This window comes from Dama dama, chromosome 9 (genome assembly GCF_033118175.1).
Source record: "Dama dama isolate Ldn47 chromosome 9, ASM3311817v1, whole genome shotgun sequence".
Taxonomy (NCBI): domain Eukaryota; kingdom Metazoa; phylum Chordata; class Mammalia; order Artiodactyla; family Cervidae; genus Dama; species Dama dama.
Genome location: NC_083689.1, coordinates 57,012,496 through 57,084,584, shown reverse-complemented (window position 1 = coordinate 57,084,584; position 72,089 = coordinate 57,012,496).

Sequence of the window (72,089 nt, the reverse complement as noted above, 5' to 3'; positions counted from 1 at the left end):
TTTGCTTTCTGGGTAAAAAGTCTTATTCACAGATTACTTTCCAGGGACAGGCTCTTACCCAAGTCAACCCCTGGATTGCCTTTTTCTCTGAACCGTCCCTCGAAGGGCTGCTGTGAGTATACTCCAATTGATGACAGTAGAAATAGGGACACAAAAACTAGCTGTTGCCTACCTCAGGTCCAGGCTTTTAATTGATAGCAGAGTATTTGCTAATGCTGCTTTTATACTCTCCCCTTGAGCTGCCAAAGTGGTTTTGGACTTTTTTTGCTATATTCTACAAGGTTTAGCCAGATAAGAAGTATAATCTATGGTACCTTGACTGCATGCATCTCACCAGTTTCCTTGTGCAAGACTTAAACACTGGTCTTGAGGATATTAGGATTCTTCTGGTTGCAGGAGACAGAAAACAGAACATAATACCAGCTTAAACAGAAAGGTGAACTTATAGGTGCGTGTAAATGACAAGTCCAGGGTTTGGGAGGTTTTTGGAGCTTAAATAATGTTCCTATGCTTTGCTTCTCTTCTCTCTCCTCTGCTTGCATGGTATCTGTTGCATTCTTAGGTAAGCTGTGGTTCTTCCTGAAAGATGCAGGTCTGTGTTCTTCTGGGATAAACTATGACCTAGAAGAAAGGACCAGAATCCTCAGTTTGAATACTGTTGGCCTGAATTGAGTCTGTGTCCCTTCCTAAACTGAGGCTGGCCAAAGGGAATTATCCAGTGGGCTTAGGCCTGGGCCAGACAGGTACCACTAGGGAGCCACTTACAATGGGGCTAACTCTACTGAAATACTTGAACTGTGAGTAGAGAAAGAGTTATCCCCTAAAAGGAAAAGATGATGATGCTATTTCCCAAAGAACACTTAATACCCAAACACTGTGGTAAGGAAACCAGTAGGGAAGAGTGGCGTATGTCGCCATCTTGGTAATGTCACTTCCGGTAAGAAACACTGGCTGCCTGTCAGGCAGTGAGGGTCTGGAGAGCACAGAGCGCTTGTAAGCTTCTCGTGTCATCCCGCTCACCAGTTATTTGCTTCCTTCACACCCATTTCCTCGGATTTCTGCCAAAGCACAGAGCTGTTCACAGACCAAATTAGAGTCCTGTGCACTGGCACAGCTTTGGAGGCTGGAAGGGAGTACATTACAAGTCAGTGTTAGCATAGTATAGTAACCTTGATGCTCTGAAGGTGTTTTCTGTAACTTGAGAAGAAAATTTCTAGGAGAGTTTGGCCATTTAGGAGAGAGGGGGACCAGGGTCTAGACTTGTCACACCCTGTACTAGCCCATGAAAATACAGAGGCAGCAATTCTCAAATTTTCCATAATTTAATGTTCTGTTCAAACTGCACAAACAAGATGCCAGTGATCCATGATCCATAAAACAGGTATAGAGTTGTTTTCACAGCCATGAAGGCTGATGACTTTGACCCTTGCCACCAAACAGCATGTTTTGAGTGTTGTCTTCTCCAAGAAATGTGTCCTGGCCCTGTGGGTGGTTACCTTTGTTGTTTCAGTGCCCACAGCATCTACAGATGTGGTTGCCATTTATTTGAGTTTATATGGGTCAGTCATCAGGCTTACAGCTCTCCATGTATTTCCTCTTTCTTCTTACAGACAATTATTTGAATTAGGTATTACCTCCATCTTGCAGAGCAGAAACCTGAGTGATAGGGAGGGTGATAACTTGCCCAAAGTCACTGAACATTAAGAAACAATGTTTGATTTTCAAGCCACTTCTGTGCTTGACCAGCAGTCTTCTGACAGTGCTGCCCCTCTGGTAGCACATATCAATAGCTGACAGTTACCAAACTCTGGACCACTCACCATGTGTCTGCTGCTAAGTCACGTCAGTAGTGTCCGACTCCATGCGACCCCATAGACGGCAGCCCAACAGGCTCCTCTGTCCCTGGGATCCTCCAGGCAAGAGTACTGGAGTGGGATGCCATTGCCTTCTCCCACCATGTGTCTAGTGTTATGCTAATAACTTTAGAACTGTCATCTCTTTAGCATCCACAGTAACCGTGTGATGCACGCCCTAGTAGTACCTCCGCTTTCTGAATGTGTGTGTGCTCAGTTGCTTCAGTCCTCGAATGTGCAAACGGAGGCTTGCAAACTCTCAGTAACTCACTCAAAGTTACACTCTTAAGTGAATCCAGAATCTGGTGCTCAAGTTCATACTCTCAATTATGAGGCTATTCTATGGATGTTCTTTATACTTCATTCCAGTGTGCTAGAGTTACTTGTCTAGATGCCAGACAACTAGACTGGCAGATCCATAAGAACAAGGACACTGCATTAACCTCCACCTGGTTCAAAGCAGGTACTTAATAAATATCTTATTCATTTGTTTTCTCAGTGCCGGATATAGCTTAACACACAATAGATGTTCTTATAATAAAATAAGCAAATGAAGGAAAGAAAGAGGGTGTGAATGATGGCTACTGAGGCCAAAAATAGTACTATTTCTTCATAGAGTAGTAATAAGGTAATTAGGCTCTTCAGAGGTTGAAACTGCTATAGCCTGTATTTTGCAAAAGTCAGTTCAATCCAAGTGAATTAGTTTCAAAACGAAAATGAGTTGGCTTGGCCAGCTCTCCAAAAACATCACAGAACTTCAGTCACTTCCCTGTTGCTATAATTTCCTCTATTAAAAAGAAAGTCAAACAAAACCAGATATTTTATATAAAGTCATCTAATACAGCTCAACTCAAGACAGTTCTTTCTGGTCTCATCTTTGCTGGGTTTCAGCTGTCCTAACCTTTAACATTTCTCTCTACAATAACTCCTCAGCTGTCACAGAAAATGCTATTAACACAGCAACTAATTCAGCTTCCTTAGAACCAGACTTTAAGCTCTCTGAGGGCCAGGTAGTAGGCACTCTAAATACATGGTGAATAAATGTGAGACTGAAAGAGAAAATGTACCTTTTCCCCAGAGGGGAATTTTTCCAAAACAAAAAAATAAATCCTGAAACAGACTGTGGTTTCTAGCCAACTAGAGAGGTGAAAAATGCAAACAACTAGAGATGTGTTTGAGAGGAACCTGTCTGGGAATCGGAGGGAAGCCCAATGTAGTTTCAAGCCCCTACTTGAAAAACTCAGTTGAAACAAGTCCACATTCAAATAATTGTGGTTTCTTCGAGCTTAGGAGAAAGCTGTCCCAGGAGAATGATGACTCACCAGAGAGGCTGAATGTATATGTTGCCTTGAGAGCAAGTTTTCCACATGTTGGAATGAATTACTCAACCTGTTGTGGATACAATAGATTATATTTACATTGTCAAAGAACTAAGCAATCAACTGTATTCTACCACTGCCCACCCACCTCCCAGTGAGGGGATCTGCTCAGCTTCTGTTTCCACCTTTCCCATTCATTCTCTGAATAGACAAGAACAGGCACAGGCACAGGAGTTTTTACAAAGATCCCACCCTGTGGCAGGTACTCTTAGTGGCCTCACTCTCAGCCTTTCTTGCCTGTCTTCCTTGCTGGTAGAAGCCTGATCTTGTTCAGGCATCCATTCTCCACGTATATGTGCAGGCTCCCAGGTGATGAGTGTTAGGTAGCCTACACCAGTCATGATAAGTCCTTTCTCCTTACCAGACATTGGTGTGCACACAGGCTGATCTAGCCAATGAGATATAAGTAGATGACTTATAAGTAGATGAGATATAAGTAGATATAAGAGATATATAGATATAGTAGATATAAGAGATATAAGTAGATGACCCACTTGCCATGAGCAGTGGGTCAGAGAGGATTTTTCTTTCCTAAAAAAAGGCACATGGGAGGAAATACCCAACCTATTTTGCTGATAGTTCACCTCTTGTTTGCAGGAACCCCTGGGGTTAAACCATCTTCAGCTCATGGTAGCCATCTTGCCACCAGGAGGTTGAGCTTTCCCACATTCTGAAGGCAGCAGAAAGATGGCAAGCACCTGGATCCTGGATGACAGTGTCTTTCCATGGAAATAATCAAACTCACTTACAGCCTTCTTGCTTTGTGAGATAGCAACTTTCCATGATAAAACAGTCTTGGCTAGATAATCTCATATGGCTGAGACTGATCCCTGTTTCAAGACGAGTTTTTATTTTCTGAAATATTCCTGTGTTAGCAGTTTTATCTAGTGTCTTTTGAGAAAGGCTAACATGGTACTCAGTTTTGTGTAAACCAAATGCAACATCCATAAAAACTATTAAGAATGCATAGTTGAAAGTAAGAGTTGATAAATGTTTTCTGTAAAGGGCCAGATAGCTTGTTAGAATTTTTATCTTTATGGGCCACTTGAGTCTCTGTTGCAACTAAGCAACGCTACCATTTCAGTGCAAAAGCAACCATAGGCCTTACATAAATAACCAAGCAAACTATGTTTCAATAAAACTTTACTTTCAAAACACGTGGAGGGCCATATCTGGCTTGCAGGGTGTAGCTCGCCAGCCCTGGTCTGGAGCTCCCAAAAGATGCATTGCTATAACATGAAAACCCTTCTGATGGCTTCCTTTTATGACTGGAGATTGCCTACCTTTCTGACTTTGGTACCACTCTTTATCTTGACACAGCCATTCTGGTCTTTCTGTTAATCTGCCAAGCTTTTTCCCTCCCAGTTTCAGGGCCTCTGCATTTAATATTTTCTCTTCCCAGAATCCTTTTTCCTGGCTTGTGTCATGGCTAGCATTTTTCTCACCATTCAGAAGTAAACATTCATACTACTTTCTCAAAGAGGCTTTTCCTCAGCACTTAATCTAAGCATCGCACTTTCCCCTAGTCACTCCCATGCTTTATTTTCTTCTTCGTATTAGTGTCCATCTCTATCACCCCTACCATCAACCTCTGCACCCATTAGAAGTTAAGTTTCTTAAGGGCAAGGAAATTGATGATCTTAACCACCACTCAGTTTCCCAAATCCAAAAATGAAATAGAAAATGAATATTCTTTGATTATCACATGAGTGAAACTCTTGTGGGCTATTGTTGAGCTAAGGAAATGTTTTAAAGAATTTTCACATATTTAATACAGAAACAGTTCTTTCCTAATCTTGTAGTATTGTTGTATGTGTGCTCAGTCATGTCTGACTCTTTGTAACCTTATGGATGGTAACCTAGTAGGCTTCTCTGTCCATGGGATTCTCCAGGTAAGAATACTGAGTGTATTGCCATTTCCTCCTCCAGGGTATTTTCCCGACCCAGGGATTGAACCTGAGTCTCCTGCATCTCCTTCTATTGTCAGGTGGATTCCTTACCACTGAGCCACCTGAGAAGCCCTAATCTTACAGTATACTGCTTTCTCTAAGATGGTTCATGCACGACTCCCCTTAGAGTTAAGGTTTATCTCTTGGTAGCAAAGTGGTATCTCTAAACATGTAGCTAGATGACTAAGAGAAATGTTCCTAATTACCAACCACTTCTCGCTCTGGGGCAAGAAGTTAAAAAAGTTGGGAGGAGGATACTTTCTTATTTTACCTACCAAATAATTCTCCTGGAAACACTAAAATGGCCTGTTTATTGTATTGTTAGCTCATTCGGGCTTTGTTTCCATGAAGAATCAAAGCAGGTAGCTCTGGCATAGATCTCAGTCAAGGCCTGAGCCCACATTGTGTTCAAAGCTCAAGCTGTGTTTTAGGAACCAAGAAAAAAAAAATTAAGGGAGAGGAGAGTTCAAGCCTGTGTGAAGAATCCTTTTGCTGTATAAAAATCTCACACAATGATTTTCAAGCAGCAGTCTAAGCATATAAAAGGAATTTACTCTGCTGACCCATAAAGGACTTAGAAAGCCCCCAGTACACTTAGAATTTTAACACAATTGGAGGAGGTAGGAGGAAGTCGGGGGTGGGGGAGTATATTTGTTTGGGGCTGTTTCCTAATGAGAGTTAAAACTAGATTTTCCAAAGTTTTGGGTCATCTTCTCCACACCCCACAGAGTGAGTCATCCCCACCCTTAACGATCGCCTGCCTGGCCGTGGGCCACTTGTCGGCCCTTCTCAGACCAGGAAATCAATTTAAAATACAACTTCTGGCACCTCACAAAATTTTTCTAAGCCCTTTTATTAAAATCTGTGACTCTCCCATGAAATTCCCTCCCAAATACTTCTTTTAAAATCCCCCAAGGGATACGACAGAGAAGAAAAATGTCCTCAAGAAAGGGAAAAAAATGAACAGAGCTCTCATTAATGCTTTACTTACTTTTTATTGATCTAAAACCTGTTCACCCCCTAGAGAACTCCTTCCCAGTGTTCCAAAAGTCCATGCTGTTAGTTTCCAGTGGAAGCAGGAACCTACTCTTTAGCTCAGGGAGTAGAGATGGAGTCAGCCTATACATGAGCGTTGGCCATTTCCACTGGCCATAGTCTGGTGTCCCGTGTTTTTTGTGGCAGACATCCTGAGTCACAGTGGAAAAGGCTGACTCTTTTGGTCCAGCCTGAGCAGCACCAGAGAGAACAAACAGAAGTGTGTACAAAGTAACGTAAATACGAGATGGGTACTGCATACAATTGGGGCAGCCACTGCTACTTCTAGCCAAGTATGACCACAAAAGAATGTAGGCCCAAAGTTGCCAGATCTTCTGATTTTTTTTTTTTCCCTCAGAATCCATAAACTTGGATTATGCTTTCAATTTCTAAATGTTGGAACAATAAAATAAAAAGTGACCTGAGCCAAGTGTGTCTACAAGGCCAGATTGGGCGGGCCTGTGGGTTTTCTGTCTGTGGCCACTGTGAAGCAGTCACATAAGCCCTTATAGAAACCAGTGAGCTGCAATGTCCTCAGAGAGCATCATCCACAACCTCACTGTTGGAATGAGGGTTTGTAGCGTGTTAAGGTAGGAGTCCAAAACTGAAGATGCCAAAGCTTCTGAGTTGCTACTATCATCTTGACCGAGACCAAGAAACAACTATCTTTTTAAATTTAAAACAATTTAAAGCATAATTTTAAAATTGAAGCATAATTGATATATAATATTTTATTAGTTTCAGGGGTATAGCATAGTGGTTTGGCATTTTATACATTACAAACTGATCACCATAGTAAGTCTGATGGCCATCTGTTACCATACAAAGTTATTTAAATATTATTGACTATCTTCTCTGTGCTGTGCATTATATCCCTATAACTTATAACTGAAAGTCTGTACCTCTTAATCCCCTACACACACCTGTTTAACCCAACCCCCTCCCCACCCCCCACGACTGCACCAGCCCCCCCCCCCCCCACTGCTTCCCCTTGTCTCTGGCGATCGCCAGTTTGTTCTCTACATCTATGAATCTCTTTCTGTTTTATTTGTTTTTTTGTTTAGATTCCACATAAGTGGAATCATATGGTGTTTGTCTTTTTCTGTCTGATGTATTTTGCTTGGGATAATACCCTCTAGGTCCATCCACATTGTTGCAAGTGGCAAGATTTCATTCTTTTTTTGTGGCTGAGTAGTATGCTATTATATATATGTGCTGCTGCTGCTGCTAAGTCACTTCAGTCGTGTCCGACTCTGTGCAACCCCATAGGCGGCAGCCCACCAGGCTCCTCCGCCCCTGGGATTCTCCAAACAAGAATACACGTGCACATCATCTTTATTCGTTCATCTCTTGTTAAACACTTCAGTTCTATATCTTGGTTACTGTAAATAATGCTGCAATGAACATAGAGATATGTATATCTTTTTGAGTTAGTGTTTTCATTTTCTTTGGTTAAATACCCAGAAGTGGAATTGGTATGGTAGTTCTATTTTTAATTTTTTGAGGAACCTCCATACTTTTTTTCATGATGGCACCAATTTATATTCCCACCAACAAAGCATGAGGGGCACCCTTTCTTGACATCCTCACCAATACTTTCGTCATTGTTGTCTTGTTGATGATAGCCTTTCTGACACATGTGAGGTGATATTTCATTGTGGTTTGATTTTAATATCCCTGATTAGTGATGTTAAGCATCTTTTCATGTGTCTGACTGTACATCTTCTTTGGGAAAAAAAAAAAAGTCTGTGGTCCTCTGCCCATTTTAAATTGGACTGTTTGTTTGATACTGAGTTGTGTGAGTTATAAGAAGGTTCTCTGCTTTTCTCATTTCCCAAGCTTTGATGCACATAAGAACAGTGTTTAAAAATGGGGTTAACCTTGAGATTTTCAGCTTCTTGTCTGTCATGGTTGATACCCTGGGGGTGGGAGGGATAAAAACCTGATTTCTTTGAGCTAAGAATCTTTTGCCTCTTTATAAAATGGTAGGACTTCTTGGTCTAAATTTGGACTTCAGCTCAAATCCCTTGTATTTTTTTCTAAGTCTCTAGCTAAACAGCCTCAAACTGATGAATATTTTGTTTCCAATTTTGCCAGTGGTTCCCAGAAAATAAAAATTAAAACACAAGAGTATCTCGTGTTGGCACAGAATATGCTTTCAGATTCATTAATTAAATTTCCTTTAAAAACTTGTGATATAAGTTAAAGACAAATAAATTTTGTTAAACTAATAACTTATAGTTAAAATATTCCTGTATCTGTCACAGAGTGCCACCAAATTCTTTATCAGTAAGCCTCATCCTCATTTCCCTCTGATAGTGCCTTGTGTCCTGGTTTCCTCTTCTTGTTGAGAATGAAATTCCCTCCAGAAAGTAGCATTGGCCCCTGGAGGGCTCCCTGCAGAGGTGATCCTTGTGATCCCTACAGGCGTGAATGAGGCCTGGGTATAAGAGGAGACCAGCTGCTCTCCCTTGACTCTCCTTCCCCACCCACCCTTCCTCCCCCCACCGCCGCCCTTACGTCCAGCCCCTAGAGAACTCTGTCACACCTTGTGTTTGGGGGTCATACTTTGTGTCTGGGGACTCCCTCAGACCCACATGGCAAGCCCTCTCCAATGCACAAATTTTAAGCTGGTTAAATGTTGCTCACAGTGATCTAAGTTTGCTTTGGGGCTCTGTCTCTCCTTTTAAATGTATTTTGAGTTCTTCTTTTAAATATTTTTCTTGTTATTAAAAAATATGGAAAACTATGCAGTGGCAAATGGATTCCCAGATTCTAATCTACATCCAGACACAACTAGTATAGATATTTTTATTTATTTCCTTAAGATGTCAGTAAGGGATAATAGTTTTTTCTTACTTTAATGATATCATCTATTGTAAAACACATCATGGATTTAGTGGCTTCCAGGTTGCGCTAGTGGTAAAGAACCTGCCTGCCAGTTCAAGAGACAAGAGATGTGGGTTCTATCCCTGGGGTGAGAAGATCTCCTGGAAAAGGAAATGGCAACCCACTCCAGTACTCTTGTCTAGAGAATCCCACTGACAGAGGAGCCTGGTGGGCTACGGTCCATGGGGTCGTAAAGAGTCTGACACAACTGACGCATGGCCCTTGGCCATGGATTTAATTTGTGCTCCTGGAACTCAATGAGGCTGATTCCTTCTTGTCATAACTCTTCTTAAATCAAATGTTACCACCTCAGATAAACCTCCTTGATGACCTTTTCTAAAGTAATCATCCCCTCATTTGTTGCACTGTGTCACATTCCCCTATTTTGCATTCTTAAGGACTTAATAAGGCTTCCCAGGTGGTGCTAGTCTAGTGGTAAAGAACCCACCTGCCAATGCAGGAGACTTAAGAGACACGGGTTCCATCCCTGGGTGGAGAAGATCCCCTGGAGGAAGGCATGGCAATGTGTGAAATCATCTGTGTCTCCACTTGTCTAGATTTATATATTAACAGTCCTCACTGGAACATAAACTCAGGAGAATAGGAAACATCTCTGCCTTGTTCACTACTCTGTCTTCAGAGCCTAGAACAGTGTCTCTTTTCTCAAACACTGCTAAAATGACAGTACAACTGTTTTTAAAATGCTTTCAGTTGGCAAAGACAGGAAGCAAGAGAGAGAAGAAAGTACAGTGGAGGTGAGGGTTGGTGCTAGAATAAGTAAACTTAGTGCTGTTGGGTTCCCGTACCAGTGTACTCCAGGGTCCTGGTAAACCCGTCTTACCGCAGTGTACACTCTAACTCTGATTTAGTGTCCTTTCATCTGAATGCTGCTAATCATGGCTTTGATCTGGGATCATGAGCTTAAGTATGTTTTTCTGCCAGTAAAAAGATGAAACCGTCAATTCCTTTAGCCCCATCTTTACAGAGATAACAGTTGTTAACATTCAAAAGCAAACTTCTTATTTCTATACTTTCTGTTTTTACATCATTAACATTGCAATCCTCTAAATAGATATTGATGTTGCTGGTAAGCTAATAAGATAGACTTCATGCTTTTGCCTCTTAAACACCAAACAGTGTACTTAATAGGAAAGTCAAGTCAGTTATATTAGAAGAAATACAGAGGCCAAATGGGAAACCAGTAAAGTTCTTATTAATTTATGTTTTTAATATTTCTTCTTGTGTCTTATTACAATTTATGTTTGTATGATTAAAAACAAGTTATTTCCTAGTAGCACTTCTCCTTCTATTATAAATTTTTCAGCTAAATGTATTACTTCTGAGCTTGTGACACAAAAGTTGGTGACTGTGGAAATGATTATAATGCTATGAAAGATTGTGATTTTAGAGGGAAAATAACCAGCAAGGACAGAAGCTAAGTCACAAAGTTCCAGGGTTGCTGCAGATCTGATTAGAAGAAATCAAAAAGGGCACTGACCCCAAAATGTGAACTGACCCCATAAACGTGAAGTGGTTTATGACCTCTCTTCATGTACTTCTCTGAAACTATAGGTTGGACATCTGTGGGGAATGAGAAAAATGGGAGGCTCAAACTATTCCAGTCTTTGGAGTGCGTGAGGGATAATTCAAGGAAATGGGTCTATAGCCAGATGAATTTCTGAAAACCAAATCCTGTCAAATTAAAATATATCTTTTATAACTTTGAATCTGATAACTAAAGATAGAATAAGTCACTTTTAAATGGTTATGATATTTCTAAGTAAAGAGAAAAAAGATGTTGGTTGATATTTAAGAGAATGGCTCAGGTTTTAAGCAATTCTCATGTTCATACTCAGTATCTTTTCAGTCATGGGGCTTCCCAGGGGCTTTCCACATTCATAATGAATGGTGATATGTCTTCTCCTTCTGGTAATGATGGGATGAGGCCTTTTTGGATGACTCTCCTGCAGAAAACTACTTTCAACCTTGGCATAATGTCAAAAGCTGGAAACACTAGAGAGTGAACAAGAAATGCTTCAGGGGGAAGAACACACTTAAGGGAGGGTAGAAGGGGAGTTGTATAAATTAAGTTCCAAGTTCACATGACCTTAGGCTAAGGACAGTTGACACAGCTTACTCAAGGCAGCAGGGGTGCTTCTGGAGAAAAAAGTCTTTCTGGCCATGAGAACTAAGACACACTGAGAGGAATCGCCAGAAGGAAAGATCTAGAGTAATATGTCGGGAGTGCTCAAATTCTGTCTACCCATATCTATAACTGCCTCTTAAGCTATGCATGCATGACATTGACTCGAAGCAACTAAGCTGAAGACAGAGGAAATGAACAGAGACTGCAGCTGTCACCCAAGAAACAGTTTGGAGTTGAGATTCCTAAGGTAATTTCCAGGATTCCCAGGTGGCGTTAGAGGTAAAGAACCTGTCTGCCAATGCAGGTGACCTCAGAGACGTGGGTTCAATCCCTGGGTCAGGAAGATCCCCTGAAGGAGGGTACAGCAACCCACCCCGGTATTCTTGCCCAGATAATTCCATAGACAGAGGCGCCTCCTCCATCAGGTCACAAAGAGTAGGACACAACTGAAGCAGCTTAACCCAGGACAGAAGATAATTGCCACCCAAAACAAAAGAAATGACACTTGCTGGAGGAAAATAACAGCATCCAGAATCTCCACTAGTTAATATTCACAGTGTTTCAGATACAGTCCAAAATTATCCAGCATATGAAGAGTCAAGAAAATAGGACATGTTCTCAGGCAAAAAGATTAGTTGCTTTTGACCCCATAATGATTTAGATATTGCGACTAAATCACAAGGATTTGAACATAGTTATTATAACCTAAATGATGCACAGGATGAATGAAAAGATAAGAAACCTCCTCAGAGAAACAGAACCAATAAAAAATAACCAAATAGAAAACAAGCACTAAATGAAAATTTAGAACTGAAAAATACAATGTCTGAAATTAAATTACTGGACAGACTTCAGAGTTGAATGGAGATATAAATGAGCAGGTGGACTTGAAGACAACATTATAAAGTATCCAATGTGAAGAATAGAGAAAAAAATTGGAAAAAAACAAGCTTCAGAGACCTCTTAGATAATATCAAGTAGTCCTATATATGTATAAGTAGAATCTTAGAAAGGGGAAAGAGTGAAAATATTTGAAGAATTAATAACTAATTTGATGAAACAATGTAAAGAAATGTGATCAGTGAAAACCAAGTAGAATAACTGTAAAGGAGCCCTCACCAAGGTTCATTATAGTCGAACTGTAGAAATCCCAAGATAAAAAGCAAACCTTTAAAGCAGCAAGAGAAAAATGACACATTAAGTATGTAGGAAGAGTGATCTGATTGCTGGTTGGTTTCTCAGCAGAAACTATGGAGGCTAATAGAAGGCAAAGCAACATCTCTAAAGTAATAAGAGAATAAAAATTGTCAAACCTAAATTCATTACCCAGCAATCATACATTGCAAAATAAAGAGTAAATAATGAAATTTTCACATAAAGCAAAACTAAAATAAATTGTCACCAGTAGGCCTGAACTTCAAGATATACCATATATAAGAAGCTCTCCAGGATGAAAGGAAATGATGTAAGATAGAAACTTCCGGAAAAGATAGAAATCCCCAGAAAAGAATGAAAAGCACTGAAAATGGTAAATATCTGAGTAAACATAAATGATTTTTTAAGTGTTTACCTTTTTCCTCAATATATTTATGTTGTATAACAGTTTAAAGTAAAAATTGTAACACTGGTGGAGTTTATAATGTATGTAGATGTAATACAAAAAAAGTCTTGCATAAAGGAAAATGGGATAGATGTAGACCTATATGGATACAACACTTCTGCGGTTTATTGTAAGTGGTAAACTATTAACTGCATGTAGATAGGAAATAGTTGAGGATGTATATTAGAATCCCTAGGGTGGCCACAAAAATAATGATACAAACAAATACAGCTAAAAAGCCAATAGATCCAAGATACATAGGTTAGGAAAATATGAGAACTCTATGCATTCTTGATGACATCCTCTAGTCACTCCTTGAATTAGACGTTAATATTATTATTATTAATGATAATAATGAGTGAAGTCTAACTCAAGGAGTGACCAGAGGATGGCACTCTCCTTCTATCATCTTTTAACCTTTTACAGTTTAGATGCCACAAGCAGAAGCAACAAAAGCAAAAATAAACAAGTGGAACTACATAACATTAAAAAGCTTCTGCACAGCAAAGGAAGCCATCAACAAAATGAAAAGGCAACCTACAGAGCAATAGAAAATATTTGTAAATCAAATCTAATAAGGGACTATTACTCAAAATATATAAAGAACTCATACAATTCAATAGAGGAAAATGGTTCAATTAAAAACTGGGCAGAGGATCTGAATAGGCACTTCTCCAAAAAAAGACCTTCAGATGGCTAAATACCTTAAAAGGTCCTGAACATCACTAATCATCAGGGATATGGAAACCAAAGCCACAGTTATCACCTTACACCTGTCAGAATGCCTATTATCAAAAAGGAAAAAAGTAATAAGTGTTTGTGACAGTGTAGAATAAGGGGAGCCCTTGTACACTGTTGGTAGGAATGCAAACTGGTGAAGCCATCATGAGAAACAGTGTGAAAGTTCCTCAAAACATTAAAAATAGAACCCCCATATGATCCAGGAATTTCACTTCTAGGTATCTACCCAAAAGAAATGAAGTCACTATCTTGAAAAGATACATGCATCCCCATGTTCATCAGTGCATTATTTACCATAGCCTAGACATGGGAAACCTTAAGTGACCATGGATGGATGAAAAGATAAAGAAATATGGCATATAGAGAGAGATACAGATATATGCACACAATTGTTTGTATATGTGTGTTTGTATACATACATATACATAAAAATACACACAAAAGAGGTGTATTATTCAGCCATAAAATGGGGAAATGCTGCCATTTGTGACAACATAATTGGAATCTTGAGGGAATTTTGCTAAGTGAAATAAGTCAGAGAAAGGCAAGGTCTTACATGTGGAATCTTAAAAAAAATAAGTAAAAAGAAAAGAAAAAGTGGAATTTACAGAGAACAGATTGGTGGTTGCCAGAGGCAGGGAATGTGTGAAATGGATGAAGATGCTCAAAAGATACAAACTTCCAGTGATCAAATAAGTAAGTCCTATAGATGTGATTTACAGCGTGGTGACTATAATTAGCAAGACTGTATTTGATAGTTGCTAAGAGGGAACTTGTGGAGAAGGCAATGGCACCCCACTCCAGTACTCTTGCCTGAAAAATCCCATGGACGGAGGAGCCTGGTAGACTGCAGTCCATTGGGTCACTAAGAGTCGGACAGGACTGAGCGACTTCACTTTCACTTCTCACTTTCATGCATTGGAGAAGAAAATGGCAGCCCATTCCAGTGTTCTTGCCTGGAGAATCCCAGGGACGGGGGAGCCTGGTGGACTGCTGTCTATGGGGTCGCACAGAGTCGGACACGACTGAAGTGACTTAGCAGCAGCAGCAGCAGCAGAAAGAGGGATCTTGAAAGTTTTCATAACAAGAGAAAATTTTTAACTATGTGTGGTGATGGATGTTAACTAGATTTATTATGATCATTTGCAGTATATGCATGTTGTATGCATGCATATACTTTATGCATGTCTAAAGTCTTTATGTTGTATACATAAAATGAGAAGAATATTATATGTCAGTTCTTAATTTTCAAAATGTTACAATATAAAGCATTGTGTGGTATACTGTGGCCTTTCACATACATATAGTAAAAGCAAGATAAGAACCACCCGTCCCCCACGCCACTTTCAGAAAGGAGAAAACTAACTATGCAGAGAGTAGTGAATTGATGATTCCCTAAGAAATGTTTGGTCAAAGAATCTTGCCCCAAACCCAGTCTGTGGATGTATGCTGCCTATCTAGACGGGACTAAAAGAATCTCTTCCATTGGTGACTACTCAGGAAGGCCTAGTTTCAAGGAGAGAATAGATAGATCTTAGGTGGAATGACTCAGAAACAGAGCACATAACCTATGGGTCATGTGTTTTTTTTGTGGAAGAAAACTATAGACCCATGATGCTAGCTGATAATGCTGAATTTTTATTTTCAAAGGGCAAAATTCACAACTTTTAGTATGGGAAGAGGAAGTAATCTGTTAACAGGCCCTCTTTCATGAAGAAGGTAACAATTATCTCTATCAAGAGCCTAATCCTGAAAACCTCTTCTGCCCACATATTCAAGACTACGAAATACCCATCTCTTTGGGATTAACTTTGAGCAATCATACAGAATTTTACCATAAATGGTCTTGTATTCATGGCAAAGAGTGAATTTATTTCTTTGTTATTTTGAGCTCAAGTACAGAGAGAATTTGGGGATGTTCTGTATAGCAATTTGGCCCTTAATATGCTGAGTACTAAAATTTTTTAAACGTAATCTTTAAAAATAGATATCATATCTAAGCTGACCATTCATTTTGTTTTTATGACTCACAGTGATTTGGTTGGGCAGGGGGAGGAAGATGGTTTTAGAGGGAAGGAATTGATTATAAGCTTCAAGAAACTAAACTTCGTATGTTTTCAGATTTTGTTTCGACTCTTAAGATATACAGGTGACCAAAATAGAATTAGTTACCACTGATCAAGACCAGAGAACATATGGGAACAATATGGGCTTGGAATTTTTCGTTCACTATCTACAGAAGATGTTTATGTTAGATAGTCTAATGGAACATTTGACTTGCCGACTAGGGTGCTTTCAATTCTTAAGTCCTAGGACTCATTGAAGAGCTCCCAAAGAAAATGGGATGATGATGATTTGGTCCTGGTGTATGCTGGGCATTCTAATATGCTAGGAGGGATCTCATTTAATCCTCAAATCAGCTTAGTGAAGCAGTTGGTATTATGCCCATTATACAGAGGAGGAAATTGAGCTTCTCCAAGTTGGGCAGCTAGTAAGCAGTAGAACCAAGATGTGGATCCAAATCTACCTAATTCTAAAGCCCATCATCCTCCCACTCCTCTAAACCAATTTCTTCTTCTTCCCTTTTATAATACATACTCCTTATGGGCTACCTGACACCTAAATTGATTTGAGAACCTCAGCATTGCATTATAACCACCTCAGTGATGTTATAATAGGGGATCAAGGGCATTTCAGAATTTCATTTCAAAGAAACATCATTTGATGCCCTGAGTGTCAAAGTTATAAACACCAGATTTGTTCAATGCTATCATCTTAATGCAGATTGCCCTCCAAGAGAGGGCAGTCTACACTTCTAGATGGTCAGGTCCTTGAATTTCTTAATCCCCATGTTATCTAGCAAAGTGATGTAATCAGGAAGCATCTCAAATACTGGAATAAAAATGAACTAGACATTAAAGGGATTTGTTGAAAGGCAGCTGAACAGATTAAAATGCAATTAAATAGGACACATTTTTCAGATTTTCTATCACATCACTTAATGTGGAAAATCTTTGCATTACTATTCTCATCTAGTACAGCAGGAAATCTCGTCTGTGCAAATGGAAAATGTTTTTGTCTGAATTGCAGACAGATGTTGCTTTATGCCAGTGGTTCTTGTCTCCATCAAACTGAAAGTTCACTTTTATAAAAAATAACATTCTCTTGACCATCCTATATAGAAATTTATAGATTTGATAACTTATACAAAATTTTAGAAAAGAATATAATGTCCTATGTATAATGTAAAAGGGAAATAAAAGTCATAGCATTTCATCAGTAAAAACCTCAGGCATGACAACCATAGAACATATTTTTTTAAAGACACAGTGTATTACCATTGTTGTTCAGTACTCAGTTGTGTCCAACTCTATGCAATCACATGGACTGTACCACACCAGACTTCCCTGTCCTTCACCATCTCGTAGGGCTTGCTCTAAATCACATCCACTGAATTGGTGATGCCATCCAATCATCTCGTCCTCTGTCATCCCCTTCTCCTCCTGCCTTCAATCTTTCCCAACATCAGGGTCTTTTCCAATGAGTTGGTTCTTCCCTTCAGGTGGCTGAAGTATTGGAGTTTCAGCTTCAGCGTCAGTCATTCCAATGAATATTCGGGATTAATTTCCTTTAGGATTGACTGGTTTAATCTCCTTGCAGTCCAAAGGACTCTCAAGAGTCTTCTCCAACACCACAGTTGAAAAGCATTAATTCTTCGGTACTCAGTCTTCTTTATGGTCCAACTCTCACATCCATACATTACTACTGGAAAAACCATAACTTTACTATGGATATTGATATTACTAATACTGATGGTGTGTATTGCCATGAATGCAACAACTACCATGCAGCCTGATATGGTGTGTATACTGCTGACTCAAAAACTACTTGTTGCATTGCTCTCTGTGGTGTGATTTTTTTTTTTTTTTTTTCTTCCCCTACCCCACCTTCCCAATGATGACAATCTCTTGGTAAAGTTCCAAAGAAACCAAAATACAATCTCCTTCTTTGATTTTTACAGTAATGCATTCCTGGAAAATTCAGACTCCATTAAAACTATATAAAAACATTTCATGATTATGTCTAAAAGAGTTGGTTTTAGGCTCCAGGATGCCTGTTAGGACAATTCTTTGTTGTATAAGACTGTCTAATCTAGCCTCCCTGGGCCCCACTCAGTAAATGCCAACCATAGTACCTCAATCATTGGGACTAGCAAAAATGCCCCCACAAACTGCCAAAACATTTGTGGGGCGGTCCCTCTCCTTGAAAACCACTGCCTTGCGCAGACCCGAAAATGTTCCTGAAAAGCTGTGTGTAAATTTAATTTCCATACCTGGATCTGAATTTTCACACATTAAGCTTTCATAGAATAAGGTACATTTTAAAAAAGACAAACTGGTTTCTGTAGCATAAGCAAAAGTGTCCCTGGTTCACCATAAGTAGTGTTCTTGGTTCACTGTAAGTGGTGAGATTGGACATTACTCAATGATGTCTGCCAAGGGAGAACATAGAGTTAAATTGTGTGTGTACAGAAGCTGGTAAACAAAGAGCAGGTGGACCACAAGAATGATAAAGATGCATTGGCACAGGTACAGACATCTGTATATTCAGCTGACTCAAGGATAGGCAAAGGCCCTTGGCTGTCTCACAGGTCCACGGGGTCAACTCAGGAAAAAGGTGAGCCCAGGGAGAGATGGATGTCAACAGTTGCTAGGAAACAAAAGTCTGTGAAGGAAACAAAGGATGTGAGTCAGGGTAGAGTGTGAATGTATGAATATAAACATACGGTTAGGGATTGCTGTGATGTCATAGGCAGCCCAAGTTAAGGCAACCAAGGCTCTTTGAACTACCTGGTAAATGTTGCTTCTTGAGTTACATTCTCTTGCATCTGGATCTTGAACTGGAGGGAACTACTGATGGATGGCACAGAAGGATGTTTGAATCCCCATCCTTGGAATGGTAGCAGTACATGGTTTGTGAACTCCCTTTCCCCACTGTTCCCAAGATATCTTCTGCTACCTCTACATTTCAGGAAAGCCAACCCATTTAAGTTGTGTGAGGCAGACATCTGTTCACCATATTGCATGAGCCAGAGGAGTGTCTGGTTTTTTTGGTCCCTTCGGGAGAGGGAATGGTGGGCGTGAGCCGACACAGAAATTCTGGCAAGCTAATAAAGACCACCATCCAAGCTCCCTCAAGCTAACCAGACATGGCCCGATCTTACTGTAGTTTGCATGCCTGCCTTAGATTTCCCTCTTTAAGAAGGCTCTGAAAATCAGGCCCAGACAGATTCCAACGCCTATTCATCTGAAGTTCACTAGGCAATGTGCCTGGTGTCATTTGAGCGAGCTCTTTGGCAGCCAGTTCTTTTTGTTTTAATGACATGATTGCCCAGGCTTTCAAATCCCATTATGAAACTTTTCATCCTTTACTCAAGGCTTTTTTTTTTTTTAACCTGCCATTTTAGTTTGATGGAAAGAGATGTTGAAGAGAAATATTTGCAAAATTGCTCTTTGGAGCCAGATGATGCAGTGAGGCATGATTGCTGAACTCATTTAGGGGATATGTAGTTGGCCCATTCTTCCCTGTCCTAAAACTTGTTTTAAAGCCAAGTGTTTATTATAATCAGTAATGTATTAAATAATGACTAGTACAAACTCACTTTGATTATTATTTTTGTTTTCAGCAATCAACTTTTTTAAAAAATTGGAGTTTAGTGGCTTTATAATGTTGTGTTATTAATGGTTTCTGCTGTGCAGTAAAGTGAATTAGCTACACATTTACATATATCCCCTCTTCCTTGGATTTCCTTCCGATATCGGTCACTCCAGAGCATTGAGTAGAGTTCTGTCCTATACAGTAGGTTTTCATTAGTTATCTTTTTTATAATTAGTAGTGTATTTATGCCAGTACCAATCTCCCAATGCATTCCACCCCCACCCCTTCCCATCTGTCCTGAAACTCTTAATGATTGACAGTGGTTGACTGTCAGGGAAGCCAACCTTGCATGACAAGAAAGAGGGTAGGACTACTCCAGGGCAGTTTGGAGATTCATTAGAAGAGCCCTAGGGATCTGCCTTGGGGCCAGCCTCACCTTTAGTCACGGAAAACAAGGAGACCCCTAGCTGTGTCCTGCTATGCATCCAGAGCCCTGCACGGAGGCAGTCCATCTGTTATTAGAAACAGTTACCAGCCAACAGCAGTGTTATGCCTGCTACTTCACTATGGTAACTCATAACTTCAGGACTGTAATACGATCCACTTCACATCAAGGGGAATATATGGTATATCATATATACCCTAGTCAAAACACAGGCTTCAAAATTAGTTTTAGGAAAAACAGTTATATCTTAAGAACTTTCTCTGAGGTATCTTCAGGTATCAGGCAGTTCTTCTCACATATTAGCTTTAGAGAAAGCTATTGGTGATGTTAAAGCATGGTACCCACATCTTCTCAAGTAATAATATACGTTTGGTTTGCTGAAAGAAGTAGATGCTGGATTCCTGGGACAGTCACCCTCATAAGAGCCAGAAGGTTATTTTTCTTCACAACTATGACTGAGCATCTGGCTATGTATATAGCTGAGTGAACAAGTCATTCTTCCCTTCTTCCACCTTCTCCTCTCCCTGTCTCCCCCATCTCACTCCACGCCACTTCCATTTCTCCAAAAAGCTGGGTCAGAGTCAGTATAAAATCTAGTCATGAAATAGATATAGTCAATGTTGGTGGTGGTTTGCTCCCTAAGTCGTGTCCAACCCTTGTGACCCCATGGACTGTAGCCCACTAGGTTCCTCTGTCCATGGGACTTTCCAGGCAAGAATAATAGAGTAGGTTGCCGTTTCCTTCTCCAGGGGATCTTCTTGAAACCTGGATCTCCTACACTGCAGGCAGATTCTTTACCGACTAAGCTCCCAGGGAAGCCCCATGGTCAGAGTGTTAAATGACTTAAAGAAGCAGTGTCTGTATTGTTATGAGTTTGGAATGGGAGTCAGGACTTACTTGTTATTTGGGTGTCCGTTAACAAATTATTTAATATCTCTTAGCCTATTTATGCATCTACAAAGTGGAGATAACAACAGTATTACCTTATTTATTTGTTATAAAGATGAGAGATAACTCATGTAAAGTGCTTGGCACTGTGCATGGGACTTGAGTATTCAATAAATGTTAGCTGCTTTTATTATTCTTCCATAGGCTGCTCATAGCCATTATGTGGGTATCGGTCAAGCTAGGTGACCACAGCTAGGCTTGTGCTTCTCCCAGGAAAATTGTTATTTCATCCATCTCTGGAGCAACTGGAATGACTATTTGTACTGATTTGACCATTGATTAGCTTGGTTGCTATGGTTATATTACTTAACCTTTGGGGATTCAGCTTCTTTGTTGTCAGCAGAGATGGCTGCTCTATAATCAGAGATAATCAGAAATAATTACATGTAAAAATGATTGGGAAGTATCCTAAAGAATAAGTATGAGGTTTGGGTTTATGCTATTGTTTAGATGCCTAACATTTTAGGATTCAGTAACAGAGTGGGAAGGGATATAAAAGTCTGGAGTTTCCTTGGAACGTACATTAAAGGCATCTATCCCAACTTTACTGACTCATGCATCAATTGAAGAATTCGTGATTCATAGCAATTAGGCCAACTGCTCTAGCTGTGTGTAGATCAGTAAACATGTCCTTTTGAGAAAGCTAAGTATGTCACATGACTTCAGTTTTTATTTCGGTGATGCTGCATGATGTTAAAAAGAAAATCGTTTTTGCTTTAGACAGATTAAAAACAAAAAATACAAGCTTTATTTTTCAACAGCATAGTTTTTTCACTCAGACACAGTAAAACAAAATCACAGGAGTGGAAATGATATGGCAAAGAAAGTAAAAGAAAGTAGTGCATCCAATCATCTTCACAATTGTGTGAATGTCACTTGAGCATACCATGCTAATCTCTTTGCATGTATTATCGTACTTAATTCCAGAGTGTAGATACCATTATCTCTATTTGTATAGGAAGAAGAAGTTAAGGCTTATACAGATTAAGTAGCTTGACCAAATTACAAGCTGTGAATCACAGAGCATTGCCCTTTTTTAAAATGTCTGCTTTCCTGGTTTGTTTCTTCACTGATGGTTGAGGTCATCCCCTCTTGGTGACAGATCATGAAGTAGAATAACATTTAGAGCAATGGATAACTCAGGGTGCTACAAATCTCCTCCTGAACTGGCAAAAAGTCAAGAATGATCTTATGCCATTGGCACTTCATCTATGGAATCCCATACACTTGCCTCCATAGCTGCAGTTTCAGATCAGTCTGCAGAAGCAGAGATTCCACCCCTCTTTACATACCATCAGCGCCTTAATCCCTGCAATGATAAGTTGGGTGGCCTTTTGTCAAATAGCCTACTGTTCACTTTCCTTCATCATCATCATGGAGCATGTCTTATGAGTAAAGCCCATCCATGCTGGGCATGTGGAATCAGAAAAATGAAGAAGATTGACATAAATGACTGACTAGGTAGGTAGGTAGAGAGATGCAAAGATATCTGAGACAGTGATAGATAAAAGAATAAAGGCCGGAATAACATGCTGTTTGAGCAGGGATGGAAAGGTGACCCATTCCAGTTTAAGGCTGCTGCTGCTAAGTCACTTCAGTCATGTCAGACTCTGTGCAACCCCATAGACGGCAGCCCACCAGGCTCCACCATCCCTGGGATTCTCCAGCCAAGAACGCTGGAGTGGGTTGCCATTTCCTTCTCCAATGCATGAAAGTGAAAAGTGAAAGTGAAGTCGCTCAGTCGTGTGTGTCCGACTCTTCGAGACCCCACGGACTGCAGCCTACCAGGCTTCTCCGCCCATGGGATTTTCCAAGCAGGAGTACTGGAGTGGGTTGCCATTGCCTTCTCCGAGTTTAAGGCTGGGATCTGCAAATTTCTCTTAGACATGATCTGGGCTTTGAAAGAAGAATGAGGGCTGACTCTGAGAGAAGGATCGTGCTACCAGACAGAAAAGGTTGTCTTATCAAGTCCAGAGATGACCATCATGTCCCTTTTCTCCACTGAGCCCAGGTACAGTCTGAGTTCTTTCCTTATACACCAGCCCAAGAGATCACCTCCAGTTCAACAGAACTGATTAATTTATGGGATGAATCCTCTTGGCTGTTCTGACTTAGCCCTTTAGTGACTTCAAAGACAGGACTGTTAAATTAAGTAATAGGGGAATGGTTGCACCCCAGTATACCCACGTAAGTGGCCATTTTGAGTTCAGATAAGGGCTTCTGATGAAAATAGAGCACACAATACATATTAGTGCCTACTTAGACATACGTCCTTAGAACCTCTTATCCCTAACTTTCTCTAGTCTATAATTTCTCTTGATGCTTTATTTAACAGACATTTCTTGTATACCTATTTTGTGCAGGGCACTTTGCTAGTTACCATATATAGATGTATAAGATATAGCTTCTGTTTTCGAAGAGCCATCAACTAACGGGATTAACAAGACCCAATGTTCAGAAAACTCTAAACAGGTCCATATGATCACAATATCATCTGCACAAGCATTTTGAAGTTCTTCACTATCCCAGCTACCACAAAGTGACCTGGTATGAGAAAATTCTGTCTCTAAAATATAGAGTCTGGCCTCAAGAGAAAGGGACCCATACAATAAGAAAATGACTTTTTCTCAGGATTTCTCAGCTTTAGTCCATCTATGTGATTTCACATTCAAATATGAATTTTGAGATATATCCACAATTTCTCTTTGGATTGGGCAACATTATAGGCTATGAATCCCAGTTGATTATCTTACCTGAATAATGAGCTTGTAAAAAAAAAAATAATAAAGTAGGGAGAAAAATTGACAAGACAAAATCCCTTTCAGATATTCAGCCAAATGGAATAAATTACTTTTATATCTGACCCTGAACATGTGGAAGAAGAATAGAGAGACTGTATTTTCAACTAATTTAAATAAAAGATGAAATTGAAACAGAAAGCCAATAACCAAATTAGTCATCCTGTTACAGAGAAAATATACCTTACTTCATTGTTGTAACAGGAAACATCAGTGGAGTAGAAAATTGACCAGTCTTCTTATATTGGGAAAAAATTCATGCTTGGTTGCCAGGGAAGCTCTGTTTGTGTTAGCCTTGACTACATCTTCTGTAACAAATTAGAGTCTTTAAGGTCTCATTAGCACATCACTAACAAAAGTTTTTAAATGACATTAATGACATGTCATTAAATGATGTGAAATATTACAATATTGTTAATGTTGTGAGAATGAGTGGTAAGGGATCCAGTTTACTATAACATATTTTTCTACAATTTTTTGGCAAAATACTTTATATTTTTATTATTTTTATGCTTTTATCTTGCTTCACATTTTACCATTTAGATCCTTAATGATCTCTAACTCATTTTTTGTAAATTTTTTTTGTACAGGAGTATTTTCATTATCCTGACCAAAGCAGTTACATAAACAAATGTGAAACTGTATGACCAATCTGTATATGGATCATTTTGTCCAGTACAAATGTGATGATAGAACACAAATAAAATTTGCATTTCTGTCCGTATTAAAAATTATTTACAGATCTCCTGTCTCTCTTTCACATAGAGAGTTCATGGCACTTAGGGCAGGTATATTCATTTTTTTTAAAAAATCTATTTAAATATAGCTGATTTACAATATTGGGTTAGTTTCAGGTGTATAGCAAATTGATTCAGTTGTACATGTGTACATACATACTGTTTAAGATTCTTTTCAATTATTGGTTATTACAAGATATTGAGTGTAGTTCTCTGTGCTATACAGTAGGTCCTTGTTGATTATCTACTTTTTATTTAGTGAATTTCTATAATATTTAAAGTGAACCTATTTTGTTTTGAAAATTTTTGACAAAGAATGTGGAATAGCAGATCGGGATTGGGAATACATGTAAATCCATGGCTGATTCATATCAATGTATGACAAAACCCACTGGAAAAAATAATAATAATAATTTAAAAAAAAAAAGTGAACAATAAAATAAACAGTTAAAAAAAAAAAAAAAACAAATATCAAATTGGAAAGTAAAGGATATAAGGAAAGCGGGAAATACTTATCTTTTGTATCCAAAGCAAGCCTTCCCAGATAAGTCACCCAACTGGTCCAGTCACAGATCAAGAAATTTGATCCTAGCTTCATCAGATTGAATTACAATTATGACTAACACACAAAATACATGTTTTAAAATTTCTTCATTAACTATCTTCCTTTCCATACACAGTGTGCTATCAGTGTGTTCTCTCATTGTGATTTTTAAGATTTCTTAGAGTGGTGTAAATTAAATGCAATAGCAGACACACCTAGGGCTTCCCAGGTTGCACTAGCGGTAAAGAACCTGCCTGCCAATGCAGCAGATGTAAGAGTTCAGCCCCTGGGTTGGAAAGATCCCCCGGAGAAGGGCATGGCAACCCACTCCAGCATTCTTGCCTGGAGAATCCCGTGGACAGAGGAGCCTGGCAGGTTACAGTCCACAGGGTCGCAAAGAGTCGGACACGACTGAAGCGACTTATCATGCACACAAGCACAAAGAAAATAAAGAAAATCACAACATGGAGGAAGGGAGCAGTCAACAGTACGGACACGCATGAGGGTAAACACTCTGAGCACATGCGCTCCTTTCTATTAAAATGGAATGTGCCTCCACAGCATTCCAGTACCCTCTTTCCTAACCTATAATTAATGTGTGTGTCCTTTGTGGCATGAACTAAAACTGTTCTCAGAGGTGAGCTACAGGCATTTCAGAGCGTGGCACAGGGCCGGGAGGAGAACAGTGGGCATAGACGACCACACACCATCATTTCCTTTTCTGTTCTCACCAAAGTGTCCTCAGCAGAGCCACTGCCCAACAGGTGGATAAGGAGATGCATTTTAGATAGAAAAAGGCACCATATTCATATACATGTATGGTAGATGTTGAGTCCCATGTGTTACTGTCTCTTCTCCTAATTAGTTTCAGTCCTTGAATGTTTTATTATAATTAATGTGTTCATTTTCTGTACTTATGCCCAGGAGCGTGTTGCAGTGAACAGTATTTTTAAAAAATTCAAGAATTTCATTAAACAAATAATGAGTTTATGTTGATAAAATAGATTCATTCAAATGATTAAAGATACCTAGTACCAACTCTGAATAAAACAGTTCTTTAAGGGGAAAAAAAAGCCGCACTTACAAAACTCCAGCCCCAGATTGCCTCTTGATTATTCTAAAAATATAAGGTTGGCATCTAGCCCAGAAGGTTGGCAAGTGGAACTTTGATCCACCAAGACAGGGGATACCAGAGCCGAGGGCCCCCTGTTAAACAGGGTCTGGCTGTAATTGCCCAGGGTCTAAATTGGGGATCCATTAACAGAGACCCATGGAGGACTTCAGCTGTCACGATTTGTGTATACAGAGAGAAATTCTTTTTAGTCAGGATAGTGACTTCGTACCTGAGGCTTTCAACAGTTTGGAATTTTAGTTAGAGTTCATGTTGAAGGGAGAGATTTAAAAAAACTGGATGTGATTGGTGGTGGGTAGAGTGTGTGTGTGTGTGTGTGTGAGAGAGAGAGAGAGAGAGAGAGAGTAATATAAACGGACATAACTATAGTTACTGGTCACTATCTTTCATCCTAAATGTTTGAGGAATTGATTTCTCATAGATCTCTGGGTCATATGTAGAATGTAGAAAGGTACATGTCTTTTATCTACCTATAACTAAGTGAGCCTGACTTGTACCAGCTGGCCAAGTATGGATGACTATAATACCATTGGACACTTTGTCTTCATTGCTAAGTATGGCTCCTGTACATGTTGCCTGTACCCTTAATCTGGCAGTAAGAGTCCATTGTGATCTGGGCCCCTCCTGAGCCTGTGGTTTTTGTTTCTTTGTTTCTTTTGCCTGCCGCAAATACTCTTTTCATGACAGCTGATTTGTCAGCCACAAAAAATATTAGATTATGTATGATAGTTTGCAGAGGTATGTGTGCAATATAAATGTTTATTATTTATGCATGTCAAAATTGGTATATTATCCTAGAAGTACAAAAAGTATGTTTCACTGCTTGTCTTATAAATTTAGAAGTGTACAGTATTGACTAATTTCAGATTTTGCGTATTCAGATTCTGATGACTACAGTTTAATTTGCTTCAAAGGAAAAAGAAACATCTTTTTTTTTCTTCTTCCATTGACTTGCTTTACCCTCATTTTTCTGGACTGAATTGAAGATAGACTAGTTTAAAAAAATAACAACCCTATAGAATCTGTTTTTCCCATAACCCCAGTTGCTGCAGAGAGCATCTTTTTGATTTATCATATGATCTCAGATTTTGAAACTATTTCCTTATCCATAAATTGGGATAAAAATACCCTCTCTCCTTTATTTTCACTAGTAATGCGAGATTGCCCTTTATTGGCACTGAAAAGAAAATTTTAAATATAGTGTTACATAAATGTAGAGTTACCATTCATTGCTAATTATTTTTAATGTCTTCAATGTGTTTAGGAGTTTTACTAAATGTTATCATGTTGTGTTTTCTTAATGATTTGTTTCAGTAAAAAAAAAAAGAGAGGGCAATGGATTTAAATGTAATTGAGCCCTTTAAAATTTGGTTTTTGCTTGGTTAGTAAGATTTATCCGAATTACATCCATCTATGCTTACTCTCCCTGGAGAAGGAAATGGCAACCCACTCCAGTACTCTTGCCTAGAAAATCCCATGGATGGAGGAGCCTGGTGTCCATAGGGTTGCAAAGACTCGGACACGACTGAGCTACTTCACTTATGCTTACTCTCGGGAGAAGGCAATGGCACCCCACTCCAGTACTCTTGCCTGGAGAATTCCACGGACAGAGGAACCTGGTAGGCTGCAGTCCATGAGGTCGCCAAGAGTCAGACACGACTGAGCGACTTTACTTTCACTTTTCACTTTCATGCACTGGAGAAGGAAATGGCAACCCGCTCCAGTATTCTTGCCTGGAGAATCCCAGGGACGGGGGAGCCTGGTGGGCTGCCATCTACGGGGTCGCACAGAGTCGGACACGACTGAAGTGACTTAGCAGCAGCAGCAGCATGCTTACTCTCTGTGCCTGTTCTCTCTTTTTCTTTATGTCCTCTGTACTTAATGAATGAAAGGATGGAGATGTTAAATAGAGGCCATAGTTCAGTTGTCTGCTTTGGGGGCTGGGGGGTCAGTCAGGAGGACACAAATCTCCCAGATCTCAAGTCCTGTGTCTCAGTTTTGCCTGTTAACAGTTGGGGAAATGTGCAACCCTATTCTCTAAGAACCAAAAATTGATTGCCTGAGCTTCTGGCCTCTCCACACCTGGAGGAGACCACACACAGGAGGTGAAACAGGAGTATCATCAGGTCTGGCTGCCTTGTCTTAGTCAATGGGGCTTGTTTCTATGTTGTCAAGTACAGGAGTTATAAAACAACTAACTTGACCGAACACTTGAAGAGCTATTGGTCTGAATACAGAAGGAGGTCTGAACACTGAAAGAGGAATTGGAATTTAAACTCTGCAGAGCCATTTCTAAGAATACCCCCTTCCTGACGATGCCTCTCTTCTTAGAGCTTCTTGGAGTTCATAGAGTCACCTTCAAAGGGGCGATGGATAAATGGGTGACCATTGTTACAAAACCAGCTGAGAATCTGAGATGTCAAAGTGAAATGGCTTTATAAAAGATCCTTGTTTTTGCTTAAGTTGTAAGTCATCTACAGGAGGAAGGAAAAGTTACAATATAAAGCCAGAAACTTGACTGCCCTTTTTTGCATGTGAAGGAAATGGCAGAATCTCCCTCAGAAGAGGGAGATTTTCTCAATAATTTTATTTACATTTTTATTTTTTGTTGCACTGGGTTTTTATTGATGCACGGAGACTTTTTCTAGTTGCAGTGAGTGGGGGCTACTTTCTAGTTGTGGTGTGCAGGCTTCTCATTGCTGTGGCTTCTCTTGCTATTGAGTACAGGCTCTAGGACACAGGGGCTTCAGTAGTTGTGGCTCCCAAGTTCTGGAGGACAGGCTCAAGAGTTATGATGCATGGGCCTAGTTGCTTCACAGCATATGGGATCTTCCTGGATCGGGGATGGAACCCATGTCTCCTGCATTGGTAAGTAGATCCTCTGAGGCACCAGGGAAGCCCTGAGACAGTTTTTTTATTCTGGAAAATACCTTGCTAGGATTCCTTGAGTTTGATATGGGAATTCCTGCGCCCTTTCTCAAGAGCTTCCCTATGGCTCAGTCTGTAAAGAATCTGCCTGAAATGCAGGAAACCTGGGTTCAATCCCTGGGTAGATCCTCTGGAGAAGGAAATGGCAACCCACTCCAGTATTTTTTCCTGGGAATAAATTTAAAAGGAGCTAAATCTTCACACCTTATATAGAGTGGGGACCCTGGAAAAGCCAGAGGGAGATGAGGAGAAAGTCTGGGAAAGTAACAGGAGACAGAGATCTGAAAGTGGTGGGAGGACTCCTGGCCGTTTGCCGCCTCTGTTCTTCCATTATTCACAACAGCGTCAGGGGCAGTAGAGGGAATTCAGGGACAGGTTTGGGGAACAAAGCATGCTGTTTCCATGTCACCCCTCCTGTTCCCATAGGAAAATAGAAAAAGTGCTATGGGGACAACAAGAGCCAGCGAACCAGCCCTCACTTTGGGAGTCCAGACCTCACTGACAAGGGGAAGGATGAGTGGTTGCTTACCACTTGGTCAGGACTGCAGGCAGGACATTGCTTAGAGGACACAGGGTATGCAAAGACTTCACGGTCTGAAAGGACCTGAGTAGCTTAGAGAAAAACTCTTTAAATTGTGATGGCTCTTCTCAGACATGCTAAGACGTTGTTTCTTCACTGTCAAAAACAGGGGAACTCAAAGAATTTAGTCAGGAAAGACCTGATCAGATCTGTGTCTTCTAAAGAGAGCCCTGGTGCATGCCTTCCAACCATTTGCTTATTCAATCAAACATTACAAATATTCCTTGTGCTCCAATGTGCCAGAATCATATTAGGCACTGGGAATACAGTGATGAATGAATTAGCCCTTGCTATTATGGCACTCACAGCTTGGTTAGGAGATAGATCTTTTAAAATTAGTCACAGAAATTAAAGTTTAATTACAAGTAGTAGAAAATGCTATGGAAGAGGGTCAAGAAATACTTTGAGAATTGTAAGGGAAAACTAATTTTGTTTGGAGGTTGAGTGAGAGTTGGGTCAAGTGTGAGGCCACCCAAGTGAAACCTCACAGATATGCAACCACTGGTCAAGCTAAGAGAGATATAATAGCTATGTTTGGGGGAGCTGGAGGCTTAAAAATCAGGAAACTATTCTAATGGTTCAGGCAGATTCCTGATTCATCATCTACAAAAATTCAGAGGTTTGTCTGTGTTGGTCTCCAAAGCCACCTACAGCTCTGCAGTTCTACAGAATTAAGTATCTGCTATGTGTTTGACATTGTGCTTGATGTTGATTGGAAAGGGAAAAAAAGATATGTAGATATGAATCCCCAGCAGAGTGAACATCCAATAAATTGTTCACTTTGAACAGTTTGGTTCAGTTGCAAACAGGATAGCTCTAGGTTTGTTTTTTTGGAGTCTTAACAGAATTTTTAAAGCACTTTTAATAACTTCATGTTGAAATGACAGAACCATCTACCATTCCCCAGGGCCAAACTTCTGTTTCTCAAGTTCTTTCTCATGGATTCCCTCCCATCATGGATGGATGGATAGATAGATAGATATTTGAAATTTAGAATGTCATTAGCCAGTTCTCAGCATCTATAGGACTCTACTGCTCATCTTTATAGTGGAGATAAAGGTATTATTGACCATCTGAAGAACTGCCACATAATTGGAGACTACCATTAAGTTACAGAGTCACTGCCTTGCACATAAAAGGCATTCAAAAGTATTTGGATGAATGAATGAATGTATAAATGAACTCTGCCTCAAAATATTTGATTGAGAAACAGAATCAAACGTCTGCCACAGACTCCCCAGGGTTTCAGTCACATCAGTGTGGTTATGGTGCTATTTTTAAGTGCTGCGTATGATGGACAAAAGGTAGGATGTGTTCCCACTCTTTCCTTGCCCACTCTAAAGCGGTCTTGGTCTGCCTACTCTTTTTCTCTCCATCCTTAAAAAACTCCAGAGAGCTTCTCTCCCTGATTTTAAGGGCTTTTATATTCAGAACTAGATGAAAGGTGAGCAGAAAAATTGAAAAGATGCTCAGATTGGGATTGAGAAATGAGTGGTTTTATTTTTTATTATTCATAGGCCATCCTTTCAGTAATTTGTACACTTGTGCATGGAGAGGATCACATCATAAATTCTATTTTTATTATGGACACCATTTAAAACAAACTTTTACTTTGCTTGTTTGCTGATTTACTCACTTTTGCATCCCCAAGAAGAGTTCATTTGTCTGCTGTTGTGTCTTCTTTTTGGAGAGCAAGGTACCAAGCAGGAGCAGTGGGCAAGGGAAGAGGATGGGGAAAGGAGGATTTTAAGCAGCATTTCTTTAGTGCATGAATCTTTAGTGCAAGGAAATTCTGTCTTGGCTGCTGGACTGTTTGAGTAATCAGATCACAGCTTCGGAAAGTGTTCAAGTAGGGACTGCTCTACTCCTGAAGGTACTGGTTCCTCATGACTGCCCTTCCCTTTAGTATGGACAGATTTGAATTTCACAAATGTAAATACTGGAGCTGAGACAGATACAGGGCTCAACTAATGGATACAAGTTATAGAGAGGCATACTTAAATCATTTTTCTAACAAGTAGAAATAATTCATGAAAGAGTGGGTACCCTATCAAAGTGTTGACAGCATTAATGAAAGAGATCTCATCCTGGGTAGATGGTTAGGCTATTTAACATGGAAGGTCCTCTCCTTCACTAAAAGGCCTCTAAAGTAGACAACAAATCCAGATTGAATGGAGAAATACACACCCTTTATGTAAACTCAAGATAGAGTCCTTTTCCTTGCCTTACATCTCTAAACCCAGAGTAAATTGACTGCTTTTTCAAGCTGGTTTAACAGTAATTCTGATGGGGATAATGTAGTCTTCGAGGTTCTATTTTTCCCCACATATCAAAAAGGCTCTTCAAACTTGTTAGCCCACAACTACCAGCAAGCTCAGTGTCAAGATTCACTTTAAATTTTAAAAAAGACAAAGATTTGTTCAAGTATAGTGTAAGTGAACTTGGTTATGGAGTAGTTTAAAGTGTTTGGGAACACCTTCCTTCTTATCCCAGAGAGGCAGGAGGTCTGGCAGTGACTACAAGTTGGGCACCTACTAATCTCCAATATTTGGGGCATGGCAGCAAAAGGCTAAAATGCAAGATTAGATTGAGAACAATACAGTCTGAAGCGAATAGCCAAGGTTAATTAAACTCTTACAGTGCATTGTACTATAACATGCACTGCCTCACTTAGCTCTCATGGTGACCCTCCCCTTACAAATGAGTGAACAGGAGGGGGGTGAGGGAGGGGAGAGAGAGAGAGAAAGAAGCTCATCAAACATTTCTCAGTATATAGTAGTACAATAATCAAACCTAAGTTTTCAGCTGCTATGCTTAAGGAAAAGAGACACACAAAAAATGATGCTTTACAATGCAAAGGATAGACCCAGAAGTAAGAAAATCTACCAGAACTGGCTGGAATAAACCTTGGAAGGGTTCTTGGATAAGGTACAACTTCACCCATTTCAAAGTGTATATGGTTTCCAAATTGGCAAGAGTGGCTATTATGGGATAAAGAATGTGAGTGACTCTTTCTGCTCACCAACAGGACTGGCCTCAGAGGCTTGATTTGGCCAGGAGGCAGTGGAAAGGTCTGAACTCTCTGTGCCCATCCAGTCTGGAAGAAAGTTGAGTCTCTGGCACCCTGGAAACATGACCCAGTGGGTGTGCATTGTATGATGTTCTGAGTGCTTAAGTTGTTGCTTGGCTCTCCTGACTGGTGTCAGTAGCATTTATACCAGTAGCATGTACAGTAGATCCAGTTTCCACTTAAACTGTAATCATCATGAATTTAAAGCAGAGAATATTCTGAACATTCTAAGAATGCATGTACTCATTTATTGGATGCCATGATTAAAAATAATTTTTTTATTCTTCTCTTCTAAGGCCCTTTAAAACAACTTAGCTAATGGCAATCTTCAGACAGTGTTTCTTAAAGTGACATCTACATACCATCTGTATTAGAAACATCTCGGACACTTCTTAAAAAGGACCCTATCCCAAACCTACCACACTGATCAGGATAAGGTAGGTTAACCTCCAAGTCTCAGTGACTTGACAAAACCAAGGTTTGTTTCTTCCTCACTTAAAGTTTGCTGCAGGTTTTACCCACTATTGTTTTCCAAGTAGTGACCCAGGATCCAGGCTGCTGATATTTTCTGGTTCTGTTATCTCAACAAAGGGGCATGAAGAGTTCGTAGCACTCTACCATGCTTTGGCTTGTAACTGGTACAAAAGACCCTCCCTCCTACAAGGTACTGAGACGTGCCAGGAAACACAAGGACATAGAGTGAGCAATAAATATATCTGTTACTTTCCATCCTATCCCCCTTTTTCCTATACAGAGAACATATTGAATCTCTCCCTGAGAAATACAACTCAAAAGTCGCTTTGAATAGATGCATGGAGCTCAAAGTTTAGAATTTCTGGGCAGTGGCCAGTAGTCATTACCTGGTACAGACGTGGCTCCTTTTGGGCTAGAGAACTATGAATTAAAAAGGCAAGTAATCTGCCACTATCCCACATACAATCCCAATGTAGGATGATGGAACAGAGACCTGGTAGCTGCAGTCAATACTCCCATTTGGAGTATTGACCTTAAATACTTTAAACTACATTAAAGGGAGACACATCACAGGTTTGTGGCAATTCTGAGGGGTCCGTGGACAATGGCTATGGTGGTTACCTACCCAAATGTGGATTCCTCAGTAAGACCTTGGTTGTGTTCTCTAGGAGTAGAGGGGAAGTCCCTTGTCTGTTACTTCTTGTAGCACCCAGTTCCACCCTCTGGGAAGTTCTTAATATCCCCTGATTTTCCTTTGCTCTATCTAAAGTGCATATTGTGGCATATGCCCTCCTTAAGGGCTTTCTAATCAAGGGAGTTTGAGAGCTAAGGGTCACTTTAAGTCTCTTGATTTTTAGACAAATACAACTTTCTCAAAAACTCAGAAGACATTCAGTGCATTTGCTTGCATGCAGTCTCATGTGCCAGGAACCCCATCCACATATCTTGTTTGATACATGGCTTTCAAAACTGCCTCATTTCTTTGTTGATTCCTTCAAACTAAATGGCCACACATGAAATCTGATTTAAATGACTCTTTGCCCTGAGTCATTTGAATCATGTATGTTTCTGGACATTTGTTATTCACAGCCTTTTTGTATCCCATTTCTCCCAGTTCACAGTCCAGTTACAGTGGATTTTGCAATCTTTAAAGGCATCACATTTCTGGGCTCTGTTGCCTTTCATTTCTGCCAGTTCTTTCTAGAGCGTGTCTCTCTTTTTTTCTTCCTTCCTTTTATGGCACTGTGCTGATTGATGCGACTGGTGTCCAATAAGTACTATTGATGTTCTGTTTTCTAAAACTCTTCCATTGGAGCTGGCAGCCTAGCACACATGTAATCTCCCTCCCAAGTTATCACAGGTGACAGTTTGAACAAAATTTCTTTGTCACTGAATTAACAATATCCACATTTCTATTCTTCAGTATGTTCACTGCCTGTCCTCTGACTGCTGAGTGAATGCTATATCTTTTAAGACTTTGCTAAAGCAGCCCTCTACCTTGGATGTCTGATTCTGCATTTCTCATAAATTAGTTTATGCTGCAGAAACAAGCCAACCTCCAAGTACCTGTTGCTTAACATTTAAAAGTTCATCTTTTACTTAAAGTCTACCATGAGTCTAGTGACTCCTTCCCAAGCAATGATTCCATCCTTTTTCCATCTTGGAGGTTTATCACTGGAACATATGGCTTCCAGAGTCACCTGACAAAGGGAAAAGGGCATTTAGATATTCATGCACCAGCTGTGAAACACTTTGGCAAAGTAGTCATGCATGTCACTTCTACTCTTGGCTTTGCCAAACAACCCTAGTTTCTTTCAGTGAACAGGAAGGGTCTCTGACACAACTACTTGATCAAATTCTGAAGGTAGGGCCTGGAATCTAACATAAATCTGGTGTTCAAGAACATTTGTTTAAGGATAAGAGGTGATAGTCGTATGTTATTCATAAAAAACTGAACCTTGGAGGTGGTGCAGTTTACCGAAGGTCACACAAATTTAGTGACAAAGCTGCTTGTGCCTCTTGTTTCAGGTCACTTCAAACCTGATGTATAAAAGCCCCATCATAATGTAGATCATGTTCTTTTTTCACGATCATAGACTTGAGAAGCCATGTTTTCTCCTCCTCTTCTTTTACTGGGGCCCTAAGAGTTGAAAGAACTGTGTAGGAAAACAGATTAAAGCAGCATGTTAGCAAATTTGAACAAAAGCCAAAAGTACAGAAACAGTGTAGGGAAAACAGTTTTCCCAGAAAAGAGGAAACTGCTTTGATCATGCATAAATTTGCTAATGGTTCAAACCCGTAAACTTAAAACAAGTGAAAACCCCTGAATTAATCCTTTCAGCCTTTAGCTGCACTGAACCGACAGGGTAGAAAGATGTGCATGTACCCAGGTATCCACATGATAATAGCTACGATTTGGGATAACCTTTGCACTTCTGTGGAGCAGATCTCACCTGTGAGTTCATTCTCAAACAAAATCTGCTTCCATACATCTGTTATAAATGTTCACACTTGCTGGGAGTAAAAATATTATTCTGTCAAGGTGAAAGGGATCAGCTTCAGAGTTGAGGGAATTTGCTTTGAAACTTGCAGATCTTATCCTTGGATCACACCACAAAGACAAAAAAAATGTGGGGTGAAAAAAAGGGAAATTCTTCCTTGCTAAGAGGACAGAAATAACTTGAGCTAATTATATTAACCTAAAAAAGTAAGTGAAAATTAATGAGAAATAAGAATTTTAACTGTGGAAATAGCCTCTTCTCTACACGATTGAAATCCTATACCCTTTGGTGGAATAAGCTTAGGTCAGGAGCTAACCCACCAAAATGAAATTCTAGAAATAGAGAATGCTTCAGGCGTCCTGAATCCAGCTGAGTATCTTGCAGTGTTTTCCCAAATTCGTGGGTTCAGTAAAATATGATTTAAATTTTGCCTCAAGCCTTTACTTTTGGAATACCATATGTATTTTTTAACAAATTCAATTTGGATGTTTCTTATTTTCTTGCCCTTTAGCTTATTAAAATGTTTTTTTTTTTTTAGGAGTCGTTTGTTTGAGAAGCAATCTGATTCTTTTAGAAAAACTTTGGAAGCCTTTGTTGTTGGGATAAGAAGCAAAATTTTGTGTGACCTTGAGTATATACATTAGGAGTGAACTGGAACATTATAGAAGTTTTGGAACCAGAGGATCTTAAACTGTGGACCCCAGACCAGCATCGTCATTATCACCTGGGCCGGGCCCTCTTGCTAAGAAAGGCCTCATACTTGGTTTGATGCTGTTGCCATCTTGAAATTCTTTTTTTGTAATTAAATTCCAGTGGAAAAAGAGGACAGCAGAATGTTGGTGGGAGTAGATTACCCATTCAAAGATAGTATCTACAGTATCCCATGAGCACAGAATTCCAGGAAACCCCACATGTGTGAGAGTTCAGTAAGATTCGAAGCAAGTATAAGATAAGCATGTTAGGTCTGCAACTAAATCAAATGTGGGAAGTTAGGGAGGTGAAGGGCTATGACAGCCCAGAGAGGTCACACTTTGTATTTGGACTAGAACTTTCTTGGAGCCCAGAAAAAAAACAATGGCATTCTAAGAACAACAGTCCACCAGGAAACCTCATCATATCTTCTCCAACTTGTGAATTAGCCAACCACTTACACTTGAAGGAAAGAGAGAAGGCATCCTGTTGTTCCTTATCTTTTCAGAGCTTCCTTACCCATCAGTAACTCAAAAGCGGAGAAAGTTGGTAGAATGCAAATGTATTAAGAAGTGAAATTTAAAATAATGGACTCAGTTTTGTGAGGCAGTTCCACTCTTCTGGTTAAAATGGAATATATGTTATACGTATGTGTTTGTGTGTATATATATGTAGAGAGAGAGAGAGAAACCATGAAAGATTAAGTCATATAATTTTGATGATTCCACAGATGAGTTATGCACTCTTTAAAATTGGCATTGTGCAGTTTACAGGTGGACAGTTAACTTCATGCTCTTAACTTTACTTTTTCTTTAGAACATTAATGGCAAATAAAAAAACCTATGACTAGTTGAGAGGGACCATGGTAGAAAGGAAACAGTTTTATCTCTTAGTGCCTTAATTAATGGCACTTTTCCCCTGCTTTTTGAATGAGGAGCCCAGTATCTTCGCTTTGCTCTGGGTCTTGCAAATTAAATAGCCCTTCCTGAGAACTTACTAGAAATACAAATTCTCAGGCCTCCTGCCAGACCAACAAAAGCAGAAACTCACCAGGAGGGGCAAGGGAGGAGGACAGCAACATGTGTTTTAACAAGCCTTCAGGTAATTCTGACCCAGGGGCAAATTTGAACACCACCGTCTGAATCCTTGTCTTAAAAAGCTAAAGAACCCCATGGTTATATTTATCCAGAAGTTTCAGATCTCTCTAATTGCCTTATTTTATCTAGTCTAAGAGGTAGCAGAACGCACGACCACCTGCATAAATGGCCTCAGAGTGTCCATCACAAGGTGATTGTGAACCTCTGCTGTGGAGTCAGACACATCTGGGTTCACTTCAACATAGCCATGCAGCTTTGGGAAGTGCTCTCCACCTCGCTGATCCTCAGTTTTCTCAGCTACAAAATGGGGATTTTTATGCTGGCCTCAGTGTAACTAAAGGATTTAAATGAGGTAATACATGTAAAGTGTTTAGCGTGGTACCTGGTACATGGTAAGCACTTAAGCAAAAAGCATTACATATTATTATTAATAATAATTCATATTGTCTGTGTTGCTGTTAGCCTTATCTGGGATAAGTCTCTGAGACATCAATTCAGTTCAGTCGCTCAGTCGTGTCCGACTCTTTGCAACCCCATGAACCACACAGCATGCCAGGCCTCCCTGTCCATCACCAATTCCTGGAGTTTACCCAAACTCATGTCCATTGAGTCGGTAATGCCATCTGACCATCTCATCCTCTGTTGTCCCCTTCTCCTCCTGCCCTCAATCTTTTCCAGCATCAGGGTCTTTTCAAATGAGTCAGCTCTTCGCATCAGGTGGTCAAAGTCTTGAAGTTTCAGCTTCAACATCAGTCCTTCCAGTGAACACCCAGGACTGATCCCCTTTAGGATGGACTGGTTGGATCTCCTTGCAGGCCAAGGGACTCAAGAGTCTTCTCCAACACCACAGTTCAAAAGCATCAATTCTTTGGTGCTCAGCTTTCTTCATAGTCCGACTCTCACATCCATACGTCACCTCTGGTTAATTCTTTCTGGGTTGTCCCCTCTGCCTCAGGTTGAGACTAAATCACAAAAGAAACGGAGGAAAAGGTATAACTTTTCTGTTAACTGGTAGAGGGGTGGAAATGGGAAGCAGAGCAGGCTGCTTCTTATTCTTGATTAGGCGTTTGCTTGTCTAAAAATTCTGCCTTCTCATATCATTTTGCCTTACAATTCTAAAGCAGATGAGGAAGTGCCTCATCCCTTGCCTGAATGTTGTAGAGAGAAAGCAATTTCACAGCTAAGACCCTGAGCTTTGGAGTTGGACCCACCTGCACCCAGATTCTGCCACTGGGACTGGGAGATCACAGGTGACTCGCAGATGGGCTAAAGGTCTGCTTCTTCAAATGCAAAACAGTACAAAGGTGTAGTACAGGCATATCTCCAAGATATTGTCAGTTCTGTTCCAGGTCACCATAGCAAAGAAAGTATCACAGTAAACGAGTCACAAAATTTTGGTTGCCCAGTTCATGTATAATTTACCTTTTATAGTAGTTAAAGAGCTACTACTATACTGTCATCTGTTAAGCATGTGGTAGCATTATTTAAAAGAGCATGTACCTTAATACAATTCTCTGCTAAAAAAAACCCAAAAACATGCTAACCATCGCCTGAAACTTCAGTGACTCATACTAGGAACATCAAAGATCATCATAAGAAATATAATAATAATGAATAAGTTTGCAATATTGCAAGAATTACCAAAATAATACAGAGACATGCAGTGAGCAATGGCTGTTGGAAAAGGGGTGCCAATAGACTCGCTTGAAGCAGTATCACCCCAAATCTTCAATTTAGAAAAAAAGTATGCAGTATCTATGAAGGCAATAAAGTAAAGTGCAATCAAATGAAGTCTGCCTGTCCTGTGGAGGTGATGCAAAGAAAGCTCATATGTACTCCCATTGCTCAGTGTCAGGCTCCAGGTGGTCCATACTATGTGGTTGTGGAACTGATTCACACAAACTCAAGCTCAGCATCTTCCCATCAATGTGTAGCCTGATAACTACCCTGAATCCCTTACTTACAACTGGCATCATAATAACATTCCCTCCTGACCACCTCTAAATCTGAGCTCAAAGAATTATCCATAAGTACTTCATAAATAATTGAAGCTCCAAAGAACATGAGGAAGTTTTTGTTACTGATGTTGCTGTCTTCAGAATGTAGGTGGCAAGAGCCTGCCAAAGATATGTTGTTAACTCATTTCTGCTTTCATGGGAATTCAAAGATGTTGGGGGAATCAAGTCCTATTTATTTCTCTGTGTCTATTGCAACAAGAGAAAGTGTGTTTGAGCACTAAGCTAAAAAGTGATCTATAAAAAGGCTGATGTTGAGTGTTAAGTGTTCTCCTGCTTTTGCTGAGATCTTTAGAAGGAGGAAGTGCTCAGAGATGATGCACAGTGAGCATTATTAGAACTCAAATTTGAATCCAGGACTACCTGGGATTTCCTCAACCCCAAGTGTACACCTGATTTGCAATGAGTGAGGCTCTCAGATGGGTGATGGGAGGAATCACTTGCCTTCTGCTGTGCTCACATCTTAATCCTACCATAGATCCTATTTCCTGAGAGTAGATCTTACCTTCTTAAGTGAGTTTTGCTTTGCAATAGTCCTTCTCCATTCATGAATGTACATGTAAATCACCCAGGAATCATCTTAAAATGTAGATTCTAATTCAGGAGTTCTGCTTAGACCTGGAGATTGTGCATTTTTATTGATTTAAGTCCTTTCCTTTTTTTTTCCTTGATGAGTCTGGCTAAAGGTTTATCAGTTTAGTTTATCAATTTTGTTTATCTTTTCTTTTTTTTTTATTTATTTTTATTATTATTATTATTTTTTCCAGTGGATTTTGTCATACATTGATATGAATCAGCCATGGATTTACATGTATTCCCAATCCCGATCCCCCCTCCCACCTCCCTCTCCACCCGATTCCTCTGGGTCTTCCCAGTGCACCAGGCTGGAGCACTTGTCTCGTGCATCCCACCTGGGCTGGTGATCTGTTTCACCATAGATAGTATACATGCTGTTCTATTGAAATATCCCACCCTCACATTCTCCCACAAAGTTCAAAAGTCTGTTCTGTATTTCTGTGTCTCTTTTTCTGTTCTGCATATAGGGTTATTGTTATCACCTTTCTAAATTCCATATACATGTGTCAGTATGCTGTAATGTTCTTTATCTTTCTGGCTTACTTCACTCTGTATAATGGGCTCCAGCTTCATCCATCTCATTAGGACTGGTTCAAATGAATTCTTTTTAACGGCTGAGTAATATTCCATGGTGTATATGTACCACAGCTTCCTTATCCATTCATCTGCTGATGGGCATCTAGGTTGCTTCCATGTCCTGGCTATTATAAACAGTGCTGTGATGAACATTGGGGTGCACGTGTCTCTTTCAGATCTGGTTTCCTCAGTGTGTATGCCCAGAAGTGCGATTGCTGGGTCACATGGCAGTTCTATTTCCAGTTTTTTAAGAAATCTCCACACTGTTCTCCATAGCGGCTGTACTAGTTTGCATTCCCACCAACAGTGTAAGAGGGTTCCCTTTTCTCCACACCCTCTCCAGCATTTATTGCTTGTAGACTTTTGGATAGCAGCCATCCTGACTGGCATGTAATGGTACCTCATTGTGGTTTTGATTTGCATTTCTCTAATAATGAGTGATGTTGAGCATCTTTTCATGTGTTTGTTAGCCATCTGTATGTCTTCTTTGGAGAAATGTCTGTTTAGTTCTTTGGCCCATTTTTTGATTGGGTCATTTATTTTTCTGGAATTGAGCTGCAGGAGTTGCTTGTATATTTTTGAGATTAATCCTTTGTCTGTTGCTTCATTTGCTATTATTTTCTCCCAATCTGAGGGCTGTCTTTTCACCTTACTTATAGTTTCCTTTGTAGTGCAAAAGCTTTTAAGTTTCGTTAGGTCCCATTTGTTTAGTTTTGCTTTTATTTCCAATATTCTGGGAGGTGGGTCATAGAGGATCTTGCTTTGATTTATGTCGGAGAGTGTTTTGCCTATCTTCTCCTCTAGGAGTTTTATAGTTTCTGGTCTTACATTTAGATCTTTAATCCATTTTGAGTTTATTTTTGTGTATGGTGTTAGAAAGTGTTCTAGTTTCATTCTTTTACAAGTGGTTGACCAGTTTTCCCAGCACCACTTGTTAAAGAGGTTGTCTTTTTTCCATTGTATATCCTTGCCTCCTTTGTCAAAGATAAGGTGTCCATAGGTTCGTGGATTTATCTCTGGGCTTTCTATTCTTTTCAATCAACCAGATTTTGTTTCATTAATCTTTTATTGTCTTCTTTGTGTCTCTTTTATTTCTGCTCTGATCTTTATAAATTCTTTTCTTCTTCCAACTTTTGAGTTTTGTTTGTTCCTATCTCTCTAGTTGCTTTAAGTGTAAGGTTAGGTTGTTTATTTGGAATTTTTCTTGTTTCCTAAAGTAAGACTGTATTGCTATAAACTTCCCTCTTAGAACTGCTTTTTCTGTGTCCCATAGGTTTGGATGACCTTTCATTTTCCTTTGTCTATAGGCATTTTTTATTTCCACTTTGGTTTCTTCAGTGATCCATTGGTTGTTTAGTAGCATATTGTTTAGCCTCCATGTGTTTGTGTTTGTAAGTTTTTTTCTTGTTGATTTCTAATCTCATAGCATGTTCAGAAAAGATACTTGATATGGTTTCAACCTTCCTAACTTTACTGTGGCCCAGCATGTGATCAATACTGGAGAATGTTCCATGTGCACTTGAGAAGAATGTATATTCTGTTGCTTTTGGATGGAATACTCTATAAATATCAATTAAGTCTATTTGGTCTAATGTGTCATTTAAGGCCTGTGTTTCCTTATTGATTTTCTGTCTGCATGATCTGTCCATTGATGTTAGTGCGGTGTTAATGTCCCCCACTATTATTGTATCACTGTCAATTTCTTCTTTTATGGCTGTATATAGCATTTGCCTTATATGTTGATGAGATCAGGTGCAATCAGGATGGTGTTTGCCTTATACATTGCCTTATACAGGGTGGTATTTGCTCCTCTGTTGGCTACATATATATTTACAAAGTAGACTTTAAAATAAAGACTGTTACAAGAGATAAAAAAGGACACTACTTAATGATCAAGGGGTCAATTCAAGAGGAAGATATAATAATTAGAGATTTTGCATTTTTAGCAAGCTTTTCAGTCAGGTCAGTTCAGCTGCTCAGTCCCGTCCAACTCTTTGTGATACCATGGACTGCAGCATGCCAGGCCTCCCTCTCCATCACCAACTTCCAGAGCTTGCTTAAACTCACGTCCATCATGTCGATGATGCCACCCAAACACTTCATCCTCTGCCATCCCCTTCTCTTCCTGCCTTCAATCTTTCCCAGCATCAGGATCTTTTCCAGTGAGTCATTTCTTCATATCAGGTGGCCAAAGTATTGGAGCTTCAGCATCAGTCCTTCCAAATAAACTTTTAGGTAACACCAATGCAGCTGGCCCACAAACACTTTGTCCAGTAAGGCTTACAATTGACACCCCATTTGGAACTTATAGAATCCACAGGTGAGGGCTCTGTGTTGAAGGAAGAGCCCTGAGCAAGATGAAACCTATAGGTGGATCCACATTTGGGCAGTGCCTTTGTCCAGCTGGGGTTGAGAGCTTTGGTGAGGTGTTGAGGGACTATATGGAAAGTGGCATTAGAGGTGCCAGTTGGGCCCATGGGTTTAAAGAATGAAGACCTGGTTTCCAGTTAATCCCTTTAAACTGAACACCAAAGGGGCTTCAGGAAGGTATCTCAAGATAATACTGTGCCTGGAAAAATATTCCAGCAAAAAGCACACTATGAAACTGCTATAATGATGCCATTACTGCTTAGCACACTTGCCAGCACTCAGCATATGTCCAAAGCCTGACTCTGTCTCCTCTTTTTAAGGCTAGATTTCTGGAATTTAGTAATATTATATTAGCAGTAGTTAGAACATTGGTAGGAGTAATGGTCATGGCAGCAGTTAATATTTGAGAATTTACAGTGCAAAGGATCCTTGTCTTTGTCTCATTTAATCCTCATAGCAACCTTACAAGTTAATAACTGTTATTAGCCTCATTTTCCAAGTAAAGAGAATAAAACATAGGAAGTGTTTTAAGTGACCAGGTCACACAACTAATTAATAGATCCTCCACCCATTCCCTCCTCCCCCTTCCCTTGGGGCCTCAGGCAATTTGTGGTCATTAAAGAAATCACTTTATTCCAAAGAAGAAGAAGAGAAGTCACTCAGTAGTGTCTGACTCTCTGCCACCCCATGGACTGTAGCCTGCCAGGCTCCTCCATCCATGGGATTTTCCAGGCAAGAATACTGGACTGGGTTGCCATTTCCTTCTCCAGGGGATCTTCCCGACCCAGGAATCAAACCTGGGTCTCCCACACTGTAGGCAGACTCCTTACTGTCTGAGCCACCAGGGAAAGGATCCCAGTAAATGCCCAAGTAGCATTGAGGACATGGAAAGGGAAGCCCTTTCCTTCCGAGGCATGGCAAGATGAAGTCGTAGGCAAAGTAGAAAACCCTTACTATTGTGGTAGCAAGCACAGTGTTATATGAACTGACCACCACATCTTCCCCATGAGGGGAAAACAATAAAATCAATGAGGACTTCCCTATGAAACAAGAGAACATTTACCATGAAGCTTCCATGAAATCTCGTATCTGCTACTCAACTATTCTGCTGGATAGGATCCAGAAAGAGTTTTCTGCCTCCTTATTCCAGGATACAGGGCCCAGGATTCATCTCTAGACGGCAAGCTCCTTCATTTCTGTATCTCAACCCTGGCACAGAGCCTGGCTCAAGGGATATGTCAACACATGCCATTAATAGATTAATAAACTCGTCTACTAGTAATGCCCTCACTCTGCTCAGAAAGACTCATGGAAGTTGTGTTGGAGTGCCTTGCTCTGAAAGGAGGAGTATAGCTGAGGGCAACAGGGAGGAATGTAATTGATTTATTCCAGTTCCAGGTACTGCCCTCAGGTCTTGAGTGATGATGATTAGGATGACCCTGTGGGTTCCCTCTGGAGGCAGACAGACCTAGATTTGAATCACATATCTACAAACTGCTACTCATATAACTTTCAGAGAACTTCTCAACATCTCTGAGCCTTGGTTGCTTCACCTATACAATGGAAATCATTCAGCAGCTCTGTCTTGTTGAAGATTAACGAAGATAAAGCATGTGAAGTGTGGAGCATTGTGCTCTGCCTATGGTAACAGGACATGATGGCTACATGACTGTGACAGATGAGCCCTCCCCACAGAGCAGTTGGTGGCAAGCTTTTCTGCAAAGGGCTGGATAATAATCTTATGTTTCGTGGGCTATATATGGTCTCTGTCACAACAACTCAGTTCTGCCATTGAAGTGTGGAAGTAACCTCAGATAATACAAATTGACTCTCATCTTGTTTTTAACACGTCATCAAATATTCTCCTTCTGGTTTTCTTTCCATTTCTTGGTGATGTAAAATACATTCTCAATTTATAGACTAAACAGAAATGAGCAGTGGGTCAGGTTTGACCCATGCTCCATAGGTTGCTGACCCCTGGTCTCATGAGGAAAAAGACAAAGTTGCTGCAAATGCAACATTTCAAAGTGCTGAGAAGGCAGGTTTCTCTTCTGCATGGCAGTGAGAAGAGGAAGATTAAGAACAGCTCTGGAGAGGAGGAAACATGGGAGCTGGGGTTTTCAGAGTAAGTAGCAGTTCTCCAGATGGGACAGATAAGAGAAGGAAACAGCAATTCATAAAAGAATAAAGGATACAAGAAAAACATGTATTTCTAAAGAATTGCTACAAAGGGAAAGGACTCTTGTAGTTTAGCTGACTGTTTTTCTCATTAATTTGATTATATTCTGTGGCCATTACTTGATTTGGGTTGATGGCCACCCCACTGCCCCCGAGTATACCTTGTATTTGTGTTCCTGCTTTTACCGCCCGCCCCCAGCCACCATCACTGCCTCAACCTCCTGAAAGTTCTTCGTAAAAATCTCAGGAAGCATCTGTTGACAGATAACATAGCCTTTCCTTTTGGACAGTTTTGTCATTCAAGTCTAAGAATATGTGAGCATCTTGAAGTATTAATAATGTCACTCTACTACGCTTTGCTGCTGCTGCTTTAGTAAGTTGATTAGTTGCTTCTCTGTTAAATGTTAACTGAAAATATGTTTTAAAAGACATACTTGACGTATAATGCATTGGTTTCAATATTACAACATAACGATCCCATACTTGTATGTATTGTGAAATGATTACCACAGTAAATCCAAATAACATCCATCCCCACACATATTTACAAAATGTTTTTTCTTGTGATCAAATTTTTTAAGATCTATTCTCCTAGCAACTTTCAAATGTATAATACAGTATTATTGAAGAAAAAAGAAAGTGAAGTCGCTCAATCGTGTCCAACTCTTTGCGACCCTATGAACTGTTGCCCACCAGGCTCCTCTGTCTGTGGGGATTCTCCAGGCAAGAATACTGGAGTGGGTTGCCGTTTCCTTCTCCAGGGGATCTTCCTGACCCAGGGGTCAAACCTGGGTCTCCCACATTGCAGGCAGACTCTTTACCTTCTGAGGCACAGTATTATTAACTATAGTTTAAATACATTTAAGTAGATTTTTTAAAATACTATTTTTATGTCTATGGGAATCTCACTATGAAAAATTAGCAAAATCTTTTGTCTATGAAATTATGCTTCTGAATTTTTAAGTGAGATCAACAATGGATTGGCTTAAAGATTTTTGACCCATAGCTCAGTCACGTCTGACTCTTTGGGACCCTGTGGACTGTAGCCCACTGCCAGGCTCCTCTGCCCATGGAATTGTCCAGGCAAGAAGACTAGAGTAGGTTGCCATTTCCTTCTACAGGGGATCTTTTCAACCTAAGGATAGAACTGTGGTCTCCTGCATTGCAGGTGGATTCTTTACCATTTGAGCCATCAAGGAAGCCCTTTGGCTTAAAGAAAATGGAGATTATTTGGAATTGTTTTTAAATCTAGGTGCCTGAAAACCATAAAAATTTAATTTTTAATTGAAGGATAATGGCTTTACAGAATTCTGTTGTTTTCTGTCAGACCTCAACATGAATCAGCCACTTAGTATTCATTCAATGATACCGTATTGAACAGGTTTCCCAGGTGGCTCAGTGGTAAAGAATCTGCCTGCCGATGTACAAGGCACAGGAGACTCGGATTCAATTCCTGGGTCAGGAAGATCCCCTGGAGTAGGAAATGGCAACCCACTCCAGTATTCTTGCCTGGAGAATCCCATGGACAGAGGAGCCTAAGGGCCACAATCCACGGGGTTGCAGAGTAGGACACAACTGAGCATACATGTGTCATATTGAACAGCTTTAAAAGTTGATGAGCATTTTTTTTAAGTTCCATTTTAAAACATCTCTGGTTTTTCAAACCTTTCAGCATCTGAGGCTCAGGAGATTATAGAAAAATAGGGCTTCCTAGATGGCACTAGTGGTAAAGAACCCTCCTGAAGAATTGATTCTTTTATTCAACAAACATGTATTGAGCCCCTACTATGTACCAGACACTTTGAAGGACACTGAGGATACACAAAGACTGAGGCACACTCTGTGCCCCAACAATGAGATAAAGGAACACTTAGCAGTGTGTGGAAGCAGGTCCAAGGCAGGAATTATACCAAAGTCATTAGTAGATCCTTGTGGGAAACTCATTTTCAGCCAGAAGTACTTTTTCTATACTCCTTATTCCATCCAGATGAATCGTGGCAGTTTGTAGTGGTAATAAAAATGGTTATTGAATGCCTACTCTGTGCCAGATTCTGAGCTACTTCACTGCACTGTGATATTGAATCCTCACAAGATTCCTTTACTTTACGTTCTGTTATGACCCATTATTGTGCCTGAGATCACCCAGTTACTATGTACTAACCTGACCCAGCCTGGTTCAGCCTGATTCCAAAGCCCATGCTGTTCCCACTACACCATACTGATGATATTTTTTCTGGCACGTGCATCAGAGGTTGAATCATTTAAAAAAAAAAAGGAATTGATCCAGTTAATTTTACCTATGGAAGGGCATTAGCAAGTAGCTGACTGCTTAATGTGTGCATCTCTTGATATAGCCATCAGCTGCAGAAATGAACAAGGCCATGCTAAGGTGCGCAAAAATGCAGTTATATGTATAACCACACACACACACACACACACAAATAAAGGAGGGAAGGAAATAAGGAGGGTGAGGGGTGAGCTATTCCAGACCATTTCAGTGATTACGCTCCAGTATTGCTTCGGAGTCTATTCCAAGGCAATTAGGATTGTTAAATAGCAAGCAATCCTTACCTGATCATACCTGCAAGTATAAAGATGTTGCTCACACATCACTGATAACTGGTTTCCTTAGATTAAATAACCACCTAAGACAAGTTGAGGCTAGCATGGTGTTGGAGATCCACACTCCAAGCAAGAGAAAGGCAGCTGGGGAAGATGGTCTCCTATCAGGAGGTGCAAAGGTAGAAGGTGTGTAGGTTGTCTGTGCTTTTAAGTACATGGATACCCAAAAGACTTCCTATAGAGAGAACATATTTCTGGGCCTGCTGTCTTAGGAAATGGACTGAGGGTTGGGTCTTCATTGCCTGTTCTCCAAATTAAGACAGCATTAGGACTGAAAGAGAGGATGTGAACTGAGACCTGTTTTTTATGTGTAACACGTCCTGTCACAGGCCTTTCACCTATGGTTTTTGTCACTATGCCAGCAAGCCACCAAGACTTGTCCTTACATGTGGCAGAGGGACCACAACACAACACCAGTTAATTTCTGTGATTAAATTTGTTTGCTAGTGAGTCAACTGAGTGACTATCCATAAAGGAAAAAGAGAACATTCAGTCTTTTTTGATATATATTATCTCTGAGAAGTTTTATTACCGAGAATAATTTGGTAGTATTGCCTGGACAAGCAATACTAAATGAAAATAATAATCAAACCTAAAGCAGACCCATTTGTCATAGTAATGTATCTAATCTCATGGTCTGTTCCAGAAGAAAAATAACCCATAGAAAGGAAGGCTGTGAGGCTCTGAGATCTTAAGAATCTGCATCAGACTTAAGCATTTTTACTTTCTTCCTTTGAATTTCTACTTAGTGGAAATTATTCAATGATGTAATTTTGTTTTTGGAAAAATTTTAGGAGAAGAGAATGAATATTACAATATTCAGATTCATCTTTACTGCTACTGCCCTCATCCAAGTCACCACCCAGACTATAGTAATGGCCTCTGTTTTCCCACTGCCCTCCCTTCCCCTCAAATACCACTAGATTCCTCATGGGAGCTATGCTAACAACTGTCCCCATCACTTACTGTCTGTCTCACTTGATTTATTTCATCATCATCTTAATCTAGCTTATCTGCTGGAGGACCATGGCTGCCTCGTTCACTGTGTCTCCATCTCGCACAGGATCTGGCATATATCTGATGAATAAGCAAATGGATGATAGAATGGGCCAAGCACTGGGCTTAATAATTTACAAATATTTTCTTTTTTAATCTTATGAAAATCCTCTGGAGGAGTTACTATCCTCACTTGGTGAACAAGGAAATGAGGGCAGAGATACAGTCTTGCAGCTTGTATGTAGAAAGTGGAAATTTCCACTTTAAGTCTAGCTGACTCCAAAGTCACTTTTATTTCTACCAAATTGTTTTTCCTTCCAGTAGGAAATTTTTTCACAAAAGAGAGGATTTTTGATTTTTTAAATATCCAAAGACATTTGACTCCAGCCTTCAGAGCCTTATGATTTTAGACCAAAGTTCTTAGAATGATATCTTATCCCTTGAATTAAAAAAAATAAAATAAAGAATGAGCTTTCCATTGCTTATTAAATGAACTTGACATTTTTAAGCCCTCTGTCCACACACATGCCAACCCAAAACTATAAGGAGGAATCTACATGCTCGTTAATAAGTGTGCAGTGTTTAGCCAGATAATTGTTATAGTTGATATTCTGCTTATAATTGTTCATGAATTGGCTTCCTGTGCATAAATTAGGACTGTAGCCTATACATAAGCATCATTTATAAGACCATTTTAGTTTGGGCATACAAAATTTTGGGAGGCACATTCCCAGTATAAATGGAATGATACATATATACATGTGTAGTGTATTTATATGTATGTGTATATACACATATGTATGCATACCCACAAATACACATACACACATTTTATGCATAGCTCCAGATACTGTCTCACTATAAAACTGAACATGGTCAAAATTTGTTGCCAAAGAAATACAATTTCCTATTTATTCATTAAATTTATATTTTCATCTCTGTTTTCTAATCTAGTTATTTGAACTGAGCTTTTCTTTCAGGCTTTCATGCCTAATGTCAGTAGTGTGTTTGCCAAAGCATAAGTAAGGTTTCACCCTATTTCAATTTTATAAGAGACTCATGATCCATAATAGCTACACCTATTTGTAGCCTCATTGGATGACATTAAACAAAGCTTTGCCTAGAATATGACATCCCTGACTCGATGGACATGAGTTTGAGCAAGTTCCGGGAGGTGGTGATGGACAGAGAAGCCTGGCGTGCGTCCATGGGGTCACAAAAAGTCAGACATGAGTGAGCGACTGAACTGAGAATATGGTACCCACACTACAAACAGTATACAAGATGATTTAGGTGATTTGTTCTGTAGGGTAATCAGAGACAAAGGCGGGGATATCAATCTGCTCCATCAGGATGGGGCCAGTCTCAAACTGCAGAGGCCAAAATTCCATTGTATTTATTTATATGGTTACCTTCTACTCATGGCAAATGATATTAGTTTTCTGTTTATGATGGTGATATTTGTTTCCTTTTGGGGTAAATACACCTAAGGAAAAATATGTTCATTTAAAATATTATGTACATCATTGTACAAGTGGTGTGTGAGGTGGCAAAAATTATTTAAGTCTTAAGCAAATGACTGATAGAAAAAACTAGTGGAGGCAACAGAGTTGTGGGAGTCAGAGTTCACCACTTAATAATTGAGTAAACTTGAGTAAGGTACTTAACCTCACTTAAAAATAGCTGCAGTAACCTCAGAGCTTTTGTCTGTTCAAATGGAAATTATATCAAGTGGAGCATAGCAGATGGGAAATAAATGATTTGTAATGATCATATCTGCTTTTATTACTACTATCGTTAATGAAATGGTGTATGCGGCGCACTTAACACAGAGCCTAGTGTAGAGTACATGCGCAGCAAGAATGAACTAACATTCCCTCATCAACAGCTTCCTTTATAATAGGTCTGCAAATAAACGTATGGTTCATGACTCAGTTTTAGCTGATACCAATCTAATGTGTGAATGTTATGTGACTTTTTTTGAGATGTTTGCTTGAAGGCTATGTTGTCTTGAAGCATACACAATTCTGAAAAAGTAACGCACATCTTCTTTTGGTAGTAAGGCCTACAAGGAGTGAAGAAGTTCTGTGAACAGAAAGTAGCTTTCTATAATGTAGAATACATTCTCCTTCTCTTTTTCTTGGGATGAAATGAGTTAAATATTAATTGTCTGTTTACCTGAGGTTCTAAGGGTAAAGGTTGAAACTGTGTCTCAAATTTCTGAAATTCTTTCCTAGAAAGACATACATATCAGGAAATTCAACCACAAATCCAATACAAATTTAAAAAGCTTCTCAGGAAGAAAAATAAATTAAAGGCAACCTGAGAAGATTGAGAAAATAGACACAGGGTTTAATGTTATCTAAGAGCATGGGAAACTAGTTATATTTACAGGATCCCATCTCCTGACCCCTGTGCAGACAGCAAGCAGAGGTAAATGGAATTAGAAATGTGCTGACTTCAAGGAAAACTAGGGAATCAAGAAAATGAGAATTTAACAAGACAGTGACCAGCCTTAGAGAAAACAAAGTAAGAAACTACTAGGAGTGGATGAAGCCTTGCTGAATATAGCAAATCCTTCTCTGAAATTGTGTACTTTATAAATATTTTATTGTGGAAATTGTCCAGCATACACAAAGAAGTGAGAGTGAGTTAACAGTCTTTAACACTACCCAACTTCAATAATAATTAACAGTACACCAATCTTGTTTCATGTAGCCTCATAGGATATGGGCTCGGAATGGGACTGGAGTATTTAAGGCTGATTTTAGACATGATGTCCATCATAATGACACAAATAATGCAGTATGCATTTTTTTAAAGTCTTTAATAAGTTTGTTACAGTATACTTCTGCTTTGATTTTTTTGGCCTTGGGACATGTGGGATTTTAGCTCTCCCATCAGGGATTGAACCCACACCACCTGCCCTGGAAGATGAAGTCTCAACTGCTGGACTGCCAGGGAAGTCCCCTGAAGTATGCATTTTTAAATGTAAAGGAATGTTTTGCAGAGTTACTATGTGATTATCACTCCTACAAAATTGACAAATTCCTTTATACCATCTAATACCTTATTTCTTAAGTTGTTTCAAAGATGTCTCTGTAAAAGGTTGGTCTAAATCAGCATTGAAACATGACCACAAGACGCATTTGAATTTTGTCTCCTCAGTCTTTTCTATTACAGCCCCCCTCCTTTAATATCATTGATTTGTTGGAGAAATTGAGTCATCTGTCCTATGTCCCGTTACATATTCTAGATTTGCCTGATTGCTTCATTGTGGTATCATTTAACTTATTCTTTTGTTATCCACATTTCTTATAATTGGTGACTACATTTAGAGGCTTGATTCTAGTTCATTTTTAGGCAAGAATGTTTCATAGGTGGCATTGTCTACTTTCTATTGTATTATATTTTGAGGCATATAATATCCGTTTGCCCCACTTTTAGGGATTGAGGGATGGGTTTATAATGCTTTCAGCTTCATCTCTCCTTGATAAACACTTTCCCAGGCAGTGTTTCATATAATTTTATCATTGCTTGCATCCATTATTTTATTAAGATTGCAGAATTGGGATTATCTCAGTGTTATTCTGAATTAGCTGGAATTCTTCTATAAAGAACTTTGCCTCATCAATCCTTTGGTTGCCCTGTAAAGCAAGAAAAATTCTTCATAGATTTCTTTTATCAGTTTTCAGAGCAATAAGGTGGTGTCCTGGAGACAGTGTTGGTTTTTTTTTAATACTATTATTTGTTAGATGAGTTTCAATCTGTTGTAATTATTCTTTTCGGTATTCATGTTGCCCTTGATTAGTACAGTGGAAACACCTTCTGGTTGACCCCTGTGTCTTTTGGCATTTTCCCTATTATTCTTTGATGGCTTCCTTGGTTACTACCCCAGGCATAAGCCAATTTCCCAGGCTTATCTCATTCATTTCCTGTTCAAAACCTAGACTCAGCCTTTTCTAAGAACTCTGGTTCCTTTTAGAGAGGCAGAGAATTAAGAGACCACAATTTGAGCGCTAGGATTGCTCATCATTCTGGACAATCATTGCTCTTAAGTGTTTTAATTAGACAAAGCTAGGGCATAAAAATGAGGAAATAAATCATGATTTCCTACTGATATTTTCAAATAATATTTAAAGGAAGGTTTTTTTTGCTTGATTTCATACTTGCATGTATTTCCTTTTATGTTATAGGTTGTTACATATTTGTTTTATTTTATAATAACCTTTAATAACTAGAAAGTAAGATTACAGTATTACCACTGATGACTCCAGAATACAAAAGTTGGTTTGTTTGCTTGTTTAAGAAGAAAAGGCAACATTAGTAACATACATGAATTAATTTGAAAAGCTATTCATATATATGAGATTCTGAATTTGCTATGTCACATTAATAAGAATTGTATCAGTCTCAAAATTTGGTTACTTGGTTTACTGGTTTTTAGAAGACTATACCAAGATATGGAAGCTATAAAAATGACCAACCTAATTTATTCTAACTGCTTGGGTCTCACTCCACTGCCCTGTTCGCCCATCTGATAACACTACTGCATACACATCACAAGGGTAGGATGCTGTCTTTTATTACCCAGTATATTATGTAGCGCCTGGCACAGTGCTCATAGTATTCACGTACAAATCAATCATCCTACCTGTTTCAGGGGAAGTCACTGAACCAAGTGTACTGAAATAATCATCGATGACAACAAAGTAGACACCTGCTTCTTCATATTCTCTACCATTGTTTCCAGGCAAAAATCACAAGTGTTACTTAAAGACCAAGAACTAAAAGAGCTCTTAGAAGCCTAATTCAATCCCTTCCTTTCTCAAATGAGAAATTGAGCCATAGATGCAGTCATTTCCCCCAAATCACCCAGCTTATTCCTGGCAGAACTAAAACTGGGATCCAGAGCCCCTGTTTCTTGGTCTGAAATGCTTTCTACTCATTTACACAGTGGCCTGCTTTCTCACCCTTCCCTACATCCTCTCTGGACTAGCACTTTGATAAAGCAGGTAGTGTTAACATTTTAGTTTACTTCCTCTCAGAAGGTATGAATACTTTCACTCTCATTAGGCTCAGATTACTGGTGAATTCAATTTAACATGCTATTCTTTCTTGTTTTAATAGAAGACATTCAGTTCAGTTCAGTACAGTCCCTCAGTAGTGTCCGACTCTTTGCGACCCATGAATCGCAGCACACCAGGCCTCCCTGTTCATCACCAACTCCCAGAGTTTACTCAAACTCATGTCCATCAAGTCGGTGATGCCATCCAGCCATCTCATCCTCTATCGTCTCCTTCTCCTGCCTCCAATCCCTCCCAGCATCAGGGTCTTTTCCAATGAGTCAACTCTTCACATGAGGTGGCCAAAATATTGGAGTTTCAGCTTTAGAATCAGTCCATCCAATGAAAACCCAGGACTGATCTCCTTTAGGATGGACTGGTTGTATCTCCTTGCAGTCCAAGGGACTCTCAAGAGTCTTCTCCAACACCACAGTTCAAAAGCATCAATTTTTCGGCACTCAACTTTCTTCACAGTCCAAATCTCACATCCATACATGACCACTGGAAAAACCATAGCCTTGACTAGACGGACCTTTGTTGGCAAAGTAATGTCTCTGCTTTTAAATATGCTGTCTAGGTTAGTCATAACTTTCCTTCCAAGGAGTAAGCGTCTTTTAATTTCATGGCTGCAATCACCACCTGCAGTGATTTGAAGCCCCAAAAAAAATAAAGTCTGACACTGCTTCCACTGTTTCCCCATCTATTTCCTATGAAGTGATGGGACCAGATGCCATGATCTTAGTTTTCTGAATGTTGAGCTTTAAGCCAACTTTTTCACTCTCCTCTTTCACTTTCATCAAGAGTCTTTTTAGTTCCTCTTTACTCTCTGCCATAAGGGTGGTGTCATCTGCATATCTGAGGTTATTGATATTTCTCCTGGCAATCTTGATTCCAGCTTGTGCTTCTTCCAGCCCAGCATTTCTCATGATGTGCTCTGCATATAAGTTAAATAAGCAGGGTGACAATATACAGCCTTGAACTACTCCTTTCCCTATTTGGAACCAGTCTGTTGTTTCATGTCCAGTTCTAACTGTTGCTTCCTGAACTTCATGCAGATTTCTCAAGAGGCAGATCAGGTGGTCTGGTATTCCCATCTCTTTCAGAATTTTCCATAGTTATTGTGATCCATAGTTATTGTGATCCACACAGTCAAAGGCTTTGGCATAGTCAATAAAGGAGAAATAGACGTTTTTCTGGAACTCTCTTGTTTTTTCAATGATCCAGCAAGTGTTTTAATTTGATCTCTGGTTCCTCTGCCTTTTCTAAAACCAGCTTGAACATCTGGAAGTTCACGGTTCATGAATTGCTGAAGCCTGGCTTGGAGAATTTTGAGCATTACTTTACTAGTGTGTGAGATGATTGCAACTGTGTGGTAGTTTGAGCATTCTTTGGCATTGCCTTTCTTAGGGATAGGAATGAAAACTGACCTTTTCTAGTCCTGTGGCCACTGCTGAGTTTTCCAAATTTGCTGGCATGTTGAATGCAGCACTTTCACAGCATCATTTTTCAGGATTTGAAATAGCTCAACTAGAATTCCATCGCCTCCACTAGCTTTGTTCATAGTGATGCTTCCTAAGGCCCACTTGACTTCACATTCCAGGATGTCTGGCTCTAGGTGAGTGATCACACCATCGTGTTTATCTGGGTTGTGAAGATCTTTTTTGTACATTTCTTCTGTGTATTCTTGCCACCTCTTCTTAATAGTTTCTAATTCTCTTAGGTCCATACCAATTCTGTCCTTTATCAAGCCCATCTTTGCATGAAATGTTCCCTTGATATGTCTAATTTTCTTGAAGAGATCTCTAGTCTTTCCCATTCTGTTGTTTTCCTCCATTTCTTTGCACTGATCACTGAGGAAGGCTTTCTTATCTCTCCTTGCTATTCTTTGGAACTCTGCATTCAAATGGGAATATCTTTCCTTTTCTCTTTTGCTTTTCACTTCTTTTCACAGCTATTTGTAAGGCCTCCTCAGACAGCCATTTTGTTTTTTTTCCATTGCTTTTCCATGGGGATGGTCTTGATCCCCGTCTCCTGTACAATGTCACGAACCTCCATCCATAGTTCATCAGGCACTCTATCAGATCTAGTCCCTTAAATCTATTTCCCTCTTCCACTGTATAATCATAAGGGATTTGACTTAGGCCATTCCTGAATGGTCTAGTTGTTTTCCCTACTTTCTTCAATTTAAGTATGAATTTGGCAATAAGGAGTTCATGATCTGAGCCACAGTCAGCTTCCAGTCTTGTTTTTTGCTGATTGTATAGAGTTTCTCCATCTTTGGCTGCAAAGAATCTAATCAATCTGATTTCAGTGTTGACCATCTGGTGATGTCCATGTGTAGAGTCTTCTCTTCTGTTGTTGGAAGAGGGTGTTTGCTATGACCAGTGTGTTCTCTTGGCAAAACTCTATTAGCCTTTGCCCTGCTTCATTCTGTACTACAAGGCCAACTTTGCCTGTTACTCCAGGTGTTTCTTGACTTCCTACTTTTGCATTCCAGTACCCTATAATGAAAAGGACATCTGTTTTGGGTGTCACTTCTAAAAGGTCTTGTAGGTCTTCATAGAGCCATTCAACTTCAGCTTCTTCAGCGTTACTAGTTGGGGCATAGGCTTGGATTACTGTGATATTGAATGGTTTGCCTTGGAAACGAACAGAGATCATTCTGTCATTTTTGAGATTGCATCTAAATACTGCATTTCGGACTCTCTTGTTGACCATGATGGCTACTCCATTTCTTCTAAGGGATTCCTGCCCACAGTAGTAGATATCTGAGTTAAATTCACCCATTCCAGTCTATTTTAGTTCACTGATTCCTAGAATGTCGACATTCACTCTTGCCATGTCCTGTTTGACCACTTCCAATTTGCCTTGATTCATGGACCTAACATTCCAGGTTCCTATGCAGTATTGCTCTTGACAGCATTGGACCTTGCTTCTATCACCAGTCACATCCATGACTGGGTATTGTTTTTGCTTTGGCTCCATCCCTTCATTCTTTCTGGAGTTATTTCTCCACTGATCTCCAGTAGCATATTCGGCACCTATCGACCTGGGGAGTTCCTCTTTCAGTATCCTATTATTTTGCCTTTTCATACTGTTCATGAGGTTCTCAAGGCTAACATACTGAAGTGGTTTGCCATTTCCTTCTCCAGTGGACCACATTCTGTTAGACCTCTCCACCATGACCCTACTGTCTTGGATGGCCCCACACGGCATGGCTTAGTTTCATTGAGTTAGACACGACTGTGGTCCGTGTGATCAGATTGGCTAGTTTTCTGTGATTATGGTTTCAGTGTGTTTGCCCTCTGATGCCCTCTCATAACACCTACCATCTTACTTGGGTTTCTCTAACCTTTGATGTGGGGTATCTCTTCACAGCTGCTCCAGCAAGGTGCAGTCACTGCTTACTTTGGATGAGGTCACCCCTCCTGACCTTAAATGTGAAGTAGCTCCTCTCGGCCCTCCTGTGCCCATGGAGCCGCTGCTCCTCGACGTGGGGGTAGCTCCTCTTGGCCACTACCCCTGACCTTAGACATGGGGTAGCTCCTCTCAGCCGCCGCCCCTGATAGAAGACATTAAGAGTGATCAAACCAGTTGTCACAGACAGTTTTTTGTTCATCTCTAATTTCAGTTTCTATTAAAATGCAAAGTATAATACTGCTAGAAACAGTAATAAATTATTACTCTAACCCTGGAAAAAAATATTCAATGAATTAAAAAACCATTTGATGAACATCTACAGACTTCATACTTGATTTCCTAATTTTATACTTCAGATAAAAAATTCTGAAGTTTGCTTATTAATCTTTGTTCTTGATTACCAATTGTCATCTGACTTTACAGCATAATAGAGGACTGGCTGTTCTCCCTCTTCATTAAGTCCAAGTTGTAACATCTGATCACTATTAGGAGGCCTTATAGGCACAATGGCTCCATTGCAGTTCCATGCCCAAAAAAAGCTCAAAAATTCTCTTAAATCATGAGATATTGAGCAATGTGGTGACTGCATTTTTGTATTGTACTTATTTTGCATTTGAATTTTTAATTGCTTTGCTAGCACTTTAAGTACAGATAAGATACTGAAATTTCAAGCCACTTTAAAACAAAGGTTACAGAGAGTGTGTGTGTGGTTTAGTCCAACACACTAGACCAACACGAGTTGGTCATGTCCAACTCGTGCGACCCCAGGGTCTGTAGCCTACCAGGCTCCTCTGTCCGTGGGATTCTCCAGGCAAGAATACTGGAGTGGGTTGCCATTTCCTTCTTTAGGGGATCTTCCTGACCCAGGAATTGAACCCAGGTCTCCTGCATTGCAGGTAGAGTCTTTACCTACTGAGCTATGAGGGAAGCCAGGATAAAGAGTATTTCTGTGCTAATTAGGTAATACTACCATTTGAATGGTGATGAAAATGACTGTGGTATATTAAAAAAATATATGGACTATTCTTTGAATTCCATCTATGATAGGTCATATTCAGGTGCTTGTTTTTACTTCAGTTTCCTATAAAGTCTCGACATCTTAATCTCGTCCAGGTAATATCAGTTCAGTTCAATCACCCAGTTGTGTCCGACTCTTTGTAACCCCATGGACTGCAGCACGCCAGGCTTCCTTGTCCATCACCAACTCCTGGGGCTTGCCCAAACTCATGTCCATAGAGTCGGTGATACCATCCAACCATCTCATCCTCTGTTGTCCCCTTCTCTTGGCTTCAATCTTCCCCAGCATCAGGGTCTTTTCAAATGAGTCAGTTCTTTGCATCAGGTGGCCAAAATATTGGAGTTTCAGCTTCAGCATCAGTCCTTCCAATGAATACTCAGGACTGATCTCCTTTACTATTGACTGGTTGGATCTCCTTGCAGTCCAAGGGACTCTCAAGAGTCTTCTCCAACACCACAGTTCAAAAGCATCAATTCTTTGGCACTCAATTTTCTTTATAGTCCAACTCTCACGTCCATACATGACCACTGGAGAAACCATAGCCTTGACTAGACGGACCTTTGTTGGCAAAGTAATGTCTCTGCTTTTTAATATGCTGTCTAGGTTGGTCATTGCTTTTCTTCCAAGGAGCAAGCGTCTTTTAGTTTCATGGCTTTTTCTTCTAATACTTTATCAGTTTCATTCTTTAAATATGTATATTTAAATCTTTGAGCTGTCCAATGGAAGGAGTAATACAGCCTTAATATTTTTCCAAAATGGTTAGTCAGTTTTTCAAAATCGTTTACTTGGATAATCTGTTTTCCTCTCTAGTTTGAAAAGCCTTTCTTTATTATATACAAACTGAAACTACATGGAGCTTATTTCTAGGCTCTGCAACATTTACTGTTTTGTCTGCCTGTCCTAGAGCAAAACTGTTTAATTGCTATGGTTTTTATGTTTAATTTTAGTCACTGAATCTCCTGTTTATCAGATTTTCAGTTTACCCTTTTAAATTTAATTTTTATTTGATTTGGTTTTGTTTATTTTTCAAACCAGCTGATCAAATTGTGAAAAAAAAAAAAAACAAAAAGTGCTCAAGCAAGCAAAAAAGAGACAGAGAAAGGAACGTTACTATTGTGATTAAGATCACTTTTTTTTAAAAAGTCACTTTTAATTGATCAATTTATGGTGAATTAATATCTCTACGATATTAAATATTTCTACCCAAAATGGTAGTATAGTTTCTATTTATTCAGTTTTTCTTTTTGAGAGTAGAATTTTAAAATTTTCTTTATATATCTTATACATGTTTTGCTAAGTTTATTTTAGATGTTTTATTTTTTTATTTTTATAAATGGAATGTGTCTGATCCTTTTATATTTATTAGAATATAAGTGACTTTTCTTGAGGCAGGTTATACCTACTATCTATTAACATTTTTTATTGGATATTGAAGTCTATCAAATGAATTTTTGGCCCCTGTACAAAGATGATCAAATGATCATCTTTGGATCTATTATTGGATCTATTATTATTATGGATCTATTATTATTATGGTTCTATTGGATCTATTATTATTATGGTTAATGATATTTTTAGATAGGCTGTTGTTGGACCATCCTTGCATTACTTGAATATATCCCACTCTATTAGGATGTATTATGCTATAAATATTCTGCTTGGTTCTATTTGCTAATGTTTTAATTGAGAGCAATTTCGAGTTTTCCGAACTATCAAGAGCCATACCTATATATTTACTCTTTATACTGAGCACATAATACCTAGCCCTGTGTCTAAAGCAGAGGAAATTCTCAGTAAATATTTGTGAAAGGCAGGGTGGTTCCACGAGTCATGTGATTTGATTCTCTTAACTCTTCTGGTCTGTTCTAGAAAGAGATTCCACCACTAACAGCAGACTAAAGATCAGTGAGTTGGTCTTGTGAGGATCTCTCCAGGTCCTTTGAATACTTCTTTGTGTGTTCACCTGATCTGATTACTCAACCTTTTTAGGTCCTTTCACCCCTGTTATGACTAGACATGTTTTTTCCCTTGATCAAGCTTCCAGACATCAGCAAAGACATCTCTGACATGAGCAAGCCTAAATTTTCAGAACAAACTGTTTTGTATTTTCATGAGGCACTGCTCAGGTGTCTGATGTGGACCAAATCCATGTGAGCTAAGAGAAGAGCTTGAGCTTGACCTGGCAGATACTGGTGTTGGCTCAGTGATCACAATGTAATCGGCATAGCTATTACCTGGCCAGGGTTCCAGGCAGCCAACCAGAAGCCCACCAATATAATTCCTGTAGGTGCCTTTCCCCCCCACCCCCCAACTTTCTTCTCGTTAGCTTTCAGCAACGACAAATTAAATCCTGTCTTTTGGTGGTTCCATGAGTGTTTCCATTCATCTCCAAAGAGTTCAGTGGCCTGGGTGTGTGGGAAGTTCTCTAAGAAAAGTCACATGTGGAAACCAGAAAGGCAGAAGAAATACATGGCCAAAGGTTATTTTGTGACAAAACAGCTGTGATGATAGATGCTACAAATGAGCAGTTACTAATTATGACCAACCTGCTCACCTGCAGTTACTCTGGTACTCTGTTTCCTGTATTCTGTTGCATTTTCCCCCAACCTTTCCCCATAGCATCTTTCTTAGGTCACAAAATTGACTCAAAATCTCAAAAATTTCCACATATCTACTTTTTTTCTTTTTCAGTGTTCCATATTTCTATCTAGTTAGCCTCTTTTGGTGTTTCCTGTAGCCAGTTATATCTACTGTTTGATTTATGGCAACACTCACAGGAGTCTTGTACCCAAACATATAATACTTCAATTGCACTGACTATTCAATTTAAAATTCTCTTTCCAACTAAATGTGACCTATTGTTGGTTATTACTGATTTAATAGGTAAGAGCATATTTAACAAAATTAGATCAAAATACTAGGTTATTGACTTTCACATCATCAACTCAGAGCTAGCATAGGGGCAATTCATACTGCTGAATAAATAGATAGGTTATTTGATAGCCTAGTGCAATGCTTATTTCCTTCCTAGGTTGAAAACAACATAAATTCTAGGGCAAGTACTTTTATAATCTAGAATATTCTGAAATGTAACTGTATTGGCATATGTTTGTAAACTTCAAGAGGCTAAGCATTTCTTTTCCCTATAAGGTCAAAATAAAATGCATTATTGAGTTGGTTATTGGGATAATTAAGCTGCAAATGACTCTTACAAGGAATATCCTGATAAACTGGTGATTTTAGAGCCAAACAGTTATTCTTTAAAACTATACTTTTGAGCGAAAATTGCCTGCTTTGTTGATGTGGATCACATTCGCTGAAAGCTTCCCAAATTTTTGCTTCACTTTGTGGGGCAGACTTGGCATGGAAATACATAGTATATTTCTCCTAAATATGCATAGTATATTTCTTCTAAGTTCTTCAATTTAAGCAAGAACCACAATCAGCAGATGATCTCTATTGAATCATTTCTTCTTCAAATATGATACTTTGCTATACAGTGCCAACTCTCACTTTTTCCACATTACATAATCCTCTCTGTTCCCTAGTATTTCCATGTAGCCATCCTATAAGTGGAACCAGGAATGTGGTTTGGTTAACACTTCATGTTGATATTGGTGGATTACATGATAGCGGGTACCTTGTTGTCTAACAACTTTATCCTAGTGACCTCAGTATGGGTACCACTTGCACAAATGCATCTTCATCACTGAAAGAGGATTGTTGTTGCCTTGTTCCTGATGATCCCTAGTCATGTTTAGTTCCCTGATGAGGCTTCTGATTGAATGTAATGATTTAGTCTGAAGTTGAATCATAAACATTCTATAAGTTAATCCAAATGTCCTTATTTTCTAACTCTTGTCACTGGATCTTGAACCAGACAGCTTAATGTAGCATCATTGATGGAGAATGAGACACTATTTTCTCGTCAACCTAAATATAGGCATTAAAATTTACTTGGGTATTTTTGCTGTCAATTTTCTTTTATAATTTTCGTCAAAGTTAAGTTTCCACAACAATAAGAACAAATAACTTGCTTACTTTATGTCAAGCTTTTAATACACTTTATCTTTTTTAACTGTTACAGTAATACTATGAGGAAGATATTAATATTATCCTCATTTTGGGGGCTTCCCTGGTGGCTTAGATGGTAAAGAATCCTGCAATGCAGGAGATCTGGGTTCAATCCCTGGGTTGGGAAAATCCCCTGGGTTGGGAGGAGGGCATGGAAACCGACTCCAGTATTCTTGCCTGGAGAATCCCCATGGACACAGGAGCCTGGCAGGCTATAGGCTATGGGGTCACAAAGAGTTGGACATGACTGAGTGACTAAGCATAGCACATGAGGAAGATATTAATATTTTCCTCATTTTTTTAGATAGAAAAGCTGAAATTTAGTGAGATTCTTCTCTTGTGACAACTCAAACATAGCTAAGTAACACAGCTGTGACTCAAACACAGGTTTGATTCTAAATTATAGGCACACTGTACTGACTCAGTAGGTTAAGAGCCAGTGGTAAAAATGACACATCTGTATCTAAAAACTCATCCTGTTTCCCAAATTACAGTTAGCATTACCAGTTTTCAAAATTCTCAACTACCAGTGACAACTCCCAGTGACAAAACATTGAAACCATATCAGGTCTCTGAATTAACTTGAATCAGATGAAGGACCTCTTAATGGTATATTGTTCATCTTAACAGTAAGTAAAAAAACTACCTAATGGGAATTCAAATTTATTTAACAATAGTTATCAGTGTAAAAGACCCTGATGCTGGGAAAGATTGAGGGCAGGAGAAGGGGCTGACAGAGGATGAGATGGTTGGATGGCATAATAAACACAATGGACATGAGTTTGAGGCAAACTCCGAGAGTTAGTGAAGGACAGGGAAGCCTGGCATGCTGCAATCTGTGGGGTTGCAAAGAGTTGGACACAATTTAGTGACTGAACAACAACAACAATCAGTGATATTAGTGAGTGTTTACCTAATCACTGAAACCAGCCTCCCCTGACATAGGTACTTTGTTATCCACATGTAAGGTGAATTAACTGGGATTTTACTTGGAGGAAGCTGAAACTCAGAGTAATTTCTAAGTTACACTGTCAATAAGCAATCAAATGGATTTAGTCCAGAAATGTCAAACTCCAAAGATAGTCTTTGGGTTTTTTGCCTTTGTACATCAGAAAAGAAACTATAGGTAAAACAATTTGACATTGTTCAAAGAAGGAACATTCTTGACACTCTTGAGTTACCTATATAGCTACTAATAATCATAACAACTCTAATAGTAATAACCACGGGGTTTAACATTTCTGGGATAACTGGAAATTCTGAGGGTTGACTCACTGCAAAGCACTTTGCACATATTATCTTACTAGAGACTCACAGTGACCCTGGGCTGTAGGTATTGGTAATACCCCCATGTTTTTAGCTGAGGAAAGCTAAATGGCCCCAGGCCACAGGGTAGTACCGGGGAGTTGGAATTAACATCCAGATTAGTCAAGTGCAAACCCCCGCTTTCAACCTTGACACTCACTGCTGCTGGGTAACAGAAAATGTACAGGGTCTCCCTAAGTCTCCCTAAGGAAGTATGAGAGATTTCTTGGCTCTTTCTGCTGTTGAAAAACTACTTCTCTCTTAAGAATTTTTCTGTTCACGTGAATTCACCTTAACATCGGGCATAATATTGGAAGAGAAAGCATCTATATGGATAGGAAGTAGCCAGAGAGAGACAGCCCACTCTTTTTTTTTAAAAAAATAATTCTATTCAAATATAGTTGATTTATGATATGTTAATTATGTGTTAATTTCTGCTGTACAGCAAAGTGATTCAGTTATACATATATAAATACATTCATTTTTATTTTTTATTATGACTTATCATGGGATACTTAATATGGTTCTCTGTGCTATATAGTAGGACCTCATTGTTTATCCATCCTATATATACTAGTTTGCATCTGCTAATTCCAGACTTCCAGTCCATCCCTTCGCCCTTGAAAGCCACAAGTCTGTTCCCTATGTCTATGAGTCTATTTCATAGATAAGTTTGTTTGTGGAAAGACAGCCCACTCTTGTTTGCATTAACCTAGGAGGGGGTAAATTCACATTGGGTGGGCCATACCCTGAAGCAGAAATGAGTGAAACTGGGATCAACAACAAAGGGAGATGGGAGGCAGGTGTTACATACGGTGTTCTCCACCCAACTTGTCTACAGATCACAAGTTGGCAGGCACTCTTGATCCAGTTTAGTGGTGCCAAGCATAGTATCTAAACTCTGCAGCCACCCTGACTGTGTGGACTTACTGCTCTTGCAAACCATTACAGTTTAAAGTGGAATGAAAATTATTCTGGGAACATTGGCTCTGTTAACTGTGAAATCATTTGTGTTTGACTCACTGGAGGAGAGCTTAAAGGTCCCTGAGCTCCATGACTTAAGATTTATGTTCCAGTCTTTCTGCCCCTGCTGGCTGGAGGTGAGAGAATAGGGTAACAAACGGTGACATATCTCCCAGGGGCCAGGGAATGCCCTTTTTTGTTACTTTGTTGGCTTTGGATGGGGGAGCCAGATAACCAAGCTTATTAAAATTACTTGATACAAAACCAGAAATGGTTTCTGGGTGAGATAGAAGGAACTCCTATTAGTCATGTATACAAAGTTCTCTGCCTGGACTTGGTGACCACTGTTCTGTTGCTTAAAGAATTCTTATGCTTCTTTCTGTATTCTCCTTACTGGTTCAGACCAGTGGTTTCATATGTGCTCTTCAGTTCATAGAAGCTTCCAAGAGATGCTTAAAGGACATTTGAGGGGTCAGGGATATAGGATGGGGCTTCAGTCAGGCCCCTGCTACAACTAAAGCATCAAGCAGATTTTCTTCTCTGTTTCATGGAATGGATTTCTGCTAGGGAAAGCTTTTATTGCCCCACTTTTTAAAAGAGTACCCTGATTTTCTTCTAGAAATCTCTGACCCCCTGTCCTCTGCCAAATGAAGGAATGAGTGTGTATGAGACTCAGGCCTAGTCAACCAGGGTCTCTGATCCATCTCATCAGAGATGATCCCAAAAAGGGCACCCGGCCTGCTTGGACCGGTGAGCACTGGGCTGCCCAGGCCCCAGTCTAGGGGTATCCCTTTCTAGCTCTCTTGATATGATATATCTGGAGCTTCAATTTCTTCATCCATAAGTTAGGGCTGATGTTATTTATACTTATAATAGCACCTGTCAGGTCATATACATTTTATAAAACATGAACTATAAAGAAAGCTGACCACTGAAGAATTGATGCTTTTGAACTGTGGTGTTAGAGAAGACTCTTGAGAGTCCCTTGGACTGCAAGGAGATCAGTCCTAAATATACATTGGAAGGACTGATGCTGAAGCTGAAACTCCAATACTTTGGCCACCTGATGCAAAGAACTGACTCATTTGAAAAGACCCTGATGCTGGGAAAGATTGAAGGCAGGAGAAGAAGGGGACGACAGGATGAGATGTTTGGATGGCATGACCAACGCGATGGACATGAGTTTGAGTAGGTTCCAAGAGTTGGTGATGGACAGGGAAGCCTGGCGTGCTGCAGTCCATGGGGTCACAAAGAGTTGAACACGACTGAGCAACTGAACTGAACTGATTATTTATGAACCTGTCAGGGTAATTTATTGCTGAGTTTTACAAGATTATTTCTATTTTTTCCATTTATCAATTACCGTGTCCTTCCCAAATTAAAATACTGCATTTCCTCATTTTTCAAGCCTTTTCACTCTCCACCAATTAAATCCCTATCTAGTTTGCTTTTGTTTCTCTTCTAATCCCTCTCATGCCTGTTCCTGATGTTATCCACATGCAGGAGGGACCTGAAGAGGGTTCTACTGATTTTGCATGCTTACAGTGTCACAATGCCTACTTGATGATTTCTCCATCTTTTCATGCACCTTCACCCTCAGGATGAGGGTGCACTTTCACTTGCAGGTGTAACCATGGTTAGGTACACTACTTGCTTCCCTGACTGAAATGTTTTTGTTTTATTGAAGTAGAGTTGATTTACAATATTATATTAGTTTCAGGTGTACAACATAGTGATTCAGTTTTTTCTATAGATTATACTCCATTTATAGTTATTATAAAAGATTGTCTCTATTCTCTGGGCTGTTCAATATGTCTTTGTAGCTTATTTATGTTATATATAGTAGTTTGTACCTCTTGGTCCCCTACCACTATATTTCCCCTCCTTCCTTTCCTCTCTTCACTGGTAACCACTAGTTTGTTCTCTATGCCCATGAGTCTGTTTCTTTTTTGTTATATTCATTTGTTCATGTAACTTTTTTAGATTACACATACAAGAGATAACATACAATATTTGTCTTTCTCTCTTACTTCACTTAAGCATAATACCCTGCAGGTCCATCCATGTTGTTGCAAATGGCAAAATGTCATTCCTATTTATGGCTGAGTCGTATTCCATTGTGTGTGTGTGTGTGTGTGTGTGTGTGTGTGTATGTGTATGACCACGTCTTTTAAAATATATCCAGCACTACTTTGGATTTACTTCAGTTTACTTCCATTTTGTCTTCTCCACATTTTTCAAAGCCTCTCGATCAACCTTTTTATTCCAGTTGATGAGCTTTTACCATTTCTTTGCCTAAGAGATTTTCAGGGCAGAAAAAGAAAAAAAAGAAGCCCTTTGAAGACCAAGGCTCCTCCTTTCTTGTAAAAGTTGAAGCTCTCTGAGGAGATGATGCTAAATATCCTCAGGAAGGAAGTGGGAGAGGGTAGACAGAGGAATACCCTTGAGGATAAGTTGAGAGAAAGAAGACATGTCTCTGTACCCGGGAAAGGGAAAGTCAGATGGCCATTGAAGGCCCCACCCCAAGGATAGGGCAGAACTCAGACGGGGGCTTCTGCCAGGTACACCAGAAGGAGCTGACCCTCTGGGCAAGGGTTCTCCAGCCTTGATAGAGTTTCTGTTCATGAGTGACACACAGAAATAGACTGCAGGGCTTGAAGAGAATTCAGATGTACAACCTAGTGATGCAGTTTTAGTGAGGATGTCAGCAGTAACCATGGTAAACTGGTCTGGGGCTGTGCTAAGTCGCTTCAGTCCTGTCCGACTCTTTACAGCCCCAGGGACTGTGGCCCGCCAGACTCCTCTGTCCATGAGATTCTCTAGGCAAGAATACTGGAGTGGGTTGCCGTGCCCTCCTCCAGGGCGTCTTCCCAACTCAGGTATTAAACATATTAAACCCACGTCCCTTGCATCTCTATGTCTCCTGCTTTGGCATGCAGGTTCTTTAACACTAGTGCCACCTGAGAAGCCCTATGACAAAGTGATGAACAGGTATAATTTTAGCCTCCTGTGCTACCCAAGGAGCAGATGGCTCCCAGCCATGACTGAGGTTAGGCTTCCTGCCATGCTGGCTGGTAGGATGGGCACTGAAGATCAGACTTTTGTTGAAATAAAGTACAGTAAAGAGATGAGCTCCTTAACACTGCTGTGCACTGAGATTGATACCCACACACCAGAATCCATGGCTGGTCCCCATACGTGTGAACCTTTCAGTGAGAGACTATGTCAGAGAAGGCCCCAACCAGGAAGGGGAACACACAATACCCCTCAAGGTAAAACATCTTCATCTGAGGTCCTTGGATTTGCCTTCAATGTGGGCAAGAGTGCCAAGAGCCAAATTACATCCTTAAAAAAAGTCACTTCCTTACCCTCAGGAAATTCATCCAGCATCATCCATCTGGAATTTTCTGAAGCCAAACCCACTAGTCAATGTCAAAACCAGAATGAGAGGAAACTTTTTGAAGAAACACCCTCCCATCCTCTCCTGTCATAGGTGAAAAATGGGCGGCTTTGTTTTCTTTGCTTGTGAAGGGAAGAAAAAAGTCACGACGCTTAGTCTCAAGTATCCTCATTTCCAGATGCCTTTATAGTTCCCAAGTTGTCCCATCAAACTGAATTACAACCCCATTAAAATGCCACACTCAATATTTTTGTCTAATCCCGTAATACTCCAAGCCCTGGCTGTCAGCAGACATGTCAGGAAACTCCCCTATCCGGAGGATTTGGTTTGGGTTTATTTTGGCCTGAGAAAGAGAGGAGAAGCAAGGAAAAGAGGAGAGACTCAGAAAGAACCCGAGTGGCTGGTAGTGGGGAATGACAAGCCTTATTAATTCAGGCAGTCAGGCCCTTTGGGTCTCAGCGGTGAGGGTAGGCAGACACTTCATGGTAGGGTCCCATGAGTGCCATTTGAAAGGAGAGCTGTGACCAGGCTGAAGGAGCACCCATCAGCCACCAAATGGAGGAAATGAAACTGCTTCACTGGTCAGCAGCTCCTCACTGGAGAGAGGGGAAAGTGTCCCCAGGGTGACTCAGCCCAACAGATTCTGCCCAAGGACAGTTATGGAATGCAAATATTTAGAAATCCTGTGGTTGTTTAGCACTCTTCAGGGCACTGAACACACACGATGCATCCCCAAAGCAAGATGAATGAGCCCTGCTTCTGAAGATCCCTGACCTGCAAGGATAAAAGGAAAGAAACAGTCAGACAAGGGTCCTTTCCTCCTACCCCCCGCAATTTTGTGCTTGTTAGTCTTTGTCAGACACTCATTGTTTTCTGGCCTTAAGTGTCCTCTTCATGGAGGCAGGTGGCTTTCTATATGGAGAGTTCGTCTTCTGATGACTCTTCCAGTGGCTTTCCATGGGAAGAGGTTGAAAGAGGAACAAGAGGAGGAAGGGAAAGGGATTAGAAATGTCATCTTGATGTTCTTCTTTGCTGCATATCTGTATAAGAGTGGCGGATGATATGCTTCAGTCCCTTTGCAGCTTGACAATAGGGTCTTGCCCTCTGCCTGATAAATGTGAGTTGGGAGGGGACAGAACCTGGTAGGGCTGGAAGGGAGGCCAGATGACTGTGCTCTGTGGGAAAAGGCAGCTGGCCTCCTGGAGGTCACTGGTTTTCCTCCAAGTGCCTCCATAATTTTTTTAAAACAGAATAATAAAAGTCTGAATAATTAAGGGTTTACTGAAGGAACAAGTAAGATCCTAATTCATGGCCAAAAACTAGGGATTGATAACACAGCTAGTTGATACCTTGTAAATAGTAGGAGATTTCTTTTCGGGGCAAAGATGAGTAAGGGAAGGAATTGAAAACTCACCCGAGAGTCTTGGATAGAAATCTTGAACGTGCACCAAGCACTCAGCTGCTGTGTACCTGAGCGGAGAGGAGACAACATGAAAGTGGGGAAAATACCTAGTCAGAACACCTGACCACACAAACTGGGAGAACGTGACGAACTTGTGACTAGAGGAACAGCAGGTTTTCCCGCAAGCTAGAAACACTAAAATGTTACATGCTGAAAGCAAGTGAAATCCTTTCATGAACTCACTGACAGGGTTCAGAATGGGCGATTTGCCCATCCTATGCAGTAATTGTCATAATTGCTTATGGCGATTACGCCTCCACATCCTGCCCACTCTATCTCCCCTAAGGTCTCCAGCAGCAAGGCTTTCTCTCTAGCCCAATCTCTCACTTGGTGTGCCTGCTGGTGTACTGTTTGAGATCTAGCATTATGGACCATGTAATCATAAAATATGAGAGGTTAGGATAATTGAGAATTGGAGTACAGTAAAAGCTATATGATTGAGGCACACTGCTTTAGAAGAAAACAATCTTGAGATTGACAGTCAAGCCATTAGATGACTCAATGGGATGCAAGTAGAAGGTTAGACTAAAGCAATGGCCCTCCAGATGTGGTCCTGAACCAGGAGCATCCGCATCACATGGGCATTTATTAGAAATGCAAATTATCAAGTCCCACCACCCAGTCACGCTGAATTAGAAACGCTGGGGCCGGGTTTGAGCTTTACAAAACCCCTCAGGTAAGTCTAATGCAGACTGAACTTTGAGAACCAATGAACTGAGAATTGAAGCTGATTGTCTAAGGAAAATAGCACAACGTCTCATCTCAGGAGCATGGCTTTCTGGCTCCCCATGAGTACTTGCTCCAGTCTTTATTCTTTAGGCAGATTCATCTTTGAAAAGAGACTTCAGAGACCAGGATAAGAGTGGACCTTGTTTATTTGTTTCCCTATTTGGATGGTTCTTTACACAAAGTCGCATCACACAGCTTGATTCCCAGGCCCATCTCTAAATGTCTTTTGTCAAATTTTCAAACTCAAATTCAGCCTGAGAGGACAAAGATTTCCTCATTGAGGGTATTCAAACAGAATGTGCTCCTGGCAGTGACCTCAGACCTGTTTACCATGACTTTGAGCTGCTGTGCGCCTGTCCTTTCTAGGTATTCGTACATAGAGCACCCATCTGGGACAGTCTGAGAATGTGGCTCTTCTAGGTACAAGGGGGCTTGGCTCCAGGATGACAAAGAATAACCTCATAGACTCTGGGAGACACCAGACTGTGAGTCAGAGGCCAGGTATACCAAGAAATAGACACACAACGTTTCTAGAGATGCTCAACTTGCATGATTTGGATTCTGAGGGTAGTTTGGACAGTGATGGGCCATGCAGTAGCTGCCAGATTCTGATGGAGATAGAGCAATGCAGTGGAGGCACAATACCATCAAGAGTTTATAGGGTAGTTTGGGGAGCAATATGTTACACAGGCTAATGCCACAAAATCCCACTCTATTTGTTATGACTATTAACACTGTGTTTTCTGTTTGGCCGTCATAGTGTTTCCCAGTGAAATGTAGCCTGTGTTTAATTGATGTGAGAAATATCAAGAGGCAGTAGTCACCCAAAGCATCCTTCTGCCATGGGAGTCAGGGAATATGGCTGGATTTAAACATAATACAGAGACAGATGTTTTCACAAAACTCCTGTGAAAGCAATCATAATTGCTAAATTTTTTAAACTCCCTCCTATGGCTGCCCCTCCCCATTTTTATGACAGCCAAGATATCAAGAAGAAGGAAAGAGGTTTCTCTTCTAATATTGACTAAAGACCTTAACTAACTACTTTGATAATCCAAGATTTACACATTCACCAAAATTTCAGGTTACATAGATTTCATATGCCCCATGTCCCTGTTTCCCACTGGGGGGATATTGGGCATCAGTGTAACTCTAAATCAATTACTAGGGAAAGAGATGATTTCTTTTAAAGGGAACAGCAGGAAGCCATTGTTCTAGCACCTTTTTCTATTTCACCTTGAGGAAGCTCAGCAAGGACCAATAAAGAGATTTAATTCAACTTTGCCTCTCAGAATGACTAGACAGTGTACTAGTCAGAAATGTGTTCAGCTCGATTAATAGCCAACTGACTGAAGTTATTCAAACACATAAAGATGTGTTTGCCTTTCCCATAAGGAGCCTACAGAGAGGCAGTTTGGGGTCAGAAGGATGCCCTCAAGAATCCAGAGTTTTCTGTCTTCTTGGTCCACCATCCTTGACTGTGCTGTTTGGTCTCATGGCAGCAGCAGAGCTATACCTCAATTTTGTGTCTATGTTTCAGGCCAAAGAAGAATAGCAAATTCCTACTTACATCTCATTAGCAGCACTGTCATATGGCCATATCTGGCTGTAAAGGAAGCTTAGAAAATCAAGTTTTTAACTTTTTAAACCTCTAAAGGAGAGAAGAAATTGGGTCAGCTAATCTAGAGTGTATTATTACAGATGTCATAATAAATAGCAGACCTCTGCATTAATATGTCATGACATGTTTTGGGAAACATCATCAAGGGCCTTCTCTTGTTATAGGTTCATACAAGCAATCAATCATGATTCAGTGTGATAAAGACTAAATGCCTAGTGTGTAAGTAAAAGAGTTTTGTTTTGCTGGAGGGATGCAGGGAAGCCTAGGCCATTGTTCTCAAGCTTTACTGAGATTTTGTTAAATTACAAATACTGACTCATTGGATCTGGGCTGAGGTCTGAAATTTTTGCACTTGTAACCAGCTCCAAAGAGATGATAGTGCTGCTGTTCCGTGAATAGCAAAGGGCTAGGTAACAATTAAACAAGGCCTGAAACATGAGTAGGAAATTCATCAAGTGGAGAGAAGAGAGGAGAGCCCCCTAGGGCTGGGGGAAGGTCATGTAC